Source organism: Arvicola amphibius, chromosome 4 (assembly GCF_903992535.2).
Source record: "Arvicola amphibius chromosome 4, mArvAmp1.2, whole genome shotgun sequence".
NCBI lineage: Eukaryota > Metazoa > Chordata > Mammalia > Rodentia > Cricetidae > Arvicola > Arvicola amphibius.
The window spans coordinates 44,572,599-44,627,314 of NC_052050.1; the positions used below are offsets into that span (position 1 = coordinate 44,572,599).

Genomic DNA, 54,716 nt, shown 5'->3' on the forward strand with positions numbered 1-54,716 from the left:
CTTAGCCACTGGCCGAAACAGTTTTATTCATCAACCAATAAAAGCAACACATACACAGGACGCCCCACATCAATCTAACAGCAGAGAATCAAGTGCAGAGCATCCAGCAGGCTCAGACCTTGTCACTGATTGAGTGACAGTATTCCAGCATGTCACACAGTGGACACAGGTAAATACGCTTTCTCTTAGAAAAGTAACTGCTTCTAAGTAAAAGTAAGGGCTAACCTAAAGTAAGTCAAATTTAACAGAACCCCACCTGGCATCAGCTTTGCCCACAGTGGACTGAGCTGATCTGTCCCTACTCTGACAGTGATAAATCTAGGTCAGAGAAATGGGATAGTGGGGATTGTGGTTTGAATTGGAATGACCCCCATAGTTCCATGTGTTTGAATGCTTGGCCCATAGAGAGTGGCACTATTAGGAGGTGTGGCCTTGTTGGAGGAAGTGTGTCACTGTGGAGACAGGCTTTGAGGTCTCATATATGCTCAAGCTATGCCCAGTGTGGCACACAGTCTCCTCCTGCTGCCTGTGGATCAAGATAGAGAGCTCTCAGGTCTTCAACACCACGTCTGCCTGCATGCTGCCACGCTTCCCGCCATGATGATAATGGACTAAACCTCTGAAGCTGTGTGTCAGCCCCTATTAAATGTTTTCCTTTATAAGAGTTGCTGTGGTCACGGCGTCTCATCACAGCAATAGAAACCCTAACCGGTGGATTAAAAGTGGATAAAGCACTTGCCACACAGACCTGAGTTCCATCCCTAAAGCTTATGTTGTCCTCTGACCTCTCCATGCACACTGTGGTACTCGTGCCCACCCACACCCATGGTAATAGCAATCATAATAAAAAGAATTTTCAAAAGAAACAACATTTAAATTCTATTCAGTGGATGACAATAATCATCCAGGGCTACAAATTCTTAAAAGTTGTATCCATAACAGACAGCATTCTACCAAAAGTTACCTATCAAAAGAAAAAAATCAAAGAATGCCTGTGTCAGGTAATCCCAGAAATTAGAAGACCAAGGCAGGAGGATCACTGCAAAATTGAGGCCAGCCTGGGTTACATAGCTCAAGGCCTCCTTAAATTTCAGATTGAAACCATACATCTCAGAAGGGGTAGGGTGGGGTGGGAGTAAGGAATGCTGGGGAGCAGGGGAGCGAGCTGCTCTAGTTACTGGAATGTCTGAAGCCAGAGCATCTAAGTGTTGTGGGATGTGAGCAGGGTGGATGTCCAAGCTGTTTAAACAGAGCAGAAGCATCTTCTAGAGGAACTCTGAGAATTCCTACAGGCCAGGCAGACTATAGGCCTATAGCTCCAGCCACTCAGGAGGATTAAGAGTTCAACGCACATGCCTTTAATCCCAGCACTTGGGAGGCAGAGGCAGGTGTATCTCTGTGAGTTCGAGGCCAGCCAGGTCTACTGAACTGTTTACACAGAGAAACCCTGTCTTAAAAAATCATGGCCACAACAACTCTTATAAAATATTTAATGGGGTGGCTTACAGTTCAGGGGTTTAGTTCATTTTCATCATGGTGGGACATGGTGGCATGCAGGAAGACACAGTGCTAGATAAGAAACTGAGAGTTCATGTTGATCTGTAAGCACAGGAAGTGAACTCTGTCACTGGGTGTAGCTTGAGCATAGGAGACCTCAAAGCCCACCTCCACAGTGACACACTTCCTCCAACAAGGCCACACCTCCTAATAGAGCCACTCCCTTTGGGGGCCATTTTCTTTCAAACCACCACATATCCTGTGCTTACAGATCAAAAAAAAAAAAAAAATTCAAGGCTTGTAGGGTACAAATATGTTCAAGGCCAGACCAGGCAATTTAGTGAGACTCTTGTCTCAAAAGTTAACAAGAGTTGTTGTGGCCATGATTGTCTCTTCATAGCAATAGAAACCCTAAGTCATTTCCCATTCATTCCCCCTGCCCAGTCTTCATTTCTCAGGTCCTCTAAGCCAGATCAGGCCTTTCCTGAGTCCTAAATGGCAAAATCCAGCAGCGTCTCCTCTCTTTGCACGACGTGTGAGTGTGTTGACAGCAAAGCTCCTGTTGGAGCTGGCACACCTCTGTGCTGCCCAGCTGCCTGCTGTGGGTCTTTGGTGCATTCAAAGAAACATGCCAAGAGCTCTCTAGAGGCAAACATTCTGGGTTCTGCATGATCTGGTGCTGGGAGCTTTGATTAGAGATATTTTTCTAGACCCCTTGCACACCCTTAGAAAACTGACTCTGTATTAAACACCTGCTATGTAATGAGGTGGAGGTGTTTCTACGTTAGAGAAGTATAATGCCTGTGTTATTGTAAGTGGGGAAGAGCATCTCATAAAGGAAGGACTGGTGGTGGAACAGCTTTCTGCTTCTCATTTTCAAATTAATGAAGTGTTTTCAGATGACCAGGCCTTATGCACCTTTCTACAGGAAGCCGGCTTACACACTCACTCTGAAGCATGAAAAGGAACCTTCCAATAAGCTAAAGAGGGAGGGTTTAGAGGCTTCCATGTCTTCTACTTGATAAATTAGATTAACCTGAGCATTGCCTTCTTGTCAGACATGGTATCCATACAACCTGGTTTCTATGTATAAACCTGTTTTTTAAGACCCAGCCTTTCGATTCAGACCAAGACTTTATGAAACCCAGTGTCAATGCCCTGTTGTCTCTTCCAAGAAGACACTCAGTTGGGAAGTCATGGCACATTTCTAGGCAGTTAAGAAAAGCTGTCTACCTCAAGGAATCTGCAGTTCGGCATGTTCACTAAAAACAGCAAATGTGAGACTAAGATGTTGGCCCAGTCTGTAGGAGCAGATCCTTTAACTCACCAAAAAATACCATGGATTTGGACTCATTCTCTAGTCTGTAGGAGCAGATCCTTTAACTCACCAAAAATACCATGGATTTGAACTCATTCTTATGTTGGTGGGATATCTGTGTGTGTATATATGCATGTGTGTGAGCATACCTACACGTGTGTGTGTATGCATGTGTACACTAGAGGTTTCTGTCAAGTGTCTTCCTCACTTGAGCAAAGCTCACAGCCTAGCCAGCCAGCTTGCTTCAGAGATCTCCTGTGTCTCCCTCCCTAGTGCTGGGATTACAGGTGAGCAACCACCCTTGCCTGGCATCTATGTGAGTGCTGAGAATCTGAACTCAGGACCTTACACTTGAACAGCACTTTGCCCACGGCATCTCCCCTAGCCCCTGGTTCACTCCTCCATGTCACATATCTCTAGTCTGAATATGGAAGTTTTCCGCTGGTCTTTGGCTGTGGTCTGAAGTGATAGTGGACTTTAGGCTTGTGCACAGCTGCTATGGGAAGAAGGGGGCCTCTTCCCGGGAACCTACCCAGGGAGAGCAAGCTCAGAGGCCTAGTAACTAGTGAACATGGGCTCATTTAGAGAAAATTAATTTTTCCTATCATGTTATTACTTTAAAGACTCAAATGTTAAGGTATATTTCTTACCTACAATTTCCGCAATAAGGTCCCCCAGACTTCCCTGAATTGAGATCATCTAGTAGAGCTGGGAAGGAACTTTGACCCAAACCTTCACTTGAGGGACTCAAAAAGCGCACACCTGCCTCACCAGTAAAACCAAGGCTTGTTTTCTTGTCTGAAGCACAGTGTGTGTTTCTAATAAAACTTTCCACAGAGTGAAATGCATTGTGTTGTGACTTATCGAGGTGAAGTGTAAGTAAATTTTCCCAGAGAAATATCAATAGTCCTGTGGGAGGTGTCAATTAACAGTTATTAAAATGGTGGCAATGAATACCTTCAAGACTGTAGATAAGATAAAGAGATGAGATGAACTATTGCAGAAAATTTAAATCTAACTGGAAAACTTCATTTTTGGACAAGATAGACATGTTTCTATTCTTCTTGCTAAGGACAGTGAAAGCTAAGGACTGTATAGAATAATTAGACCTCAGAGGCTAGAGACCTCAGGATCTAAAGAGCAAGATGCAAGTGAGTTCCCTGGGGGGTATTTTTGGTTTTATATATCTGCATCTCACCATAAATGGCAAAAAGTACAGACAAGAAACCCTCTAAAGTGGTGGTTCTCAGCCTTCCTAATGCTGCCACCTGCTAGTACAGTCCTTCATGTTATGGTGACCCCCAACCACAAAATTGGTTTTTTTTTGTTTTTTGTTTTTTTTTTTGAGACAGGGTTTCACTGTAGTTTTAGAGCCTGTCCTGGAACTAGCTCTTGTTGACCAGGCTGGCCTCGAACTCACAGAGATCCGCCTGCCTCTGCCTCCCAAGTGCTGGGATTAAAGGCGTGCGCCACCACCGCCCGGCCACAAAATTGTTTTGTTGCTACTTCATAACTGTAATTTTGCTACTGTTATGAATCATAAAATAAGTATCTGATATGCAGGATATCTGATATGTGACCCCTATGAAGGGGTCATTTGACCCCCAGGGGGTCACAACCCACAGGTTGCTTAAGCAAAACCTTCTCTCTTTAGGAAAAGAACCAGACAATGAATAGCCTAGCAAGTGAGAATATTGTTAGGTAATAAATGTGTGACTCAGCACAGATGGCAAGCTGAGCCCTGCTCCACCAGCAAAGGCTGAGAAGCAAGCCCTTTACTCTGGATTTCCTACAATAAATTCTTGAAAACCTGAGCAATGTCATAGTGTGGGCAAAGCCCTGCTGAGCTTTCAGCGGCCACATGGGGAGCAGTAAAAAGGCACTCCCCCAACCTGGAGTAAAGGCCAGGCAGAACCGGAACTTCAGCTCCCATCTAGAAGAATCAATGCAAGTCCCAGCCTTGCCACCAGTACAGTATCAGAAGACATCTGCTTACACCAAAGATGGGAATAGGATCTGGAGTCTTGTCTTAGCTTTTTTCTCATTGCCATAGTAAACTGCCCTCAACAAAAGCTACTTAAAGGAGAAAGGTTCATTTTGGCTTACAGTTCCAGGGGGACACAGTCCTTCACAGTGAGGAAGACAGAGGGCAGGGAAGGCATTGCGACAGGAGTAGGAGGCTGTCTACCACATTGAGTTTGTTCTTAGAAAGCAGAGAATGAACAGGAAGTGGGGTTTGAAACCTCAAGGCCCACTTCCTGCAGCAAGACTCCACCTCCTAAAGGGTTCCACAACCTAAATAGCACCACCAGCTGGAGACCAAGTGTTCAAATAAATGACCCAGTGGGGGACATTCCACATTCAAATCATGATACCCATCATACCTAAAATATCCACGATACTTTTTTAATTTTTATTTTCTATTTTGTGTATGTAATACATTTATGTGTGTGTGTGTGCATATGCACATGCAGGTAAGCATGCACTTATGTGACATATAGGCCAGAAATGAATGCTCTATGTCCTCATCAATCACTCATTACCTTATTTTGAGACAGGGTCTTCCACTGCACCTGGAGCTTCACAGATTCCCAGGCTGGGTGGGGGAGCAATGAGCTCCTGCAGTCTGGTCATCTCCCCACTCCACACTAGAGTCAGATTCAATCTGCTGTTCCTGGCTTATTTATTTTTAACATGTATGTATGGGTACAAGGGGATTTGAACCCATGTCCTCATGTTTGCATGGTAGGCACTTTACCCACTGATCCATCATCCCCTGCCCTGAAATACTCAAGACACAAACATAGATAGATATCACTCATGTGCCAAGACCCCAGGAAATTTTAGCTAATGAAAAAGCACAGCCAATGAACTCCAACATCTAGACGTTGGAATTATCTGACAAGGATTTAAAAACGCCTGAGATGAAAATAATTTGGTGAGCATTTATGAACAAACTTTTAAAAAATAATTTTGCTTGGTTTTTGTTGTTGTTGTTGTTGCTGCTGCTGCTGTTGTTCTTTGAGATAGAGTCTCTCTATATAGCCCTGGCTGTCCTGGAACTCACTATGTAAGCCAGGTAGGTCATGCTCAGACTCACAGAGATCTACTTGCCTTTGCCTCCCAAGCACTGGGATTAAAGGTGAGCGCCACCACACCCAGCTATAAACAAACTTGTAACAAAGGATTTTAAACAGAGTCTCAGCAAGAATCAGTTTGCACAAAGAAAAGAACATGAGGGAGTGAGTGCAAGTTTTCAGATCTGAAATTTTTAATAATTGAAACAAACTCACCAAAGGGGCTCAGCAGCAATATGGGGAGGCAAAGGAAAGACCCACTTGTTTGTCAGTCAGCTTGAAGACAGAACAGTGGCTATTCTCCAACCAGAACAACTCTAAGTTCTGGTTAAAAACTCTGGAAATAGATTTTTTAAAAATGAGTATTGAGGGCCCTGGGGAGAGGGCTCGGTGTTCTGTAGGAAGAATGATCTGAATAGCCAGGCTGTTCTCAAATGAATGCGCTTTTTAGGTAGGCAGCAAGCAGAAAAAAAAAAAAAAAAAAAAAAAAGAAGAAGAAGGAAACAGCCGAACAGGAAGGAGGCAGACACTTAGGTCATCCAGCAGAAAGCCACCGAGGAAGCCTGGAGCACAGTCATGGAGCCTCTGATCCACACGAGGGCTCCAGGAAGAATGTCTTCTATTAGGTGAGACTGCAGATGAGCCGTACCCACCACAGCCATCTTTCTGTTGGGAATGATTGGCCTTCCAGCTGTGATCGAGGACACATTGTTTAGACTCAAACACTTCAACCTCTTCTGTTCTTATGCACACGGTATTTTTACTCTTTGGGCCTGTTTGCTCTTCTGCTTCTCCTTTCTCACAGGGTCAGCCAGCCCGCCCCTCCTCAGACAGGGGATCTTGTGAGACAGAGAGACATGCTTGGGTATGCAGTGTGTGTATGTGTGGGGGCAGGGGTGGCAACCCTATGTCCACAGCCAGCTTCTCAATGAACTTAGACAACACATTACAATTTATTAATAAAATGCATATTATATTCAGCTGGTAAAGTGCTTGGCATACAAGCATTAGGATGTGAGCTCAGATCCCTTGCGCAAACCTGAAGTTAGGCATAGCTGCTAGGTCTGTAATTCCAACACTGGGAGCAGACCTGGGGCTTGCAGGCCAGCCAATCTAACCACATCAGTAAAGAGCTTCAGATTGTGGGCATATTAGGGAAGGCAAGGGAAACAGCACACCCTTGCTGACTAGAAAGGAAAGAGGGCTGAGGCGCTGCTGTAGACATAAGGACAACAGTGGAGAAAGAAAGCTGGAGAGTGAAGGACGGGTGGGCACAAGTGGAGGTAGGATGAGGAAGAGAGCCGCTAGCTCCGAGAAGGGAAAATTCTGTCTCTGTCTCCCTCTCCCCTCCCCCTCTTCCTCTCCTTTTCTCTCTCTCTCTTCCTCACTCCTTTTCTCCCTCCCTCTCTCTTTCTTCTTCTTGAGACAGGGTTCCATTTATCCCTAGCCGCGAACTCCCTACATAGCCGTGGATGACCTTAAATTTCGGATCCTCCTATCCTCACCTGAGTACTAGGATTGAAGGCATGTGCCACCACGTTCTGTTTATGGAGTGCTGGGGATCGAACCCTTACACGCTAAGCTACACCCTCCAAGTCCCAAAACATCTTATTTAAGGGGACATGAGGGAAACTGTGTCCCTCCTCTCAGTCACCTGCTCAAAGGAGAAACACGCCTAGACGAACGATCGCAGACTGAGGCTGCAGAAAGATGGTAGGAACACCCAGAACAGAGACTTTCAGGCAACGTCACAAGCTAAACCCAAGTTTTCAACCGTGTCACTTAAAGCTGTAAAACAGCAAACCGTCCACCAGGTGGCAGTATCTGCGGAGACTTGCGTATCCCATCAGCCCTGGCGCTCTGGCTGGAAGAAGGCGTGGAGGTGACTCTCTGGCCCGCCACGCCTCTACTCTCCTGTCCCGGCTGACGTTGGGCAACAAAGATGGCGGCGGGAACCAGCAATTACTGGGAAGGTGAGGGCAAGGCCTCCGGGTGGGTCCCGCCAGGCGCTGAGGGAACAGAGTGAGGCTGGGTCTTGAGGGAGACAGCAGAGGGAAGAGACAGACCTCAGGAACGGCCTCACTGCGGGATGACGTTGTCCGAGAGGAGCCCCGGGCCTGGGAACTTGAGGAAGGGGCTGGGGCGGAGTGAACCGGATCTGGGAAGGGGTTGGGCCGAGTGGAGGGAGCCGGGATGGAAAGGAAGAGGCGCCCGGAGCTCCGGGTGGACCTGTCGGAGGGGTGGTGAGACTCTGCGATGGGACTTTGGGGACGAACTCTTGCGAGGAGACGAGTGCTGAGCCAGAAGCTCCAGAGCCCGGAAGACGAGTAGTCAGAGCCTTGGAGTTGCGGCCACTGTCAGAAAACTAGGAGTGAGGGAGGAGCTTGTGAGTCCCGGCCTTGGGGGGCTCCCAGACATTGGCCGTGAAATGTCTCCTCCTGGACCCCTATTGGCAATTTAAGAACGAGACTTCATCGAAGATTGGGTGACAGAATGCTGAAAATAACTACCGTCTGTTCTGGAGTCCAAGATGAGTTTTGTTAAAATGATCAAGGATTCTAATTGATACATTTGCTATCCTCCCGCCAAGAGATCATCCAGGATGTTATTTAATTCCTGAAAATCTGCTCTAGGTCAAGTGGATGCATCTAAAACATTCCTAGACCACGACGAGCACAAAGATTCAGAAGAATGGGCTCACCTTTTCATTTTAAACTGTTTGCTGCTTTACTTTTTTTTTAAAAAAAAAACCTATTTCCTTCCTCTTTGTGAGCAAATAAAGCCCTGCAAAAGTAATGGCATTGTCATCATCACCATTTGATGTGAGGGACCTGAATTTTAGTTCCTGTCTGCCATATTTTCAAATGGCTTTCTAACTTGGTGTTCCCATTAGACAAAAATTAGCGAGAGTTACAGAGAAACATGCTCAGAGCTTAAACGTATTTTAAAATGCCCTACCGTAGCTAAAATTTATCTTTAAATTATGTATAAGTGGCTGCTGGTATCTTTGATAGTCATTAGGCTATGAATCACTGTGTTGTAATCATTAGAGCAAGCCGCTATTGGCAGTATACCTTGTGCCAGATGCTTTACACATGTATAGAAAACCCTGGAGGTAGAGGTTTAAAAACAGCTAAAGTTTTTAGATGAACTGAATCGTCAGTTAATCTCAAAGGCAGTAGGGGACCGAGCTGGCATTCCAAGTGGGATTTGGTCTCTGGGTGGATTACTCCATCATCCAATTCCGCTTCCTGCCTTTCATTGCCTCCGAGTTCTTTTGTCCTGAGACATTCTCACATTATCCCTGCCTGTATTTCAGTCCTGAACACTCAGCTATGTCTAGGAGTTTCCAGGTATGGCTTCTTTTAGCCAGCCTGTTAGAAGCCAGGCTCGTACACCTGTTTGTCTGTTTGCTTCTACTTTTAAGACACATGCTTATAAAACACCTGTTACATTTGTATTTTGCCCTGTTCATGGTGCATCATTTTTAACCTCTATTCCCCCCACCCCAGTGGTTTTTGAAGAGCAATTTTTAATTTTTTCGTTGATTTGCTCTTCTTTGTGTTTTAATCGTTAAGGTATTTTACCTGTATGAAAAGAATCCCAAAGTCCTAACAGAGCTGTGAAACGTAAAAAGAAAATTCTTTGGAAATGAATGCAGGCGTCTTATACAGTTTAGCTGGTGAATTGATCTGGTGCCATAAACCATTTTATTTCTTCGGGGCTTTATATTCTCTTCTTGTTTTCCTTCAAGTTACAACTTTGGGTTATTGCTGTAAAAGTAATCTCAGGTATGTCAGGGCATTGTTTGGTGGCAGGTTGTGTGTCTCCCACCGCTGCTTCCCTTAGTGATCCTATCTGAAGCTTAACTACGGGACTAATTTTACTTTCTTGGGTAAGTCCTCAGTTTCCAGGAAGTAGATCAGAGATTCCATACATGATAGTTGGCTTTCTCCAAAATAGTCTTGCCGATTTTTTAATGTCTGTTGGTGGAAGAAAATGATTTGTTTTTATAATTTCCTTGAAGATCTCAGGAAACAAGCTCGACAGCTGGAAAATGAACTTGACCTGAAACTAGTTTCCTTCAGCAAACTGTGCACGAGTTACAGTCACACCAGCGCCCGGGATGGAGGACGCGATAGGTATAGGTACTACCGGCTTCTCTTTACCTTCAACTAGATTGATGCTTTTAGAGTAACTGAGATACAGCTCTGTCACCTGGTCTGCTGGGGAATTGTTGATGTTTTAATTTCTTGTTATTATCTTTTGTGTGTGGGGTTGTTTTATAAAAATTCTAATTCTTGAAACAACATTAGGTCAGGGTTTTAGACAAAGATTGTGATAGCTCAGAAAAAAACTTCTAGAGTTTAAAAATGAGTTTATATTAATGATTGTTTTGATGCCAGGCCTGTAAACCTGTTACCACAGCACTTGGAGGCCAAGATAGGAGACACATGATTGCACACTCACTGTGGGCTCCATGACAAATCCAAAGAAGTTTCAGTCTCAGTCCACAGAAATGTCTGATTTTCCCACAAAGATTTTATTTTGCTTTTGTTTGCTTTTGTTTTTCAAGACAAGGTTTCTTGTGTAGTCCTGGCTGTCCTGGAACTTACTCTGTAGATCAAGCTGGCCTCGAACTCACAGATCTGCCTGCCTCTGCCTCCCCAATACTGAGATTAAAGGAGTGTTCCACCACCACCTGGCTGATTTTTTTTCTTCTTTTTTTTTAATATTTATTTATTTATTATGTATACAATATTCTGTCTGTGCGTGTGCCTGCAGGCCAGAAGAGGGCACCAGACCCCATTACAGATGATTGTGAGCCACCCTGTGGTTGCTGGGAATTGAACTCAGGACCTTTGGAAGAGCAGGCTTAACCGCTGAGCCATCTCTCCAGCCCCTGTTTTCTAATTTCTCAGTGGAACTGAGGAGTTACCTAAATGCAAAACATACAAACTGTTTTCCCGGTATTTATTGTATTAGAATGAATCTAATGCAGGACCCTCACAATTAATCCTGGGAGCTAGTTTTAATGTTTCTATTTTTTTTTCTTTTGAGAAACTAGCATATTACAACTTAAGAAAAATTTATTCGTATTTTAAGTGATCACTTAAAGTGATTACTTGTTTAAAAAGAAAAAAAATCAGGAAATGTTTGAGATGCTTAGAGAGATATAAGGACTAACCTATTTTTTTTCTTTTTGAGAAATAGTCATTGCAGATTTAAGTGAAATATACCACATTGTCTTCCTATTTGTGCATAAATATTATTTATTATTTTTTTTTTTTTTGGTTTTTTCAAGACAGGGTTTCTCTGTGGCTTTGGAGCCTGTCCTGGAACTAGCTCTTGTAGACCAGGCTGGTCTCGAACTCACAGAGATCCACCTGCCTCTGCCTCCCGAGTGCTGGAATTAAAGGCGTGCGCCACCACCGCCCAGCTATTTTTGTTACATATCTTAGTATTCCTAGGCATTTCATAGTATCTTACAAAAGCTATTTTGAAGTTTGTTTTTTTATGTAACATTGTCTTTGAGGTTCAGTTGTGAATGTATTTAACTCTACTGTCTTCATTTGCTATATATATTAACAGCTACATTAGGATTTAGCAATTTGATGGACATTTCTTTTCTTTTTCTTTCTTTTTGTTTTTTTGTTTTATTTTGTTTTTTGTTTTTTTGAGACAAGAGTTTCTCTGTGTAGCTTTACAGCCAGTCCTGGAACTCTCTGTGTAGACCAGGCTGGCCTCAAAGCCACAGAGATCCACCTGCCTCTGCCTCCCAAGTGCTGAGATTAAAGGTGTGTGCTACCACTGCCTGGCTGATGGACATTTCTAAGATTTGCTAGTTAATAATTTTAATAGCTGACATAGAGTAATCACCGTATTGCAAGTTGTGTTTCAGAGCCTTGTAAAAATACTGCTGTGGATATTTCCACCCACATCATAGTTATGTATATACCCTAACAGTGATAGCGTTGATAGCAGAGCTGTCAACTCTTAGTTCTGTAGTTTCCAAAGATTAGTGGAGGATGGATTTTTTTTTAACCAGTAATGAAAACAACAAAACTGAGCTTGAATCTGCCTTAAACCTTCTCTCTCAACAACCCACATTCTAAAAGCTACGTATTGAACACATTCCAGCAAAAGCCCTTTTCACTGTTGCAGCCTAAGTGGTGTTCGTCTTTCATAAGGACATGGCCTGCAAAGTTAACAAGGCTGGTGTGTTGACTTTGGGACCTAAAAATGTTAGGAGCATGCCCATGGACTCCAGTGCATGACATTGCTTTGCACATTCACTCACCAAGTAAGGAGAGTGACGATTTTTTTTTTTCAATAAATAAATTTTTGTTCAGAAAGCTTTTTCCCAGATTTAAAGCATGTGTTGGTTTTGCCAATGAGTATACAATTTGAAAACTCAAGTCTGTCAGGAAGTACTATTACAGGGTGCTTTTCTGTGTCTCTGCTTGGATTCCCTTTAAAAGAAACATTCTGAGTTCAGCTACAGACTGGGATTGATTGTGCTTTCGCCAGAGAACCTGGGGTTGTGAGGACACAGTCTGAGGCTGGAGCTCTGTGGCAGGGCTCTTGCCTGGTGGGTGTGAGGCCCTGCCTGTAACCCCCAGCACTGGAAACTAAAGATCGACTGTGCATGCCGAGGCTTTGGTTTGATGCCCAGATGGGAAGCATGCCACATGAATAAAGTCAGCAATCACCAGAACTTTTCTTTCACGAATCTTGGGTTTTGTTTGTTCTTATTATTGTTTTGGGGAGTCTTGGATTATTTTGTTTGTTTGTTTTTTGCTTTGTTTTTCTGTATGTTGAGAATCAGAAGGTCTGTGGATCATCACACATTATCAAGTGAATTAGATTTAACTGAATCCTAATATTGTAGAGAACAAGGTTTTGACCATTTCCCTGGACTTCTCTACTGTCCTAAGAATGATGAATATGGAATATCCAGTAGTAGAGATTGCCCTGTTACTCATTCATTCAACAAATATTTAAAGAACAGTAAACAGTCACCATTTGCCAGGTGTTAGGCATGTGACCATAAAAAAGGCAGAGGCAGTTTCCTTCCCTGATGTCTATGGGCCCACTGTTCTTTTAAATGTATGTGGTAGGGGAGGGTTTATATCAGTGAGAAACAGCTTTTTGGTGGTTGCACATTCTAGGAGAAACCTTCACAACCTTGTCTTAGCTGTGGCACAGTAAAGAAATGATCCCAACCTCCACACCACCCCTTTATCTCTGTGTAGCCCAAGCTGGACTCAACCCTATCACCTTCCTGCCTTGGCCTCCCAAGTGCTGGAATTACAGATGTATGCCACCATGCCTGACTAAGAACTAGGTATTTTTATGTCATGTTGCAAGGTATATAAATGGGAATGTTTATAGAACAAATAATGTTTATAGACCTAGTTAAACGTCTAAAATAAAAATCCTTATTAAAGCCAGGCATAATCCCAGCACTTAGAGAATAGAGCAGAAAGATCACAAGTTCCAGGCTAGCTTGGCCTGTGTATACAAAGCAAGCCTCTGTCATTAAGAAATGACCGTCTGGGGCTGGACAGATGCTCAGCCGCTGTGCACTCTTTACTGCTCTTGCAGAGCACCCAGGCTTGACGCTCAGCAACTACATGGCATGCTCACAACTGCCTGTAATTCCACGTCCAGGAAATCTGATGCCCTCTTCTGGCTCCTACATGCACATGACTCACGTAGGCACACAAATGTACCCATAAATAATGTAAAATAAACAATCTTTTTTAAAATTCTTCTTCTTTTTTTTTTTTTCCTTTTTGGTTTTTCGAGACAGGGTTTCTCTGTAGCTTTGGATCCTGTCCTGGAACTTGCTCTGTAGACCAGGCTGGCCTCAAATTCACAGAGATTGGCCTGCCTTCACCTTCCAGTGCTGGGATTAAAGGCATGTGCCACCATCACTGGCTAAAAAGTTTTTATTAGCTATTTTTTTGGCTATTTCACTGATTGCTTTTGTTGTGAACGTGAATCGGGGAGCAGTGGCGGCTAAGGTTCTTTTTGACGATGAATTGATGATGTGGTCTTTGAGCCAGCACATCCGAATGCTAGACAAGGGCAGGAAAACGTCTTCACAAAGGGTGGAGAATGTAATCCATTTTATTTATGTGAAGAATAACTCGTCTGTAGTAAGGTGCATATGTGGGCTTCTGATAAAAGGGACTGGTTTTTCAGGGAGGTAAGTGAAACTCTCAGGATATAGGATTTTAAAATTGGAGTCTGTCAAACATCTTTCATCTGCAGAAGAGTCGGATTTCTGACTGTTGTGATACCAAAAGGCGCTAAAGACGCTCCTGTGAAATAGCCTGAGGTGAATGCATGCCATGGGAGATGTGGAGGCCTGGGGCTCTGTCGGCCTGCGTGCCCTCTCCTGACTCCTCAATAACTGCGTGTCTAACCAGGTCATTTGAATCTCAAACCTCACTATATTTCTTAGTCAGAGTCTCAAGAGGAAGAGAGAATTTAAAGGCATAAGAAAAGAAACTATAATTTTGGAGAAAAGCTAAAGGTTATTTTTCACAGGCCCCAAATGGGTTCTATAATCCATTTTTTTCTTCACTATTTAAAGGAGTTTTTGGCTTCTTTCCCGTTATTTGTTATTTCAGAGTCAGAATTTTAGTTGCTTAGACTGTTTTCTATCATTTGGGAAATAGTACATAGTATTCGAAATGTCTTTATAGTCATTTATATTTTGTACTGTATTTAGTATTTTAGGACATGTGGCATACTTTTAAAAAGAAAAGTAAATCATAGTTAAATTTTTTAAAATTGCATTTATTGCCGGGCGGCGGTGGCGCACGCCTTTAATCCCAGCACTCGGGAGGCAGAGGCAGGCGGATCTCTGTGAGTTCGAGACCAGCCTGGTCTACAAGAGTTAGTTCCAGGACAGGCTCTAAAGCTACAGAGAAACCCTGTCTCGAAAAACCAAAAAAGAAAAAAAAAAAAAAATAAAATTGCATTTATTTATGTAGAGGGGCTAGAGTGTGCACTGGCAGGGGACAAATATGGAGGAGTCAGGTCTCTCTTACCATGTGGATTCCAGGAACTGAACTCAGGGCATCAGGCTGGCTGCAGGCACCTTTAGCCACAGAGTCATCTTGCTGGCCGTAAAAGCATAATCTTTAAAGAAGTAGAAGAAATGTTTCAGGGTTCATTTGACCTCTTGAAGAAAAATTACTGTCTTATTTTAAGGCTGTTTTAAACACTAAGTAATGGATTTTTAAATTAAACTTCTCTTTAGTTCAGACACAACACCCCTCTTAAATGGATCAAGTCAAGACAGAATGTTTGAGACGATGGCAATTGAAATTGAACAGCTTTTGGCAAGAGTAAGTGCTTTTGGGTAAACAACTAGTTTGCCATTTGTTGGATATGTTGTTTATTGAAACTATCCATTCATTCAAGGTGTGTTCTTCCTCCAACCACTTGAATTTTAGTGGCAGCCGTCCAGATGGTAGCATGTGCTGTTTGTGGGAAATGCTGACTGAGTCTTACCTTGTTTACTGTCAGCTAAGAGGACATATAGGCAGATAATTTACTTGAGTTGTTTTTAGTGTGTTTTAAAATATTTTCTCCTTTTCTTCCTAGCTTACAGGCGTAAACGATAAAATGGCAGAATATACCAACAGTGCAGGGGTCCCCTCATTGAACGCAGCACTGATGCATACGTTGCAGCGACATAGAGACATTCTACAGGTGATGTGTTGGGCAAAACATTTATGTTATCAAGGTAACATGGGAGACGGATAGTTAACTCTGTTTAGAATATCAAAAGTATAACAAAACACAGTAAATGTTTAAAGATTATGTGGTATTATAATACAGAAGTGCAAATTAGAAGGCAAAGTTTTTATTTTTATTTTTTAATTTTTTGGTTTTTCAAGACAGGGTTTCTCTGTATAATAGCCCTGGCTGTCCTGTAACTCACTCTGTAGACCAAGCTGGCCTCAGACTCACAGAGATCTGCCTGCCTCTGGCTCCCAAGTATAGAGATTAAAGGCATGTGCCACCACCACCCGGTGGCAAACTTTTTTATTACTGAGAAAAGTAATCAACCTTTATAATTTAAAAACTTTTTAATAATTTATTTATTTTTATTTTATGTGCATTTGTATTTTGCCTGCATGTATGTCTGTGAGGGTGCCAGATCCTCTGGAACTGGGGTTAAAGAGAGTTATGAGCTGCTCTGTGGGTGCTGAGAATTGAATCCAGGTCCTCTGGAAGAGCTCCCAGGCTCTTAACCAATGAGCCAATTCTCCAGCCCATTTAGACTCTTTAAAAATTGGTATATACCTTTAAGTCCTGGTACTCAGGAATCAGAGGCAGTGGGGTGACTCACTTACAGTTCAGTGAGTTCAAGGCCAACCTGGTCTACGTAATGAGTTCCAGGTCAGCCAAGACTGTGGAGTGAGGCCATGTCTGAAGGTGGTGGCGGTGGCGACAGCGGCAGTAGTCAGAGCCTGGCGAGATGGCTGGTTGATCAGAGTGCTTGCTATGAAAGCAAGAGGATCTGAGTTCACATCCCTAGGACCTGTATACAAGCCAGGCATGGCCACATGTATTTCTGACTCCCAGCACCGTGGGAGATGGACACAGATGATCCTATGAACTTGCTGCCAACTCTTGAAGCCAAGACAGGAGAGCAGTAGAAGAAGATACCCACATTCATTTCTGGCCTCTGCATACATGTGTATAGGAAACATAAACATGTGCATGTATACACACACACACACACACACACACAAAGAAAAATAGGAATCGCTTTTTGAAAATTTCCTTTCCTGCATTTATTATTTATTTGTGTGTGTGTGTACATGCGCGTGTGTCACAGTGCATGTGTTATGGTGCATGTGTGGTGGTCAGAGGACAATTTGCAGGAGTCAGTTCTAGTTTTCCATCATGTGAGCTCTCGGGGTTGAACTCAGACCATCAAGCTTGGCAGTTGTGCCCTTACCCACTAAGCCATCTTGCTGGTCCACAAATAGGAATCTGAGTACGGTGGCACATAGCTATAATCCCAGCACCTATGAAGCAGAGGCAGGTGGATTGCCACAAGTTGAAAGTCAACCTGATCTATGTAGTGAGTTCCAGGCTAGCCAGGGCTACATAGTGAGACCCTCTCTTAAGGGGGAGAGGGGAAGAAAACAAAACAAAACAACAAAAAAAAAGGATTAGAATTATAATTCAGTGGTAGAATTTGTGATTAGCATGCACAAGGCCCCAAGTTTAGTCTCCAGAGGTGCAAGTGTGCACCTTCGCTGCTTTAGATAGGGTTTATTTTTGTTGTTGTTTTTCTTTTCTTTTGTTTTGTTTTTCAAGACAGGGTTTCTCTGTAGCTTTGGAGCCTGTCCTGGAAACTTTTAGACCAATCTGGCCTCGAACTCACAGAGATCTGCCTGCCTCTGCCTCCCGAGTGCTAGGATTAAAGGCGTGCGCCACCACCACCCAATTTAGTTAGGGTTTTTATTTGCTATGAAGAGACACCATGATCACAGCAACTCTTTTTTTAAAAATATTTATTTATTTATTATGTATACAATGTTCTGTCTGTGTGTATGCCTGAGGCCAGAAGAGGGCACCAGACCTCATTACAGATGGTTGTGAGCCACCATGTGGTTGCTGGGAATTGAACTCAGGAACTTTGGAAGAGCAGGCAATGCTCTTAACCGCTGAGCTATCTCACCAGCCCCACAGCAACTCTTATAAAGGGGAAAAATATTTAATTGGGGTGACTCACTTAGGGTTCAGAGATTTAGTCCATTATCATCATGGTAGGACAGGACGGCATGCAGGCAAACATGGTGCTGGAGAGATAGTTTTGAGTTCTGCGTCTTGCAGAGGCAACAGGAAATGATCTGTCTCACTGGGCATGGCTTAAACATATATGAGACCTCATAGCCTGCCTCTACAGTGACACTTCCTCCAACAAGATCATACCTATTCCAACAAGGCCACTCGCTTTTTTTCAACTACCACACATGCATTCACAAACACACATAAAGAAGGACTAAAAATAATTTGCCTAATGCAAAAATATGAATGTCAGGTTGAGAACTAGGATTATGACCAATGATAAAACACTGAAAGCATTCTTACTAAAGAAAAGGGGACCCCAAAGTCACAGAGAAACCCTGTCTCGAAAAACAAAAAAAAGGGGGGGGGGAGCTGGGAATACAGCTTAGGTGGCAGAATGTTTGCCTGTTATACACAATCCATGAGTTCAGTTCCCAGCTCTACATAGAACTAGATGTGCTGGTACAGGGCTATAGTGCCGGCACTTAGAAGGAAGAGGCAGGAGAGTCATAACGTAAAGGCTGAAGTAGACTAAATTAGATCCTGACTCAAAAAAAGAAAGAAATAAGGAAGGAAGAAAGGAAGAAAAGGGTGCTTATAACTACCATAAATGTCTGACTTGCTTTGGAGTTGTTTATGCAGTTAGTAAAATCCTGAGAGATAAATATTTGAAAGGAAGAGGCAAAATTCCTAATATGTAGCATGATAAGACCGTATATGTCTGATATACCAAGAAAGTTAGAGCCGGGCGTTGGTGGTGCACGCCTTTAATCCCAGTACTCGGGAGGCAGAGGCAGATGGATCTCTGTGAGTTAGAGACCAGCCTGGTCTACAGACCTAGACCAGCCTGGTCTACAGACCTAGTTCCAGGACAGGCTCCAAAGCCACAGAGAAACCCTGTCTCGAAAAACAAACAAACAAAAAAAAAATTAGAAACAAATTCAGTAAAGATGATATATATAAAGCAAGCCATTATCCTCTGTATAAACAATGACCTATTAGAAAATATAATGAAAGGGGCTTGGGAGCCAGGAACAGCACAGTAATAGTATAAATGAGGCCCTTATTCAGTTGTGAGCCCCAGAAAATGAACTCTCTGTCTCTGTCTCTGTCTCTCTCTCTTTCTCTGTGTGTGTGTGTGTGTGAGTGTGTGTGTGTGTGTGAGAGAGAGAGAGAGAGAGAGAGAGAGAGAGAGAGAGAGAGAGAGAGAGAGAGAGAGAGCGCGCCAGGTGTGATGGTGTACACTTGTATTTCCAGTACTTGGGAGGTAGAGACAAGAGGATCAGGAGTTCAAAGCCCTCTTGTGGGGTAAATTAAACAACCTTACATACACATGTAAAGAAGTACATGGGGAGTGGTTTTTTGTTTGGGGCAGTCTCTATGTTCTAGCTTTGTAGTCTAGACTTGCCCCTGACTTTCAGTCCTCCTGCCTCAGCCTCCAAATGCTGACATTACAGGTGTGTGTCCATATAGCTCTTTATTTTCTTTCTTTCTTTTTTTTAATTAATTGGTTTTATTTTGAGACAGAGTTTCTTTTAGCACGAACTGTCCTTGAATTCCTGATCTTGTCCCACCTCATAAGCACTGGGATGGCGGGTGCACACCAGCCAAGCCAGATGTCCTTTACTTACTTTAGAATGGCGAGATGATACCAGGGTTCATTTAGAATCCCAAGAATAACCAGGAATAAAGCTTAATACAGTTCTGAAAGTGAAGATGATCATTTGATTCTACCACATGTTAAGGCCTGTTTAAAACGAGGATAATTGATAGTTTGTTTCTAGGGGCCAACCAAGTGACTTTATGGGTAAAGGCACTTGCTGCCAAGCCTGACACCCTGAGTTCAGTCTTGGGTCACCACACAGTGGAGGGAGAGAACTAACACCTGCAACAAGATGTCCTCTGACCTGCACACATGCACCACACACAAACATGCATGCATAAAATATAAAAAATTTCTGAAGATAGGTGCATGTGTGTGTGTAGGTCAGTGGTCAACCTTTGTTAGTTAATTGTTCCTTAGTAGTTGTTCTTTAGGTTTTTAGGGGCCTGTCAGTTTGGCTAGGATGACTGGCCAGTGAGCCTAAGGGCTCTTCTCTTCTCTGCCTCCTTACTGCTGGGATTACAGGCTACACTATCAAAACCTAGCTTTTTACAGCCTAGCAGGGATCAGATAGTGTTTTACTGGCAAATCTCTCTCTCCCCTCTCTCCTGTCCCTCCCTCTCCCCCCTCCTCCATCTCCCTCTTCCTTTCCCTCCCTCCTCTCCTCCCCTCCCCAACACCAAAGATTAAAATGTAGAAAAAGCATAAGAAAGGAGGGAGGAAAGAAAAACTATCAAAGTTTTGAATACAGCCTGGATGAAATTTGTAATTTCTGAGCAGTGACGAGCTAAGAAAGATCTAATGTCAGAAGCTACAACAAATGACTCATCTGTTTAATATACACAGAATTAATGTAAATAAGAGAGACAATAGGAAAATGGACAAAACTATAAACTACTTGACAATGAACTGAGGGTGTAGTTCAGTGGTAGAACATTTTTGCATTTGTGGCGTCCTGAATTGGATCTCCAGCACTGAGGGGAAGGTGGGGATGGAGGCAAGGGTTTAAAAAAATAAACCATGTCTTATTAAGTACAGCACTAAGTAGAAAAATCTCTTCCTTCTTTTACCCTACGCTACTTGAAGTCATTTTGTCTTAGAGTTTTACCTTTACAGTTTTATGTGATCAAGTACCAGATGGTAGGGTGCTTAGTGTTTGAAATGTGTAACCTGATAACCGTGCACAGCTACTTTAGAAGGATAAAAGCTCATCCATAGTTGTGTTGAGACTGGATGTTGATTTATTTCAGGATTATACACATGAATTCCATAAAACCAAAGCAAACTTTATGGCGGTACGGGAAAGGGAGAATCTGATGGGATCAGTACGGAAAGACATTGAGTAAGTTACCTTTCCTCTTACCGTGTAGAATGTTTATGTGGATTTAGGCTATATCTGTGGTTAATCATAAAGCAAGTAGCCAAAACAGGATTTAGGTTTTGTGGTTTCTGATTTCCATTCCATTGTCCTTTGTGCCTTGTTACAATATGGGCTGAATCTACTTTGCCACCTCCCAGTCTTCCCTTGCCAACCTTGATCTGAAGTCCAGCTTGAATGATCCCTTCCTGCCCATGCCAGGAATGGCATGATTGTCCATTTTTCTGTCATTCGCTTCTCTGTTGCCCTAGCTTTCTATATTCAGAAAGCTGTTAACATCCCTGAAACTCTGAAATGTGCTTGTATGTGAGTAAGTGTTTCCAGGTTTAATAAAAGTCAAAGCCTTATATGAAACTAAGAACCTTTAGCATTTTACAATGATCTTGGTCTTTTCTCCCATACCTTCCCATGATCCTCTTTTTTTTTTTTTTTTTTTTGTTTTTTTTTTTTTTTTTTTTTTTTTGGTTTTTTCAAGACAGGGTTTCCCTGTAGTTTCTAGAGCCTCTCCTGGAACTAGCTCTTGTAGACCAGGATGGCCTCGAACTCAGAGATTCACCTGTTTCTGCCTCCCGAGTGCTGGGATTAAAGGCGTGCGCCACCACCGCCCGGCTCCATGATCCTCTTTTTGTAGGCATTGATACAGTTCAGGATTTTTAAAACATTTGTTCTTAAAAGACAGTTGTGGTGGCACACGCATTTAATCTCAGCACTTGGGAGACAGAGGCCAACAGATCTCTGTAAGTTCAAGGCCAGCCTGTTCTACAGAGTGACTTCCAGGACAGCCAGTGCTACATAGAGAGACCCTTCCAAAGAAAGGAAGGAGGGAGAGAGGGAGGAAGGAAGGAAGGAAGGAAGGAAGGAAGGAAGGAAGGAAGGAAGGAAGGAAGGAAGGAAGGGGAAAAAAGAAACTAAGAAAGTGGTTTTTATTCTTATTACTAGTGGAAAGCAGGAAAATAATAATATTGGTATTAGTAAATGTCACTTTTGTAACTTTATTGTGCTGACAATGAACATGGAAATCCTAAAGCATGCACAGCTGGGTTCCAGTGCTCTTTCGGCCTGGGTGGTGAGGGACTGACCCTGCTGTGAAGGATGACAATGTTTCAGTAGCTCTCTTGCTCAGGGTGCCATGTGCCGTGTACTGATTAGTCTATAGTGGAGAAAATAATGCAGAAGATCAAACACAAAGGAAAAGTCGGATCCCCCTCAAAAAGAGTGGGTTAGTTTGAAAAACAGAAAACCCCAAAATCTAAACTGGAGGAACATGTATCTTTTACATCTCTGGTAGTATTTTTCAAGAGAAATGGAAATTGATTTCCAACTGATTGTTGGAAATTACGGTCTAACTTGGGTTAGTTAGTCCCTTAACCTAATGGTACAGTATCTTCTAAAATGTTCTTGCCTTTTCTTGACATTGCTCTAGATCATATAAAAGTGGATCTGGAGTAAACAATAGGAGAACCGAACTGTTTCTGAAAGAACATGACCACCTTCGAAAGTGAGTACTACCTGCTTTCTATGCTTATAAAGACATCTTATTTATTATATTAAGGGCTTTGCTGGTGATAATTTCCCTGCTCCAAGTGGGTTCAGTAGAAATAGGTGGCAGCTCATCAATCTTAATTAAAAGATGCCCTTCGAGGATTTTACTCTGCTCTTTGCTGCCTACTGCTATGCTGCTGTTATCCCTACTGCAAGTTATTAATGGTATCCATAATAATAATACTGATAATTTATGTGGTCTCTTACCACTTTTTTATTGAAGAAGCTTTATAGAGAATAGTAAGGCTAATTAAATATCAAATGGAAAAAACAAACAAAAATTTGCTTCCCAAGATTTCAGCAGAAAATGATTGGATGAAGGATAACTCCCCTGACTGTGCTGGCATCTGGTCTGACTTGGGCTTGCACAGACCTTGTGCATCTGTCACAACTGGTGTGAGCTCCCGTGTGTGCCTCCCCTGCTGCATTCAGAAGACACTGTTTCCTTGTCACCATCAACCAACTCTGGCTTTCACAATTTCTGTCCTGTCTTTCACAGTGGAAGAGGGGTGTGGCATATATAATCCCTTTGGGGCTGAAAACTCTTATTCTCTGCATCTTGGCCAGTTTGGGATCTGTTTTAATCATCACCTACTGCAAGCAGAAACTTCTTTTGAGGATTGAGGGGTGCCTTAATCCATGGATATAGCCACATCATTAAAAGTTATTTTAATATTATTAAGTTCTTTTGTCAGAATAATAGTAATAAATTCTCTCCTATAGCCTCTGATCTATCTAGCCATAAGTACTTAGCCTCATAATGGTGGCTGGTACAGATTTCATCTGGTGGAGTGGGCCTTAAATCCACTCAGAAATTAGATGGTTACTCCTGTGGTGTTCATGCCACCGTTGCACCAGTGGCCATGTCTTGCTGGGCCAGTCATTTATTGTGGCTTGCAGGTTTCACAGCTGGATATGATTAATGCTTTCTTTCTCTTCTAGTAGAGATGGAACAGGAATTTTTCTGCTTGTTGGGCAAGCATACTATCACTTAGTACACCCCTAGCCCTGTGACTGTGTATGTGTATACACTATAATAACTATATTTCTGTTATAATAAGTATAATGAGATCTGTATAGGAGATTGAAATGTGTGGATTATAAATTTGAGACAAGACTGAACAACATATTGAGACTTTGTCCTAAAATAGAAGCAGGGCTGCAGAAATGGCTCAGTGGATAAAGGTACTTGCCTGATGACATGAGATCAGTCCAAAGACCTGCATGGTGGAGGGAAAGAATCAACTCATACAAGCTGTTCTCTGACCTCTGCTTGTATGCTGTGACACCTGTATACACACACATACACATGGATGCACACAGGATAAATAGAAATGTAATTTTATGTGTGTGACTGTTTGGCCTCCATGTATGTGTACTGCATGCACGCCTGGTGCCCAGAGAGGCCAGAAGAGGGTGCTGGACCTGTGGACTTGGAGTGAAGATTGTGAGCCACCATGTGAGGACTGGGAAATGAACTCTAGTCCTCTGTAAGGATATCGGTTGCTCTTAACTGCTGAGCCCTCTCCATCCCCTAATTATTATTTTTTAAATAATATGTAAAATATATATATATAATATATATATATATATATATAATATATATATGGTGCTCTATCTGCATATACACCTGCATGCCAGAAGAGGGCATCAGATCCCTTTATAGATAGCTGTGACCCACCATTAGGTTGCTGGGAATTGAACTCAGGTCCTCTGGAAGAGCAGTCAGTGCTCTTAACTGCTGAACCATCTCTCCAGCCCCACCCCCAACCCCTAATTAAAAAAAATAGATATAAGAAGATGGTTGGAGATTCCACAAATACTGTTTCTCCTCAAAATGCTGTCAGTGAGTTTAGCATTCATGTCTGAGCTCACTCAGACTGTAACGATCTTTCTCTTGGTGGTCTGATTTCATCAGTCCTTCTTGCACTGATTTTAGATCTCTAAGAAAGAGCTGCCTCTTTGTGTGTTTTATTCTCTTCCTCAACATGGACTCAGATACAAGTAGGGGTTTGTCTAGGACTGTAGTTTCCTTGTTGCTCACATCATTGTGCCTCATTGGGGTTAGCATCTGTCACTTGACATCTGGTAGCATGATCTTTCCTGAGCTCGGCCACTTTACTAAGCAGCCTCAGTTTCTCTTATTAGCAAGTGTTACTCAGGATCCAAGCGTAAGGAAGGGTTCAGAAGGGTTCATTGTTGTTTTATTGCCATTGAGGTCATTGTTTCCAGGCTTCTTCTTGATAATAGTTTTTTATCATTAATGGGGTTCAGTTTTTTAATTAATTAGTTAACTATTGAGGGGAATAATTGTTTCTTCTTAATTACTGTAATATGATGAATTACATTATTTTCAAATATTAAGCCAATACTGAATTCCTGGAATCCCACTTGATCACAAAATATTTCTTTTCTGTGACTGCTAGACTTACTTTAAGGAATTTTGCATTATCCTAATGAAATATAATGTAGTTTTCTAGTCTGGAAATGTCATTGTGTGGTTTTTATCATGAGTAATGTCCCTTTTAAGTGACTTGGGATGTATCCCCTTCCTGTTTTCTGAAAGAGTATTTCCTTCTTAGGTATGTAGGGCTTACCAGTGAGTGCATCCAGCTCAGGGGTTCCTTTGTGGTAAAGTTTTCCCGTTATAAATTGTGTGGATATTTGTAGACAAAGGGCAAGCAGTCTGAATGTCCCTGGGCCAGTAGGTGGCTCACTATAATCAGCTCAACGTGAGCTGCCAGAGGAGTTGGAAAACTACCAGAGAGAATGTGATATTCTCAGGGCCCCAGAGAAGTTCTTACCCAACTGTTAGCATCCATTTGGACTTTCTGCTGTCTGCTAGACTACAGACTGTAAACAGATGGAGTGTGTGTAAGCAGGACCTTTTCACCTCATCCACTTACTGAAGGAAGTTTTACTTTAATATTTCCTTCCTCCCCCGTTTCCTCAGGTGAATTAGCTTTCCTAGGTCTTAGTGCCCTCCATGTGGGATCACCTTTCCTAACTGTCTTCACTCCGTTGCTTCATCAGATCACTTCTCCCTTGCAGCTGTCCACCTGCCGCACAGGCCTGTCTCCTTTCCCAGATACCAAGGCCTTTTCCGTCATCCTCTTTGTGCCTTTCCTTTGTTTATCCACTTGTTTTCTTACTCTTCCAGAGAGCTTGGTTGTTGACAAGTTTAGGTTTGTGCTTGCCTGTCCCTCCTCTAGGAAGCTGTTCTACCCATTACCTCAGCCAGCCTCCCCTTGCTATGGCTTCATAAAGCCTCTTTCTTGTTTCCCTTGAAGCATTTATGACAGTGTCTAATGGTTTGTTCTTTCTCTCTTTTCCCTATCGGACCCTCCCTGAGTATAAATTTCATAAGGCAAAACTTAGTCTGCTGTTAGCATGTTTGGTTCTCCAGCCCCTATTGTGCTTGTTAACGCTTAACACCTGCTTCTATGAGTTGGTGGTTCTCAGCAAGACTGTTCGTTCTGTTTTCTTAATGTATAATGTAATGTGAATATATATACCCTACTGTAGAAGACTTATTTTATTCATTTAATTATTCTCTAAATATTTATTGAATACTTAATATACACACTCAAATATTAAATTAATTTTAAGAACTATAGGGAATATTAATGTAACTAGTTATGTTTTGCTTTGTAAAGTGGGTTCCTTGTGCAATCCTTTTGAAATGTTCAATTCTGGGGCTGGAGTGATAGCTTATGGTTAAGGCACTTGCTGCACAACTGTGAAGACCTAGATTCAGTCCCTTACACATATGAGTCAGATGTGGTCCCACGGTTCACTGGAGCATGCAGCCAGGGTCACTGCAGCTTGCTGACACCAGCCTAGCTGGGAAACATGAGCCCAGGTTCAGGGAAAGACCCTACCTCAAAGGAACAGGCAGCGAGTGCTAGAAGGAGACACCTGATACCCTTCCCTGCTTCACTTGTCCACTGACACGTGTGTCTGCACACACGAGTCGTATACCACACACACAGAGAGAGAAAAGTGTGAAATTTAAATTCTTCAGTGAGTCTCTCAGAAGCCTCCCTCTGTACAGAGGAAGAAACAAGACTCGGAGAGAATGGAGGCTGAGGTCTCATCACTGTTTAATAGTACAGCTTTACTCAACACACATTTCCTCTGTTTGGTGTTTGTCCCATGCCTCACTGCCTTTCTTTCTTGTGTTTCTTTAAATTTTTATATTTGTTGTAACAAGGAACCGTCGTGGCCTGATTTTATAGAGAACTGAAAGACCAGTTACTCTGAAAGCACATCGCTTGCCTTCTCTTCAGTTTTTCACTTTTAAAATCAAATGAGAGCTGTGTGATGTAACGATGGATGCCATTAAAGTTGTCATTTTATAAAGTTAAACGCATTCTGGAGAGATGGCTCAGAGGTTAAGAGCACTGGCTGCTTTTCCAGAGATCCTGAGTTCAATTCCCAGCAACCACATGGTGGCTCACAACCATCTGTAATGAGATCTGGCGCCCTCTTCTGCAGGCATACGTGCAAACAGAACACTGTATACATAATTAATAGATAGATAGATAGATAGATAGATAGATAGATAGATAGATAGATAGATAGATAAATCTTTTTTAAAAGCATTCTAAAATTCCAAAGAATTTATCCCCAGTAACTTTTCAGATATAGTGCCATTATACAAAGCATGTCATACTTAAATAAGATTGATCACAGTATTTAGTTGATAACTTTCATTTGCTTTCATTCTGTTAACCACTCAGCAGACATTGAGAATGTACACATTATCTGTTACCTTAGGTCTAACCATGTCTGTGAGTGAAGAAATATTTTATTGCCTTTTAATTGTTGATTGTTTTTCATATGACATTATTCAGTTATGTTTAGGGTTTTGGTATTGTTAATTTCATTTTAAATTCTACCAGCCATGTCATTTATATACTCTAAAGTTTTTTGCAGAAATATTTTAGGTAGGCTTGATTTGTTTTGAGACAGGTCTTGTATATCCTAGGCCAGCCTCGAACCCACTCTGTAGTCAAAGACCTTGAACTTGAGCTTCTCCTGCCTATACTAAGTGCTGATTGCAGGTGTGTGCTTCCATGCCCAGCTTAATGTAATACTGGGGGTTGAACTCAGAGCTTCATGCATGCTTGGCAAGCACTCTACTAACCTAGTAGTTATAGCAACAGTAGACTTCTTTCTTTCTTTCTTTTTTGAGACAATCTCACTGGGTAGTTAGTACTGGCTGGTCTGGAACTCACAGAGATTTGAGCCCAGGTCCTCTGAGTTGATGTTCCTGTGCTGCTCCTCAAAGTAATGTGGATGGCCTAGACTGCACAGGGTGGCTAAGATAATGCATGCCGAGACTTTGCCAGTCCTTCCTGCATATAGTACATGTGTAAGATCAACAGACGTAAATAGTAGGTCTGTACAAATAGCTCAGACATTGAAATTGAAGGCTAAGCTCACAACCAAAAAGACAAGAGAAGTAAATACTAAAAGAGAAAGAGACTACACCAAACAACCCTTTGTGTGTGTGTGTGTGTGTGTGTGTGTGTGTGTGTGTGTGTGTGTGTTTAGGGGTCTGGAGAGATGGCTTAGCAGTTTAGAGTACATGCTGCTCTTGCAGAAGACTGGAATTTCATTTCCCAATCACTCTTATTAGGCAGTTCACAACAGCCAGTAACACTAACTACAAGAGAACCAATGCCTCTGGCCTTCACAGGAACCTGCATTCAGGCACATGAATATGCACACATAATTAGAATAATTAAAAATAATAAAAATAAGTCTCTAAATTTTTTCTACATGGTTGCATTTTAGGTTATTTAATAAGTATCATAGAATTCAAGTTATATAATTGTCAGGTATTATATCAATGAGTGAAGTAATGTAGAATTCTGACATTTAAGGATCTGACCTTAGCTTTCTGGAGTGTGTATGAACTCCATTAACTCATGTAGTTTTGTTGAAAGACTTGAGTGTTATTGAGTGTCACATGCTCTGGGGCTGCTGGCAGGGCAGCCTGGCCGACTGGTTAATAGTCACACTCACCGTCTGGACAGCAGGCTTACACATCAGCCTTGCTCCTAAGTTCATATTCGCTACTGGTTGTTACTCACATGTAGCTACAAGGAGGCAGTTTATGTGCATGCGTGCATGTTCTTTGGTTTCGTGTGTGCATGTGTGAAATATTACTCCAGGGAAAAACACCAAGGCAGAGAGAAAATGTGTACAAAGCATTATTTGATTAAAAAAATAGTGTTTATCATTGCTATGACCACACGCCAGACAGATAAAACTAAAAGGAAATAAAAACTTTAGTTTGGCTCCTAATTTCAGAGTCAATCGGTGTTACAAGGACATGATGATATTTAAGTCGTCCTCAGACAGCAGTGTTCTGAAGTGAAAATGTGGGAGGTACATTGAAGAAATTCTAAAGAATCCCTGAGCTGTGCCAGGGTTATTTGTGTAGTAGAGAATTGGAATTTTAGCTTACGAGAACTGGTGGCATTTGTCTCATTATGTCTTTCATTCCATTCATGGGGTAGCTCAAGATTCCCTGTTACAGATTTGTTGCAAGTGATACAGTTACCTTCAATACTGAAATAAATGACAAGCAGAATGATCCGGTTAGCCAAGATGACCTTGAACTTCTGATCCACTTGCCTCCACTATGGCAAACTATATGTTTGCCCCACAGCTGGTTCCCAGTTAGAATCCTCCTGCCTCCACTGCCCAAGAGCTGTAGGCGACTGTAGGTTTGCCCCACAGCTGTTTCCCAGTTAGGAGCTATATTACACACGCTCATTTTTCTTTATTTTGAACTTGTTAGATCAGTAGTGAAATCAAATCTGTTTTCACTTGGCACATGACTTTCTTCCCTTTTTTTGGCACACAACTTTCTTAAACAAGGCTTCAAATGGAGGATCTGTCACAAGGGATTATAAAATTGTGATTATAAAAATGTGTGTGTGTATCCTTCTGCAGAAAACTTATAAGGATTATAAGGATTATTTCATTGCTAATCCTGATTGATATTTTATTAGTACAAGAAGTGTCTGTTACTCGTTATTCATTCATTTATTAAGCATTTAATGAGCATCTCCTGTGTGCTAGGTACTGTACTAGACTCTGGGGAGTCAAAGATGCATCAGACTCAGTCCTTACCCCTGGGAACTCACACTGCTTAGAGAAGTAGTAAACAACACATCAGTGTGATATCCTGAAAGAGTGGGTTTTCAAGGTCTTACGTGAGAATTGATGTGAAAACCTTTTCTTTCTCTGTCGCACAATATCTGAAGTACATTATTCCTGAATGAGTTGATGTGAGGGTATACTATTATAATGTAAAGAATTGATTTTGCCTGTGTACACTGGTGTGTCTGGGGAAGCTTCAGAAGGACACAGCTTTCGGTCTATACTCTGAGACGTGTAAGTTGTCAAGCACTAGGGATTCGAGAGTGGCTGTGACTTAGAGCTGTTGCTGTTCTGTAGACCTCAAAGGAGACCCTGGACCAGAGCTGCTAAGGGATGTCAGGTGCCTCCACGGAGAGCAAGCATACCTTAGGTTCATGCCTTTGCGAGCAGCTTGCACTTAGATTGTTTCTTGTGAGCTTTATGGTAGGAAAATTGCATGAGATCGGTTCAGACAGCTACATGCTTGAACTGTGACCATAATGTAGGTTGAGCAGGAAAAAAATGTATTTCTGGTTAGCTCTTACGCTATATATAAGAGGATTCAGAAACCAATTACAAAGTGCTATTTTATAGAATGTTGTGATTCATTTGGTTTTCTGTAGTGAGGAGCTGCGACAGGCTGCATTCCCACCCGGCTCCCGGCTGCCTGGCTAGTTTATGCCACGAAATAACAACACACAAACTGTATTTATTTAAACACTGCCTGGACCATTAGTTTCAGCCTTAACCCATATTTAATAAGCTGTGTAACACCACGAGTGGTGTCTTACCGGGAAGGATTCAGCATGTCTGACCTGGTGGCTGGCTTCATGGCGACTGTCCCAGAGAGGAGAGGCATGGCGATTTACTAACTTACCTTCCCAGCATTCTGTTCTGTCTACTCCACCCACCTAAGGGCTGGCCAATCAAATGGGTCAAGGCAGTTTTTTTATTAACCAATGAAATCAACACAAACAGAAGACTCCCACATCAGTTTTCTAGGTTCCCAGTCCTATTTGTTTGTTTGTTGGAGACAAGGTCTCTGGTATGCCAAGTTGGTCTAGAACTCTTTCTGTAGCTGAGGATAACCTTCAGCTTCCAATCCTCCTGCCTCTACTTTCCAGGTGTTGGAGTTACAGGCATGTGCCACTGCACCCGGTCTGTACACCCTGAATTACAATCCCAGCCCTCCAGACCTTTAAAACACATTCATATAACAGAATAAATGGAAACTTGGGAGCATTTCATTTCTGCTACAGTTAAACACACCTGCTGACTCTAACTTCTCCATTTTACTTACTAAAATGTTTGGTCAAATTAATTTGAAGTAAGCCAGGCATGGTGACACACGCCTGTAATCCCAGCACTCAGGAGGCAGGGGCAGGTGGATCTCTGAGTTTGAGGCCAACCTGGTTTTTGTAGTGACATCCAGGACATCTGGCTTTTAGTCACTATCTTTGTTACTTTTTAAATTTTTAATTAACTTACGCAGGGTTTCTATGGCATTCCTGTAACGCTCATCTTTATTGAGCTGCATGTCAGTGTTCTGTTTTATAGAGTGAGCAGTCACTCTTTTGGAAGGAAGTAGCTGGGGAGATGCAAGTGTTTATTTCTGTGCTAGAACATGCCTTACACCTGCCACACACGCTGAACTCTGGAAATTTGTTCTGTGCCTTCTGAAGTTAAGCTTGGTAAAGGCCCATTACTAAGCCCCTAGCTTCTCTCCTGTGCATTCCTTCTGGGTTGTCTCGTTCTTCCGTGGTGTGAGATGTTGGGCTCGTTTGTTCCTTTATTCACACGCTTGGACTCTAAAGTTTCAGGAGCTGAGATTTGGTTTAGTTGTGTTTGTTCATTCGTTTGATTGTTTCAAAATAAACAAAAACTATTTCCCCCAAAAGGAAGGAGCTGTGAGGTCTGAATACTGCTGCTTAGAGGCCTAGAGCTGCATTCATCTCCTCGGCTCAACAAGTGGCTGTAACCCTTACCTTTTGAATGGATGGTAGTGACAGCTTTGAGTTATCTAGGCTGAAGAACTTTAACTCTTTAATGCTGTCATGAAAACTAGCCAGAATTTAATAATAAGGAATGTCACAAAAAAACCAGACGGTTTAAGTTGACAGGTAAGAGCAAAATGTCAATCAATTACTTCACATGTGGCTGAATTAATTTCAAAATTCAGGATTTTCTCTAGATGCACAAAAAACGGATCTTCATTATTTTGTGTATAGAAAAGGCTGTAAAGTTTATAAACATAGAAAAATATAAGAAATGTTTTTAAGTATATGTTTAATAATTCCAAATTTTGAATTTTCTTTCTTTTTTTCAGCTCTGATCGTCTGATAGAAGAAACAATAAGGTAGGGATGGTTTTTGTTTTACTTCATTGCTGTTTGTTTGCATACTGAATTAACAGATCAAGTCAATGCTGTTCACTAGAGTAAAGGTCAAGTCATGCTCCTTAAGAGATGAAAATTTCACTAGATGGTAATGCATTTCTGCTGTGGCCTTCCTTTATTAGGGACATTTAATCTTCTTAGTAACTGGTTCATGAGACAGACATTGACCAGTAGATACCATCTCCAGAACGAAAAGAAATCAAGGCTTTGCCTGTGGTCACATGACTAATAAGTAATACTGAAGACTCAGATCCCCAAATCAGAATCTCTTTATAACTCTAGAGCCACAGCATTTATACTAAACCAGAGTCTGAGACAGTGAGGTGGCTCAGAGGATACAGGTGCCTGCCACCAAATCTGATGACTGGACCTTGGGGTCTGTGTGGTGGAAGAAGAGAACCAGCTCCTTACAGTCATCCTCTGACCTCTGCATGCACAGGTGGCACAGAAACATTCACGTGTACACATGCATATATGCAGACACAGACACACACATATACACACAAGGTAAATTAATTTTTAATATGTAATTATGCTTAGTTTATAGTACTGGTAAGAAATCTGAAGTTCCAGTAAGCATATGAATGATTTATTTTTTTAAAACATTATATATTATATGAAGCTTATGTTTTGTCTCTAAGTATTTGACACTTGAAGTAATAGCCTTCATTTCACTCAGCTCAGCTCCAGATGATGGGATGATTTGGGAAAGTATGTCTAGATAGACTTTATGTGGTACTGGAAATCATGCATATTCAACAAGGTAATAATTTAATGTAATATCCATTCTCCAGGGAATACAAAGTGCTCTGTGGAAATTATTTTTTAATGTCTATCCGCTTGTGAGTCAGAGTGCACATGAGATAATGATAGTCCCCCCCTATAAAACAGAGGCCTGTGTATCTCTGACTGTCCTCCTTACTCAGCATGGGTTTGAATACTGTTACTTTCTGTAAGACCACAAAGCTAGTTAAAGTAGGAGTGCTTTTTTCAAGGCCCTTGTTGTAATTTCAGGTAGAAGTTCATCGTTTTCTGATGCTTCTGCTGCTTTCATGTCTTCCTGATACTTTCAAAGGATCCTCTGACCAAATGGCATAGGCCTCTACTCCCAGCAGTCAGGAAGCTAGGCCTCAGCTCCTAAATGATGGCCTTGATTCTAGGGTCTTCATGACACGGCCTGGCCTTCATCACGCTCCTCTGGAACTGGACATTTACCAGACCACCAGTGTGGAGTTTGTGTGCTTTAGAGACAACTTGCTCGGAGCCTTCCTTGGCCAGAGCCCCACAGCTAGCTTTCTGGGTCGTGGCAGCATCAGAAAAGATAGTCCAATTCTTCTGCCTCTTTTGACATATGGCCCGTTCACCTGTCAGTAACTCCCATTGCCCTTCCTAGCTTCAGTGACCATCTCCTGACCAGCTCTTTGGACAGCTACTCCCTGGTTTTCTAAACAGTCTATGCCAAACTGAGCGCATTCTATGCCTTTCTGATTTTGTTCTTTGAGGTCACTGGCTTTGTAGGGTGTTTCTAATATTTTTGTTGCCTCCCCCTACACACAATTCCAAAATGCTTCAGTAACTATCCTTTTAGGTGTCTCCTTACGCATTCCTTGTCTTCTCAGTCGCGAAGTTAGTGTTGGTTAGTTTGGCATCCCTCTAGCAGCTGCCTTCATTGGACCACCTGGCGGTTTGTTCTGTGAGGCTGCCCATGAAGGGCCGGCAGCTTAGCAGCAATGGGTGACCTGTCCCCTTCAAGAGCTGAGCATCTCACTAGTAGCCTCTAAGTCTCTCTGCAAATACAGGAGCCAAGGGGAATTGAGCCCATTACTTCCAGCCTCAGGACACTTGATATGATAGGATAAAAGGGTAAAACCTACTTTGAAAAGAAAAAAAGGATGACATAGATATGATTTTTTTTAAAAAAAAAAAAAAAGGTGTAGATTATTGAAATACCACTACAGACACATGGCTCACAGGTTCCTACTGTCAGATTCCCTGTCAGATTTCTTGTGGGTCTCTTACTTAAGTAGGTATATTTAGCCCCTCCAGCCAGCTGTCTTACTTATTAGAGCCTGCAAGGAGGGAACCAGGGCTTCAGATGGTCCTTCCCCAGCGTGAGTGCTTTTGTCCTAGTCTCACTCCGTGGAGATGGGTCAAAGCTAAGTCAGGAAATTGGATCCCCAATTTCTGTGACTGATATCTGGGGCAATAAGACTTGAAAATACATGATCATGGAAGTGATAGCAAAAAGAGTATTATCTCCGATTCTCAACAGGATCTCAGAGTGGTCTCATGAAGAGGCTGCATTCTATGAAAAAGCGACATTACCCCTTTCCCAGTTACATTTAGTGAGTCCCAGATCTGCCTCCTGATTCCCTAGAATTTTGAAACCTTGTTTGTTTATATGTTAAGAGCTGATTGAATGTGGATACATACCTGGACACTGTTTTTATGGTTATGATTCTTTTCTTCTTAGCAGTTTTTCCTGATTAAAATTGTTTTAATAGTTGGTCCTTTTTAAAGCCATTAGAAGCAGCTTTGTAATGTATGAATTGTCTCATAATATCTCATTTCATTAGTTACTTCAAAGAAAACACAAGATGACTCATAACAAAGACTTCGTTGGTTAATAGCGGGTTAAGTGAGAAAAAGACAGTGGGAAGTTTGCCGGGCAGTGATTTGCACCCATTTCCTGCCTGGTCATTCCAGGATTGGTTGCTCACTGTGCTTTTAGAGATGTGATGGATTAAGCAAGGTAATTAATTCTCCATTGCCAACTCAGTTGTTTCTTTTCCTCCCCTCTTGAAGCATTGCTATGGCTACAAAAGAAAATATGACTTCTCAGAGAGGAATGCTCAAGTCCATCCACAGCAAAATGAACACTTTGGCCAGTATCCTTTTTGAAATCTGTTGGTGGGGGTGAAAGTTCCTCCCCACTCCCATTATATAGGGATAGAGGTGCAGGTCACCAGCATTGGTAGCTGTAGAGCTCCTTAGCTAGCTACATCATGTGAGGGCTTCCTGCTTTGTGGTGAACTTAGCTTTAGCACCATTTCTAGGGAACAGCACTCCAGAGGGTTAATACTAAAGATTTAGATTTGTAAAATTATTCACAATATTTTTCTATCCTTAAAAGCTCTGGATCCAAGTTAGTACTCCCTGCTTGTGTTCTTAACCACCCCAACACTGTGTCTATGTTTTCTGATTTGCTTCAATGGAAGACAAGTCAGTCACAGGAGGGGAGGGGACGTTGTGCAGGTGTGTGTAACTGCGGTAGAGTACGGTGACTGCACAAGCCCAGGTTCACAGTAGTCTCTGCTTGTTAGTTTTTTGTTTTTGTTTTTGTTTTTGTTTTGTTTTGTTTTGTTTTGTATTTTTGAGACAGGGTTTCTCTGTAGTTTTTGGAGCCTGTCCTGGAACTAGCTCTTGTAGTCCAGGCTGGCCTCGAACTCACAGAGATCTGCCTGCCTCTGCCTCCCGAGTGCTGGGATTAAAGGCGTGTGCCACCACCACCCGGCATTAGTTTTTAAATGTTTAGCTTCCCAACTCAAAATAGGATTGCTTCAAAGAAGTGGGGGGTGTCCCAGGTGGATGTATAAAGGACCTAAGATTTTTCAAAAGTTAGGTATCATCTGGCCAACAGTAATTAAGGATACTTTTATCCTGATAATTTATTTTCCCCACCCCCCAAAAAAGGATATACCTGGCATTGCTTGGCATTTTCCAGTCCTTTATCAATTTTCTATTAGTCTAGTATAAAAACCACAATCCCAGACCACTCAAGTTCACTAGTGCTGCACAGTTTATACAGCACTGCTCTGTGACGTCGCGTTTTGTCAGTCCCATAAAAGGAAAAACAGGAACTTAATGACTTTGTAGACATCTTTTAAATTTCCATGCTTTTTCTTTCTTTGTGTGTATATATGCATGCATTCATTGCATATTTCTGTGGCACACATGTGTCCCCATCTTTTACCTAGTCTGAGACAGGATTTCTTGGATGAAGCTATATTCCTCCAGCTAGCTGACTCTTAAGTTTCTAGGGATTCTCTTGTCTCTACCTCCCATCTTCCCACATTTTATGTGAGTCCTGGGGATTCACACTCAGTTCCTCGTGCTTGTACAGCAAGCACTTTTGTCCCCTGAGTCATCTCCTCGGCCCCCAGTGCATTTTTCATGCATTTCCATGAAATCAGATCATACTGTAATGTTCCTTCCCTCAGGTGATGTTTCTCTCTGTCACCCAGTGTGAGTTTGCATCTCCAGGACTCATATAAAAGGTGAAGACATAGTGAGTCATTCCGGGGTGATGCAACACACTCATTTACTCATCCCATATATGGGGACCACTCTAGACCAAAGTACAGATGCCACCAAAGTGCAACTTGGTGAGCCAATGACTTCTATTGTTGTCACTTACAGGAATATGGATGCATGGTTACTTACGGGAGCAGAAGTGACTCAGACAGCTGCATTTCCAAGGCCCACCCCAGCAGGGGTGACAGCTCACAAAAGCTGGGAAACTTAGAGCGCACTGCACAGCCTGCAGGCAGCTCTGCAGGTTGGAGAGTGTCCTTTCCAAGTGGCTTTCGTCTAGACCTCGTATAGGTAGCTAATCTGTTTTAAGAGTTGTTTAAGGTTAACTGCTTACTCTGGCAGGGAGGGGTCTAGTGAATCTGGTCAGTTTCAGGGACTTCCTAAAGCTGTTTTGAGTTGTCTACCTTCTGGTTTAAGGAGCTTCCCTATATGATGGAATGTTTCAATCTCACAGGAAACTGTTACACAACACCCAGGTTAGTAAGAACGCCTAGACTCTGGTACTCCAACCTCAGCCCCAGAAGAACCCAGAACACTGTATTTATTATATGTTAGTCAGCAGCAAGAGCAGAGACAGCTTAGTAAATGTCAAAGGGTTTGTATTTTGTATGACCACTGAAAAATAGAAACCAGGTGTGTGGTAGCACAACTTCTTTTTAAGCCCAGTATTTGGGAAGAAGAGGCAGACAGATCTTTTAAGTTTAAGGCCAGCCAATGCTACACAGTAAAACCCTCTCTCAAAACCTAAAATAAAAAATTGAAGTGGCAGCTGGATAGTTGGGTTATTTTACATATTAGTTGAAACTGAGTTGTCCATTCAAGCTTGTTACCTCTGTTTTGTGCCTTCTCTCTGAATGTATGTGTCCTCTAAGCCCCAAGTCCTAAAGGAGCAGTATCCAAGCCAAGCATATTGCCTGCTACAGATAAAGCACTCATCATTCCAATAGAGTGTGTGCTCAGAGCCTCAGAAGATGGCTCAGTGGTAAAGGGCCTGCCACACAAATATGAGGACCTGGGTTTTGATTGTATCAGTGTAACCATCAGCAGGAGGCTGTCATTTCCCAGTGTCTCCTCTCCTATCACAGATCTCTTTTCTCTGAGTTAGCCTGCCTCTCCCCTTATGACAGATGGCTACAACACAGCTTGAAGGCCATAGGAAAAGAACAAACTTGCTAACAGCTGTCACCATATGCCCTAACCTAAACCAGTGCCCTTTCAGAGCTAAGCTACTGCCAAGGGAAGGACTGTTTACCACCTGAGTATAGATGCTTCTCCCTGCAGAGCTTGAGAGGAGCATGCAGTGGTCATGCATGCCTTTAATCCCACCACCTAAGAGACAGGTGGATATTTGAGTTCAAAGCCAGCCTGGTCTACAAAGCAAGTTCCAGGCAGCCATAGGAAACCCCAAGAAACCCCATCTCAAAAAACCAAGAAAAGAAAAGAAACAAGAGAGGAATAGTTCCCAAAGATAAACTAAAAAAAAAAAAAACAATGTATTCACCACAGTCAAGGTTTTCTGATGCCACAGTTTTATGTTATTTTTTATCTCTGTGTGTGTGTGCGGTGCGCGCGCACACTCATGCAGAGGCCAGACGGTTTAACTGGAGTTACAGGTGGTTGTGGGTTGTGGAAGCAGAACTTAAGTCTTCTGGGAGAGCAGCAAGCGCTCCTCACCTCTGACCATCCCTCCAGGCCCTGATGATTTCTTTATCCCTGCACTGAACATAAAACAATGAAGACTTTTCTCTGGGAAGTTTTCACTCTGTAAAAGGTTTTGTCACTTTGATACGTATGTCCTGTTCCTGACTTTTAAAACTGTTTCTCGGCCGGGCGGTGGTGGCGCACGCCTTTAATCCCAGCACTCGGGAGGCAGAGGCAGGTGGATCTCTGTGAGTTCGAGACCAGCCTGGTCTACAAGAGCTAGTTCCAGGACAGGCTCCAAAGCCACAGAGAAACCCTGTCTCGAAAAACAAAAAAAAAAAAAAAAAAAAAAAAAGCCACTGTTTCTCTGTCGGTTGTCCCTTTTGTCCTACTCAGAAATATACTGATGCCAGGAGTATGTGCTCAAGACAGTGAAGAAATTCTAGTTATGCTCATACGATGTGTAGAGTCTGCACATACACAAGTAATGTGTCCCTGTGAGAGTCCTAGAGGGACGTACACTGCACTTCTCGTGAGAGCGTGGTCATTGGTCTTTCTGAACTTGATGTATTGTCTCTACCAACATGGAACAGTGCAGCTGCCCTGGTATACACAAGCAGGGAGTAGGTTGATGACTTGAAGTACTAACTAAAATATGGTTGGGACGGTTACCAAAGCCCAAAAATTTCTCTCTCTCCAATCCCCAAATAGAGCAGCAAGAGCATTTAGCCCATTTTCCTGCTACAGCGTGCTAATCACTGCAAAGCAAATCTAAAATTTTCAATAATTCTCCAGTGCCCAACTACCTGAGTCCAAGAAGGATTCCTTCCTGGGGCAGAGAGGGGTCGGGGTTTTTTCAGAACTCCTGTCTCTGAGGGGAGGGCACAGGACAGAAAGGGGAACTGCAGAGTCAGCCCAGAAGCCCTGGTGGACTCTGGCAGCTGTCCATAGTCTCTCCACTGGTTCTTTCCGTTGTTCTTGGTGTGCACTTTGTAGACTAGGTGGATTGAGTTTGCCCCCATCTGGGAATGTGGGTTCCTTTCTCTTCCCCATGCTTTCTTGTCATTTGCTGTTTGTAACTCCACTGATGGCTGTTTGTGAGTCCTGTGCCTTTTCATTAGGGACCCCTCTCAAGTATGACCTTAACAAAGTTTCAAAGACCGTTTTCCTGCTGTGAACAACCTGATACAAAGGATCAACCTTAGGAAGCGACGTGACTCACTCATCCTTGGAGGGGTCATCGGCATCTGTACCATTCTGTTGCTGCTGTATGCATTCCACTGAAAGGATGGCCCAGGACTCTGCCCACCACCTTCATGCCCTGATCTGGAGTGGGGAAATGAGGAAGGAGAAAGACTGCCCTGGCCATGAGCCTGCCAGCCAGACAAACTCTAAAACTGCATCCATGACTCGGACCTGGTCGGACTGAGCTGAAGCCAGTTTTTCTGTGCTATCTTTTCTAATGCACATTACTGTTTTTAATTTTAAAAACAACAAAGGTTTTCAGTTGCTTGTGTTTCCCTGGAGGTAAGCAGGCAGAAGCCGAGAATGGGCTTCAGTGACTGGGGAGCCTGATGGCCAGCAGGCCTCATCGCTGGCCTCCTCACAGTGCCAGGCTCTCCACATCCAAAGATGGCTTTGCCTTCAGCCATGAGACTGGATGTGAATAAGAATAATTCTTATCCTTTTATTTACCAGTTGTGATGAGAAAGCAGCTGTCCTCTGCTGATACTCTGTGATCTAGATTCTACTCTGTGACCCTCACTCTTGGCAGTCAATTCTGTAGGATGCTGATAGTCCAGCATCGTCGTGTTTGACTTGTCCGAAATGGAGAGCGCGGTAGAAAGGGTCTGTCTTTCCTGTTTCAGTCGTGAGCACCGAGTCAGCCATAGCTGGAAACACATCAAGAGTGCAGGCCTGGCACTGAGGAGCTGGTTATTGCTTATTAATTCTTCCATTGGGTTAATATTTGCTTCTATACGATAAAATCACATTTCCACTCTGACAAACAGCCAGTGTCTGTCATTACCCCTAGTGGCCCCTTGTCATGTGAAGATCAATACTAGGAACCAGGGGAGGGAACTGTGGCTCTCAGTGAGATCTGCTCATGAGCCACACGTGGAAATTCATCAAGGGCTGGCTGTCCGTGTCATTCCATCTGACCGCGTTCTACAGCCTGGAGCAAACCTGATTCCCAGGCACACCTCCTTGTGAGGATCTATTCACTCCTCATCTCTCAGGCGCCCTGCATCCCCAGGCCGTGGTCTCGTTGTTGAAGGTGCCCGTGACGCCTGTCTGCACCTCTTTATTGCTATGGACAGTGACAGAGATGTAAATGCTTTTTAAGGTTAGCCGTTTCTCAGCATCTGAAATTGGTAACTTGTCTTACTAAACTAGCAGATATTTTAAAGGCCTCCAACATCTGTGTCCACAGAGAGAGAAGGCTGCGAGCCCCCACTAGAATATCCTCTGGCACCACAGGCAATGAGAAGGAAGATGTCAGGGTGTGGGAGAGGCGCCTCTGGCAGACTTGACTACTTGGTGCTCATGGATGTCTGGCATCTGATTTGGGACTGACTGAGAGGAGAGGTTTGTCATTCTGGTGTCGAAGTATTAGTACATTCTGGGTATGAAAGGCATTTGATATATTTTTCTTAATTATGGGGTTTATTTTTCTAAATATGGGTTAATCAGCTTGTTAACTAGGCATGCCCTTAAAAGGAAATTAAATTTCCCACTGTGGGCCTTAAAGAATCAGGGAAGTTTGTTTGCTAAATTCTCTTTGGGAGAACAGAACTTCTCTTCCCTGACACTTTATTATCTTTGATTTTTTTCAAAGGGCCTCAGTTGGTGGTTGTGCCTCAGCTAGACTTTATGGGACTTTGGTTGTTATATAGTGGGCATAATTAAAACTTGAAGTATCCTAAATAAAGTTATTTATTTAAATATACCGCCAGTCTTTTCTACTGGTTTGATTACTTGGTTCATCCACTAAAACTGCTGAAGGAGAGTAAGCTAGAGCGAGGCCTGGTGCCAGGTGGGCACAGCACAGCACGCAGGTGAGCACAGCACAGCGCGCAGGTGACAGTGGCCGCTGCAGGATGCTGTGTGCAGGTGAGAGGATGAATTATGTGTCTGTTTCTTCTGACGCTGCCAGGAACACTCACTGTCGATGCTGGAGTCTGTGGTCGCTGGGGTCTGGAGTCTGACTGGCCTCCAGGTGTGGTGTCCCTGAGGGGGAGGCTGCTCCTTCCCTTCTGGTCCCGCTCTTTACAGGACTCTGTGGTTGCCGAATGGAACTTCAGTTTTATGACGTTGAAAAAATTTTTAAGTCGTCTTTGTTTCCCCCTGTGGGATATCCTTACATACCCAGTTTTCAGGCTCAGGAGCCGGCAGTTAAGTTCTGGTCAGAGCCTGAGGTTAGAGGGTTTTGTTTTGTAATCCCAATGAAATGTTGCTTCTTAGGAAAGATTTGTTCTTTTTTTTTTTTACATAATACTTTAAAAAAAATATTTTTAGTAACCATTCAAAACTTCCCACTTCACTAAAAGATATGAAAAATGGAAACAAACAGCAGAAAATTTCAAGTGTGTGTTTGGAGAGTAACTCACTGTTTAGCCCTCCCTGGCCTTGAACTCCTGCCTTGGCCTCCTGAGACCCTTGGACTATTGCTATCTGATGCATACCACCACACCTGGCCAACAGTACTTTTCCATAGTTTTGTCTTGCTGTGTACAGCGACTTAGTAAAGATGCTCGGTCAGTTGTTACTGAGATCCACAGTGTGGTGGCTGGCCTGCAGTCCCTGGACTTGAGTGATGCCGAAGGAGTCTCTGCCACCTGCATTAGTCACCTTTGATTTTCCCTTCCCCGTGCTACCAAATATATTTTTATTAAGAATGTCTTTTTTTCCTTTCTTCTGGTACTCAGATCAAATATGGGAGTCTTAGAAGTTAAGAATGGAGACAGGTAAGGAAAGAGCTGCCACAAGGATGCTTTTGTACCTAGAATCAGATACTTACCTGGGCACTTCCATGTTGGGTGTGGCCTGTGAGTGGAAATGCTCCCTAGTCCCCTGATGCAGTGACCTGGGACTGTGGAGTTGAGGGACCTTGATCTTCACCCCCACCGTTACTACCCTGTGTCATTGCTGATGTTTGGAACCCAAGGGAGTGGCTTTTAAGAATGGGTCTAACCATTCTATCTTTTGTCATTAACTAGGTAAGAATTTTGGAAATTCACTGAGTTTTCGAACTTGTAATATTAAGTTGTTGGGATAAACGGCTGTGCCCAAGCATTTGTGGCAAAAGTGGCAGAGCAAGCACACCTACTCACATGACTGAGTGTTCTCTGTTCTCCATTTACAGTAGGGTCTCCAAAAGGGTGCAGAACTTCCCACTGTGGTCCCAAACTTGGCTGTTCATTCCTATGTGTGCCTGCACGCCCCCTTCTTGGGGAATCAGGGACAAGAACAGGGTCTAAGCATGGTGTCAGGTCAGAAGTGGAGAAGCCAAGCCATGGCTTTAAGGGTCTTTGTCTGTCTATCCTCTTTTTTTCTTTTGGTATCTGATCTAAAATCGTAGTACCAGAATATTTGTGTCACACCCTAGTTGCTATTAGAGTGGGAGCAGAATCAGTTCTGATCACACTTTATTCTCATGGAATACAAGTCCTCATGGAAGATGCCAATACCAATTTTTTTTAATCTATTTTTTCCAAATGCACTTTCTAATGTTTTGCTTTTAAAATGGCTTCTTGGAACCAATATTATTGTATTTGTACTTAATTTTTGTTCTCATCTAAATGTGCATTTTCTGACTGTATAGAAGAAACTTTGTTATATAATTTAATAAATTAAATATCTAAATATTATGCCTGTGGTTATCTGTGCTGGCAAGACAACTGTGTGCCCCATTGGACTGGGTCGACCACTGCTACAGAGGACTTGTCAGGATGTCCCAAGCCTTCGGATGAACAGTCGGGTGGTGGTTTGAGCTCAAAGATGAAGGAAAGGAGCTGGCAAGATGGCTCGGCAATCAAGAACACTGACTGCTCTTCCAGAGGACCCAGGTTCAATTCCCAGAATGTATGTGGTACAGACATACATGGTAAAGCACCCGTACACATAAATTTTTTGATGACTATCTTTATCATAAAATGTCAGGGGTTATGACAAAAGTCTAAAAATGTGTATTTGTCAGAAATGTATGTCCTCACCTTTTTTTTGTTTGTTTTTTTTTTGTTGTTGTTGTTTTTCGAGACAGGGTTTCCCTGTAGTTTCTAGAGCCTGTCCTGGATCTAGCTCTTATAGACCAGGCTGGTCTCGAACTCAGAGATCCGCTTGCCTCTGCCTCCCGAGTGCTGGGATTAAAGGCGTGCGCCACCACCACCCAGCTTGTCCTCACCTTCTTAAATGACTATTTAACCTTGATTCTCCAGAAAATGGAAGCACATTTCCTGCCCAAGAACCAGATGGTCTTAGTTTTCTGTCTCTTTTTAAGATGATACTGTCAGGGCTGCCTGTAGCTCAACAGGAGAGCACTCACTGAGCATGGAGGAAGCCCTGGCCTTTAGTCTCAGTACCACAGAAATTAACAAACACTCTAATGTGTGCAGCCCTTGTAGATAAAGTTCAGCCTTGTAAAGTGTACTGACAGGTTTTCATGTACCCATTATGTAACCGCAAGACGAACCAGAGCATTGCCTGGCTGCAGAGAGAAGCCCTGCCCACACAGCAGCTTTTGTTTGCTTCTTTTGGTTTTGTTTTTTGAGACAGGGTTTCTCTGTAGCTTTGGAGCCTGTCCTGGAACTAGCTCTGTAGACCAGGCTGGCCTTGAACTCACAGTGATCCTCTGTGAGCCTGCCTCTGCCTCTGCTGGGATTAAAGGCGTGCGCCACCACCGCCTGTCCACTCTGCACCTTTTATCTGAGTACATCGTTCTCCCTTTCTCAGCACTGCAACCTTCCCCTCCTCACCAACATGGCTTCTAAAGTGCCACCTCTGCTCTTCCGTGGGCATCCTAACCTTACAACCCGCTGTGTGCTGCCGTGTGGTTGTGTGTGGGTGTGCACGCGCATGCACGTGTCTCACGCACAACCAGCACCTCCGTGTACGTAGCCTTTCCATCTTATAGATAGGAAGCAACTGGAGCTTTGCTGAGTCACCGAGTGAGTGGGGAAGGGATCTGAGTGTTGAGGGCTTGTTTTTCCTGGGCTGGGGATGTCAAACCTTAACACTAGTTTTACAAAATCTTTTTAACTCTAGTTGTATGGTGAAGAAATAAGGGAAATAAAAATCATTGATTTTGCTTAAAAGTAATCATTTAGAGTTTTATAACTTTATTATTTCAAAGGCATGTCATTGTCCAAGTGCTTGCTGAGGAGTCCCGTCTGTAAGTACATTCGCGCATGATTACTGATGGGCTGCAGTGGAGTCAAAGAAAGTGCTTAGGTCACTGGTTTAGATGGCAGCTTCTCCTCTCGCTGGCCCCCTCTCTAGCCCTTGGTTCTTCCTGGTCAGCACCAAGGCCGTGGATGAGAAGGCGGGGATACCATTCTGAAGGTGAACCTCTGTAGGCTGCTATTGCTACTTGCCCAGCCCTTTCCTCACAAAAGGCCCTGAGCTCAGCCCAGGGTGCCCTGGTCTCATAGCAAGAGAGGGCCAGAAGTAGCAAGTCTGTTGCTGGAAGCTCACTGAGGATGTCTGCCATCAGGACATTTTCCTTAGCTTAAAAGCTGGGAGAAAAACAAGTCTCCTGAGAATGGATTGAGTGGCTGAGATGTGGCCAACAGGATTCTTCACCTTGGCTACAGTTCCCCAGCTCTGCAATGCCGCTCAGTGGGCAAAGCTCTCTTCTATGCTAACTCTCACTCGAATCCAAGAAGACCAGGTGTTGAAGTTTTAACTTCCTTCTTAGAAGAATTCCCACGATGGCTGGAAGACACCCCCCGCAACGTGTTCCTTCGATAACTGTCACCCTGACATCTCTGTGGTTTTCTGTTTGCCTCCTTTCAGAGATGTGGCTTTTAGCAAACGGTCACATATCTTAACCCATTTATTGTGTATATTTTCAAACACCCAACCTTTTGCAGAAATGCCTTACATCTTGAGGGGCACAGCACTATGGTTGGTACCCGATTTTAAGCCAGTGCCAGTAGGGTAAGCTTTAAACAGTTCCCTAAAATTTAGAACCCTTGAGGTGAAGGTGGCATTTTCTATTTTTCACCCTAGAATATGTCCACCATCCTCTTCGTTCCCCTCTCCCCATTGTATCTCACAAACAAGCTGGTCCTCACTGCCTGACTGGCAGCTTCTGTGTGCGTGTCCTGCCTCCGTCTAACCTCTTTGGCACCCTGCATATAGCAGCCTACCTTAGCTTCCTGAACAACCCATGACCTGTCACGACTGTTGGAGAGCATTCCTAGCCCCTAGTGTGTGAAGGAATGATAAAATTCCTTCCCTGGACGAGACAAAAATGTCTACCTCTCCTGTGAGTGTAGTGTTGGGAGCGGTGGGCTGCATTCCCACCCGGCTCCCGGCCGCCTGGCTAGCTTATGCCCCGAAATAACAACACACAAACTATTCATTTAAACACTGCCTGGCCCATTAGTTTCAGCCTCTTACTCACATCTTGATTAACCCATATCTAATAATCTGTGTAGCACCACGAAGTGGTGCCTTACAGGGAAGAGTCTAGCGTATGTCCATCTTGGGCCGGAGCTTCATCGTGTCTGGCTCAGAGAGGAGAGGCATGGCATCTACCCCAGAGAGGTGAGGCATGGCAATTTATTAACTTCCCTTCCCAGCATTCTGTTCTGTCTACTCTGCCCACCTAAGGGCTGGCCAATCAAATGGGCCAGGCAGTTTCTTTATTAACCAATGAAATCAACTCAAACAGAAGACCCTCCCACATCATGTGAGCTCAACAACAAACTGAGGAACAATTCTTTCAGTATTGACCCTGGGGAGCCAATGGGTTGATGAGACTTGCTTACAAAGCAGTGGGCCAGGGGTTCTGGGCAGGAGTGCGCGTGACCAAGCAGCTACACTGGATGATGAGACCCAGCATGACCTCTGTGGTTCCATAGATGGAGCCCTTTCCACTAGTTCTTCCCAGCCTGTGTACTCTAGCCTGTCCCTTAGGCATATGTAATCAGGTAATCAGGACAGAATTGTACACAACTGGTTAGGAGGGGCTGGATACTCAGATGAAAGTCCCATGACACCCCCCCCCCAGTCCTCCCTCCTGTGAGGAACACAGCAGTCAGCAGGCCCAGCTGTAATAATCTTTTGTGATTAGGCCCAGAAGAACTGAAGATGGCCCTAGACTAGTGGTTCTCAACCTGTGGGTCACAACCCCTTTGGGGTCGAATAACTGTTTCACAGGGGTCACCTGAGACCATCAGAAAACACAGATACTGACATTACAATTCCAACAGCAAAAATACAGTTAGGACGTAGCAATAAAAATAATTTTTTGGTGGGGGTCACCACAACATGAGGAACTGTATGAAAGGGAAGGTTGAGACCCACTGCGCTAGACAAACTCATCTTGTTCTTACATTATTTCCTCAATCTCCCCAAGAAACCCCAAGCCTCAAAGGAGGTTAGATAAAAGCCTGGGGCCCTATCTGTGATCCCTGTCTCTGATATATTTTGGAGAAGGAAATACAGTGTGAGGAGAAGGACTGTCCCCTCAGGCCCCGCTACCTGGGCATCATACATGGCTTTTCTCATACATGGTTCCCTCAGTAGTACCACCTGTCCCCCCTGTTCACTTCCTGCCCTGATATCCGTAGCGACCTCCACTGCTAGTGACCAAGCTCCATGAGCCGGCCCATCGGTTGCCCTTGTATTAACCGCAGGCTCTGTAGCTTGTGTCAAAGACAGGTGTGTGGTTACATTGTTTGCTTCTCTGTGTCCCCTGTACCCAAAGTGATCCAGTCCTCCTCTTCCCCCACAGCCTCGCAAACCAGCCTGCGAGAGTGGGTCTCTGCTTGTGAATCTCCTTCCTGACTCCCACAGCTCCAGCTCCGGTCCTTCCCTGAAGATCCCAGGCTGTCTTTAAGACCCTGGCTACACACTTGCTCAGAGTCTCCTTTTCTCTGTACCAGAGGCTGCACCTGAGGGTATCTCCTGTCACCTCTGTCACACCCTCTTCCCAGGAGCTCCAGGGAGGGCTCATTAATACAGATAATCTGTGTTCGTTTTACCCCTTACCCCCTCCCCCAGTCTTGAGAAGCCGTATGCCAAAACCACGTCATCCTCTTTTACCTGATGTCCTGCCAGTTCAGAGGCTAATGTGGAGAATGTTGGACACGTGTGATTTATGTTTCGATTCCTTCTGTAAACACACCCTGTGGACAGCCACCTCTTCCTGTCCTCTTGCTGTCCACAGCAGCAATCGGGCTGCCTCTGCAGCTCTTGTTGGTACCTCCGCCCTCAATATGCCACTTGTGGTCCTGACTGCTGTGGACGTCCAGAAGTTCTCAAAGTATCTCCGTGCTCCCAGGGTGGATCCCGCCCGTCAAGCTCACTCCATCACCTTCCCAAGGCTGTGACCCTTTAATACCTCATGTGGTGACCCCCAACCTTAAAAATATTTCGTTGCTACTTCATAACTGATTTTGCTACTGTAATGAGTCATAATGTAAGTATCTGTGTTTTTTTGATGGCCTTAGGCGACCTCTGTGAACTGGCAATTTGACAACCCCCTCCCTTAGGGGGTTGAGACCCACAGGTTGAGAAACACTGATCTAGAAGAAGCCTGTCTCATCCAGGGATTTTACACACAGACATCCCCCACCCAGGTAGCCTGCCACTACTCCCACAAGCCCGACAAGGACAGACCACCATACCAAATTTTCTCTGCAGACACCCCAGACCCACCCCATGTAATGTCTGCATACACCCACCCCGACCCGTGCAATGTCTGCAGACACCCACCCCCACCCATGCAATGTCTGCAGACACCCACCCCGACCCGTGCAATGTCTGCAGACACCCACCCCCACTCATGCAGTGTCTGCAGACACCCACCCCCACCCCACACAATGTCCCTTCAGGGGTTTGTGTCATTCCCCAGGTCGGGTACCACTGTTGCTCTCCCTACACTGCTGAGAGCTGCATGCCAAGTGTTGCTAAAATTCCTTCCCTGGGAGAGAAAGAAGCAATGTCCACCCCTCCTTCTGCACTCCTCAGTCAGAGCCAGGTAGGATTCCACTCAGGTTCACTCTAGGGAGCCCAGGACTCTGCCAACTCATTTACAGAGCTTCGAGAAAGAGGTTCTGAGCAGGAGTGTGGGTGACCGCAAAGCAGCCATGCTGGAAAATCTACCCAGCATGGAGAATGAGGCCCCCTCCTCACGCCTTCCCCGCCTATATGCTCTAACCACCCCCCCCCCCCACCGAGCCCCAAGACCACGAGCAGTTAGGACAAAATTGCATATAACTGGTTGGGAGGCATAGCTGGAAACTCCTGTTAGGGTCCCACAATCCTCCCCTCCCTGTCCTTCAATGAGGACACAACAGCTGTCAGAAAGCCCAGCTAGGACTGTTACACAGAGAACCCTGTCTCAAAAAAACAAAAAAAAAGACTTCTGTAATGAGGTGTAATTGACATTAAATAAATGCAAATGACTACAATATATATATACACACATATGTATATATATGTATATATATACACATATATGTATATATATATGTGTGTGTGTATATATATATGTATATATATTGGTTTTTCGAGACAGGGTTTCTCTGGTGCTTTGGAGCCTGTACTGGACCTAGCTCTTGTAGACCAGGCTGACCTCGAACTCACAGAGATCTGCCTGCCAAGTGCTGGGATTAAAGGCATGTGCCACCACTGCCTGCTTGACTGTTAGAATATTTTACTCATTTTCACAGATTGTTTTATGTGTAGAATATTAAGAAAAAAATTCAAGAAACTGGTTTCAGAGTGGCCTGGGGGAAAGAATGCCCATCTGGATATCACAGATAGACGCGGAGGACTCGATTCTCTATACAACACAGATAGTATTTTTTAATAATCTTAATTAGATATATTTTAACTTTATTTTTTTGTATGTTCTATGTATGAGTGTCTTGCCTGCATGTGTGTCTGTGTGCCATGTTTGTCCAGTGCCTGAAAATGCCAGAAGAGGACGCCATAACCCTGGAACTGGGGTCACAGGGGCTGTGGGGCACCCTCTGGGTGCTGGGAACCAAATCCAGGTCCAGTGCAGGATCACTGAGCTCTCTCTCTCTCTCTTTCTCTCTCTCTCTCTCTCTCTCTCTCTCTCTCTCTCTCTCCTTCAGTCTTATAAATTATATTTTTATAAAAAGAAACCGGCTGCTTTGAGAACATCGGTATTGGAGGCATGTCTCTTAATGGATCTATAGAGGTTGCCTGCTTAGCCAAGAGCACTTCAGAAACTCCTCGCTGGTAGGAAATTGGAGCGCTGAGTTAATGGAACCGTGAGCTTCTTGCTTCCGATCGTTTTCAATCATTTATAGTGCTGCACAGTTGGCAGATGCCTGGGCTAGGGCCCCTCTAAAATGTGGTATTTATACTGAGGGGAAGGCTGTTCCAGCCTTGTGATGTCGTGGCGTGTCCCTGCTAAGATGACCTCTGAAATCTCAGAGACCCAGTTTGCTTCGACTTTAATAATAAAATAAAAAGGTTGGGTTGTTTTTCTTCTGCTTGCTTGCAGAGGTGACAGACCTGGGAAGGTGTAGAAGACCCTGAGTTGGCAAGTGCTTTGTCCATGATCATGGTCTTCCTTGGTTTTTGTTTTGTTTTTGTTTTTCTTTCTTTCTTTTCTTTTTCCGAGGTAGGGTTTCTCTGTGTAGCCTTGACTGTCCTGGAACTCACTCTGTAGACCAGGCTGGCCTTAAACTCGCAGAGATCTGCCTGCCTCTGCCTCCCGAGTGCTGGGATTAAAGGCATCAGCCACCACCGCCTGGCTAAGTTCATGTTTTTTTAAGAAAGCAAAGGAGAATTAATAGGGAATGTTTGCTCATCTAAGAACTCTTTGGGACTCTTTTCTGGCCCTGCTCTTTGATCCAATCCATTAATTAATTAGTTCATAAAAATTTCACATAAATTAAAATTCATCTCCTAGACGGAGTTTTTTTTTTCTTCTTCTTCTTTGAGACAGGCCCTTGTGGAGCCCAAGCTGAAGCCTTGACTGTTCCTACTACCCCCACTTTCTGAGTACCCAGGGTTACAGGTGTGTCCCAGTTCACACAGTCCTGAAGGTGGTAGACACTCTGCCAACTGAGCTACATCCCCACCACCCTAAATAGGATTTTGTCAAATTCATATTTAATCTAAGGAAGTATTTGCATCAAAGTTCTTTGTTCTGAGGCAGTACTGTATGGCTATGAGGATGGCAATGATTATCATGAAAGTTAACCTCAGCCAAAAACTCTCTGTAATGGGTTGGAAATGGCAAGTTCTTATGGACCAGGGCACTGTACAGCTCCTGTTTCAAATTACATTTTTCCTCACAAAAATGTTTATTCATGGCAGAATACATAGACTGAATAGAAAAGGGGAGAAAGATATATTTCCCAACATTTTGTAAAGACTATAATCACCTTACACATTTTATTTTTTCATTTTTTAAATTTTGTTGTATGGGTATATTATCTGCAAGCATGTCTGTACACTGTGTGCGTGTACCCAAAGAAGCCAGAAGAGGGCACTGGATCCCCTGGAACTAGGATTACAGATGGATGTGAGCTTCCATGTGGATGGTGGGAATTGAACCTATTCCTCTGGGGGAGTATGCAGTGTCCTTAACCACTGAGCCATCACTCTGGCCCTTTTGCAAAATTGGATCATATATCATAAAAACATACCCCCCTCTCCCCCTTTCTTTCCCTCCCTTCTCCTCCCTCTGTCTCCCCCTCCCTTCCCTCCCCCCCCTTCAGTGCTGAGTGTCAAATGCAGGGCATACTCACACACTGGTAAGCTCTCTGCCACTGAGACTCTCCGGCCCCACATTGCCCTGTGGCCAGAGTCTTCACATAACTTTATGCCCACAGCTTTCTGGGCCATTAGTTCTTCATTTGCATGATGTTCTGCAAAAGCCGCACTGAGTTTCCTTCTGCAGATGGCTGAGCCTGATTAATTTTTCAAATCTACCCCCTCCCACACACACACGCTTTCAAAACTGTGGTTGCCAAGCTTCAGGCCATTATAAATAAATGAGCCACACTGCGTTTTTCCTTTTAAAAATCCTGAAAAAAATCATTCTGTTCACTCCACTGCTCAGTGCACAGCCCTGTTCTTTCCTTCCGTCTGTTTTAGGAATCGGACTGAGGGGCACCCTCCAGTTTAATGAATGCTTAGCTATTTTTTGAGCTTGATATACGGACAAAGGTCAAGGAGGAGGATCCCAAAATGAAAAGATGGGCACAGCCCCGTTTTAAAGGGGGCCAGAAAACCAGGTGTAATGTATACTTGTAATCCCAGCAACTGGGAAACAGCTGTCTTGAGTTCAAGGCCAACCTGGGCTACACAGTGAATACAAATTGAACCTTCATTGCACAGCAAGACTGTGTCAATTAATTGATTAATTAATTGGGCAAGCGATCATTGTTACAGTAACTATTTAAAGGAATAGGCTCCTTTTAAACCCAAAGCCTCCAGCATTAAGAAAGTTGAAGTTAAAGGTCAGCCTGGGCTACATAGTGAGGCTTGTTGCAAAGATAAATAAATAAAAATAAAAGACAAACAGGTAGTTAACAAAGTGTCTAGTGTACATGAAGCTCTGAGTTCAAGCCTCAATACCACATATGCCTGTAATCTTAGCACTCGGGAAATGGAGGCAGGAAGGTCAGGAGTTTGGGAACATTATTTATTGGTTCGTTAGTTGTTTCTTGGTAAATTAGTTGATTGTTGGTTGGGTTTTTTGTTTTATTTGTTGAATGGGTGTGTGTATTGTGACAGGGTATTACTGTGTAGCCAAGGCTAGCCTCAAATTTGTAGCAATCCTCCTGCCTCTGCCTACAAGTGCTGAGTTTAAGGTGTGTGCCACCATGACACCACCATGCCAAGCTTAGGCTGCCTTTTATTCTCAAATCCTATAAGCCATGCTGCTCTGAACATTCTAGAGAAGCATTTTGTGAATATTCAGTCTCAGGATATACTATTAAACAGGTCTTTTTAAGTGGTCATCCCAGTTTCCATTTCGACCACCCATGGGTGAACATTCCAGCTCCAACATGCTCTATTGGTTTCTTCCAGGAGCCGTCCTGTTTTGTTTCCCATGTTCAGGGGTGTTATTTTTCTGCCGTTGATTTCTGTCTCTGATGTGAAGGACCAGACTCACTTTCCTGTGGAGAGCCTTCCTGTCATCACTGCACAGGGTCACCCGCTGTACTGGGAATCCAGGAACTGTATATCTGTCTCCTTCTAGATGTTCCCATCCTTCCCACCGGCTTATTTTTCTATTCCTGTATCAGTACCCCACTATCAGAATTACTAAAATTGTATGATGTATCTTGACATGTAGGGGTATAAATCTTACAGATACGTTCATCTTCCTCAGGGTTGTCTGGGCTGCTTCTTGGTCCTTTGCAATTTTATATACATTTCAGAACATTTTAGGTCCCTAGAAAACTCTGCTGGATTCTGGTTTGGACCTGCCTGAATATATGAATCAGTTAGATCACCAGCCCCGTGATCCGGCCACTTACTATCCACACACATGGTATTTCTCATTGCCTTAGGTCTTGTAGTACTTCATTGCCTTTCATTGGCAGAACTTGTTGCCTGACAGTGTCCACGCACAGCCCCTTAATATCCTGCCTGTCAATGGGGACAATGGACATAAGCTTACAACTTGCGCTCATTAGGATGGCTCCTATCAAAAGACATAAATAACAGGTTCTGGTAATGATGTGGACATTACCCTTGTGTAATGGTCTCTCCTGTCCCTTTAAGAGGCAAGCCATGCCCCGCACCCCTCCACTGCCAAGGCAGGCGGATCCTCCTTCTGCTTCCAGTCTGAGTCTTTCCTTCCCAGCTGGCTCCCAAAGAGGTAGCTGCTGCCATGACTCCCCCTTCTCCTTATCTCTCTTTCTCTCTCTTTCTCTCTCTCTCTCTCTCTCTCTCTCTCTCTCTCTCTCTCCTTCTCTCTGCCTCTCTCTCTCTCTGCCTCTCTCTCTCTCTGCCTCTCTCTCTGCCTCTCTCTCTCTGCCTCTCTCTCTCTGCCTCTCTCTCTCTCTCTGCCTCTCTCTCTGCCTCTCTCTCTCTGCCTCTCTCTCTCTCTGCCTCTCTCTCTGCCTCTCTCTCTCTGCCTCTCTCTCTGCCTCTCTCTCTCTGCCTCTCTCTCTCTCTGCCTCTCTCTCTCTGCCTCTCTCTCTCTGCCTCTCTCTCTGCCTCTCTCTCTCTCTGCCTCTCTCTCTCTTTCTCTCTCTCTCTCTCTCTCTCTCTCTCTCTGCCTCTCTGCTCTTTCACTCTTTCACCTTCTCCCCTTTCCCTTCCATAACACACTAAATAAATATCCAACCTCATGGCGTTGCCCGACCCTCTCGCTCTCTCACCTGTCATGTTTCACGCTACCTGGGACTTGCTGCCCCTCACGGCCTGGGGGCCACTTGGGGGCTCCCTGACTGGGGCTGGCTACCTTCGTGGCCCACTGTGGTCTCATGCCCACTGCTGCCACTCGGGGACCTGCAGCATTTTATTTAAACCATAACACCTTGGACACTGGGACCAGGTTAGATTGCACACATCTTTGATTCCAGAACTCAGGAGGCAGAGACAGGCAGATCTATGTGAGTTCAAGGCCTTCCTGGTCTACATAGTGATATTCAGTACAGCCAGGGCCACAGAATGAAACACCACCCTGTCTCAAAATAGATAAAATAAAACAGAATGCATTTTGGGGGCAGGGATATAGTTCAGTGGTAGAATGCTTGCCTAGCATGGACAAGGTCCTGGATTCAATCCCAATACTGCAAAAAGTGATAAGAATAAATAAAATAGTGAAACAATTTGAGACGGCTCAGTAGAGAAAAGCACTTGCCACACAAGCTGAATAACCTGAGTTCAAACCCTGGGACCAGAACAGCCCTATTTTCTGGCAAGTACCTGTTATCTACAGAGGGTTGGGAGGTGAAGACAGAAGTGTAACAGGCTTTCGTGGACTACCAGCCCCCAAATTATGACAAGAGACATGTTGTTATGAATGCTTAGCCTCAGCTTAGGCTTGTCTCTAGCTAGCTTTTTTTAAACTTAAATTAACACATTTCTATTAATCTATGTGCTGCCCCCAAAGCTTGTTTACCTCGTCTACATTCTGTCCATCCTGCTTTCCTGCTTCCTCCATGTCTGGCTGGCTGGCCAGCCAACTCCCCTCATCTCTCTGCCTGTCAGCCTCATTTAGCCCTCCTCTGCCTAGCTGTTGGCTGTTCAGCTTTTTATTAGACCAATCAAATGTTTTAGGCTGGCAAGGTGAAACAGCAACACATCTTTACACAGTTAAACAAATATTCTATTCCACAATATAGAAGTATTGCCTGGAGTATGAAAAATGACAGAAACAAGAGAGACCAGACCAATAGGGTGGAATGGAAAAAACTCCCAAAAATTGTCTTCTCGCCTCCATACTCAGACCAGTGAGTGTGTGCATGTGCACATGCAAATAACAAATAAAAAATTTGCATATTTAAAAAGTATCATAAAAAATTAGTTATGAGGTTCAAATGAAAGGTATATGAGCATGAGCAGTAGCATAAAACATAAAACATTGCTTGTATCTCTCTCTTTGCTTTTTTTGAGACAAGGTTTCCCTACCTAGCATTAGCTGACCTGAAACTCACTATGTAGGCCAAACTGGCCTCAAGTACATAGAGATCCACCTGCCTCTGCCTCCTGAGTTCTGGGGTTAAAGGCGTGTGTCACCACACCTGATGAATGTGACTCTCTTACAGAAAACCTGGGGCCGGTGA

The 54,716-nt window shown here is 43.5% G+C and overlaps 1 protein-coding gene across 3 annotated transcripts; it reads left to right on the forward strand.

The window, feature by feature from the left end:
- The first annotated feature begins 7,792 nt into the window (after positions 1-7,792).
- Positions 7,793-42,623, forward strand: Gosr1 (golgi SNAP receptor complex member 1). Of its 3 annotated transcripts, none has more exons than XM_038327032.1 (9): positions 7,793-7,865; positions 9,920-10,040; positions 15,170-15,257; positions 15,517-15,624; positions 20,575-20,666; positions 22,126-22,200; positions 31,729-31,758; positions 34,603-34,685; positions 38,912-42,623. In XM_038327032.1, exons 1-9 carry the CDS (start codon positions 7,835-7,837, stop codon positions 39,034-39,036), a joined length of 753 nt encoding a protein of 250 aa, XP_038182960.1. In that variant the 5' UTR covers positions 7,793-7,834; the 3' UTR covers positions 39,037-42,623. The 3 variants fall into 3 exon arrangements, with proteins under 3 accessions (XP_038182960.1, XP_038182961.1, XP_038182962.1); XM_038327033.1 differs by having other exon boundaries at positions 9,920-10,034; XM_038327034.1 differs by lacking the exon at positions 7,793-7,865 and adding an exon at positions 8,089-8,278.
- Positions 42,624-54,716: the final 12,093 nt, after the last annotated feature.

Bases quoted from the DNA above. Each gene is read 5' to 3' on its own strand.
- Gosr1 (XM_038327032.1), top strand. From the start codon at position 7,835: ATGGCGGCGGGAACCAGCAATTACTGGGAAG. The intron at 7,866-9,919 runs GTGAGGGCAAGG...ATTTCCTTGAAG, and splicing joins AACCAGCAATTACTGGGAAG to ATCTCAGGAAACAAGCTCGA. The intron at 10,041-15,169 runs GTACTACCGGCT...ACTTCTCTTTAG, and splicing joins GGAGGACGCGATAGGTATAG to TTCAGACACAACACCCCTCT.